Here is a 71,562-nt window from a genome sequence, read left to right as displayed (position 1 = left end):
CCTAATTCAAATACCCTTATTTGAATTATGCCAAACTCCATTTCAAATCCAAATTCAATTACTCTTTTTTTTAATCAATCTCAAATCCGGATTCATCAATCATTATCGATTTCGTACCCGCATGCAATTCGAATAATTCGCGTTATATTCAATTCATGCCAAGTTCAATCATTCGCAATTTCAACTCAATTCTATTCGATTGCATTCAAACTGAATCATTCAATTTCAATTCGAATCTTTCCAAATCCAATTACCAATTCACATTGTTCTACAAGTCCATCTCAATTCAATTTCATCTACAAACTCAAATACATCAATTGGTTACACAAATATCTCTCAGATCTTTCCCTCTCTCTCTCTTCTTCTCATGCCCATCCCCTCCCTCTGTCCTCTCTCTCCCTCTGATCTTTCCACTGCGCCGGCCACCATCAGCCCGTGCCATGCTCTCCTTCTTTCTCCCATGCCTCCTCTGATCTTTCACCCGAGCAGGCCAAAGCCAATTCCTCTTCTCCTCTCAAGCTTCACCTGCAAGCCTCCTCTTCCTCACACACATGCATACATATACACAGGCAACCACCACTTTCATACATACACATAGGCTCAAGCATACATCCACATGCATACAGACCACGGGCGCAAGCCTCATGCAAGCGCAGCAGCACCGCGTCACCGCATCCACACGTCCTCCCATCTTCGCGCCGGGCTGCCCCGCCGTGCTCACCGTCGCCATGCTCGGTTGTACCTCAAGCCGCGCCACCGCCGTGCGTGCCATCACTCGTGTCGCGCGCCATCCACACGGTGAGTCTCCCTCCAGCACCACCATCTCCTTCCACGCATGACGCGCTGCTGGCCGCCACGCCGGTCCGCGTCGTACTGCGCCACCAGCCTGAGCCTCGCTCGGCTTGAGGTTGTCGCCACCGGTGAGCTCCTCGCCCCAGCCGACGAGCCTCCTCCGATCCCGGCGCTACTCCTTCTCCCTCGGCTGCGCTGTCGCGCAGAGCCACCCTGCTCCCCGTCGCTGTGCTCACTGCCGTCGCGCCGCACCGCCGCTGTGCACGCGTAGCCACGCCCTTCGCAGCCACGCGTGCCACACCGTCCTCCGCGTCGCCGAGCCGCTGAGCTGAGCTTCGCCACCGGTGAGCCTCCCTCCGCTTCTCTTCTCCCTCGGCCGCTAGCCCGTGTTGCTGACCGCCGCGCTGCTCGACCACCGTCCGCGCGCCGCGCCGTAGCTGGTCAGCGCGCCGCCCGTCCGCGCCCGTGCGTGCCGCCGCCGCCCGTAGCCGGCCCGCCGCCAGGTCGTCGCGCACCCCATCTCTCCATCTCCTCCGGCTGCTCCGCGCCGTTCCTCCGGCCACCGCCTCCCGGCCTTCTTCCGTCCCGAGAACCCCACCGCCACCGCGCTCTCTCTTCCCGAGCTCCGGCCTCCTCCTGTCTCTCCGGCCTCCCTGTGAACCTCACGCACGGAAGAAGCACTAGCCAGCCTTATCCATCTACCGGACCGGCGTGTCCACCGTCCACGGTCCATGGTGGACCGGCCACATGAGCCACCTCCGGTCCACAAAAGCCACAGACCGAGTCCATCCAAGTCCGGTCCACGGTGCACCACCCTCACACCCACTCTGTTCCACAAATTCCGTAGACCGAGTTCGCGAAACAGTGACATTTTTCAATTTCCAGGATATATCCTTCCGATAAATCTTCCGATAGCCATATCTCCTCCAATTCGACTCCGATTTTGGCGATTCTTTCGTAGATATTCCTCTAAAATCATAATCTTCATCCATGCCAAATCTTGTAAATTTTGGAGTTCGTTTAATTTTCTCGTTTGGTAATTATTTGTATTGCGGCATTTGATCTAGATTTAGATTTTCTCCTTTAACAAATAAAGTTGAGTTTAGATAATTCCATAAATGTGTTTGAGATATAATCATATTTAAGTTGCTTATATTAATCTCGCTTAAGTGTAGGTTAATCATCATATGAGTTAAAGGGTAGGTTTTAGATTAATCTTTTAATCAATGTTGCAATGTATTGTTATTTCATGTGATATTTCATGTGATGGCTTACAATTAATCTTAGCTCAATTAAGGTAATCAATTAACCCGTGTAAATGATAGATAAATAGATATTAGTCATTAGAATGTGATAGAATAATTTAACATTGGCAATTAATTAATTGAATAACCTTTTGATAATTAATTAATTAGATTCAAAGGATAGATTAACCTAATTAATTAATTACCTGTATGCTTTTATGATAGTATTAAATATAACTTAATTAGTGTGGCAATTAACAAACTAAGTAATTAAGATTAGTTACTAAATAACCAGGTTTAGTGCTATAGATTAGAATAATTAATCTCCACGCTTAAGCACAGATAATCGTCTAGAGTTATACTTATGTATATATGTATACATGCTCACATACATATAGACATAAGTATTACACATATATTCATGCCTGTACACGTGCACTCACTTACATGTAGAATCTCTAGCTGTCGCCTTTCGGCAGTTAATTTAATAGATATTCACATAGTTAATCGTGATTTGTTCAGGTTTTCTCTTAAGTTGATAAAACAACTAGGTTAATAGCCTAGCCTAGCTTCGCTAGATTGTCCCGTTATTCTATGTGTATTAGCTTTTCATTGCTTAGAGTTACCGATCGTCTTTCGCTAGGTTTAGCTTTCGTCGTTTTCTTCGTCGTTCTTCTTCCGCTTTGGTATTTCATTTGGTTTTATTATGGTGTTCAATTGCTTAGTCGTTGTACGCTTTTTGTCGTTAATCTGCGTAGGCTCGAAGTCAAGGTTCTAAGCAAGAACGCGAGGAAGGAATTGAAGGAAAGGTCCCACGATGAAGAAGAATCCCAGGAAACTCAAGGGACAAGACCAATCGTGAATTAACCCTTCAAGAAGGCAAGTCCTATTTCCTTGATCATACTGAACCTATGTTTTCGAATAATATATATGATCAATTAAAATCGGACTTATTATCGCATGTGCTACATATTGCATTTTCTTTCAAACTACTTGTAGTAGTTAACCCTATCAACACTGCCATGCCATACATGTCATCATCCAGAATACATATCACCCTAGGAATACCTGTTGTTACATATATTAACAATAGATGACACCTTAATATCTAGCATGCTTAGGATTGAATACATCTCCTCGGAGATGTCGCTTTTAAAATACGTCTCCTCGGAGATATTGCTTTTAAAATACTTCTCTTCGGAGATAAGATTTACTGTTATCAATGATAACTCATATACCATGTTTCCTTGATGGTTGTGAATTCCGTGATGGTCGGGAAATCCTTGATGTCGTGTGGGACATGGAAGGTGATGTGTAAAAATGGGTGAAAATTATTTTGGCGCGAGCAGGTAGAGTAGTCCTCCGGGGAGGATGCTCATGGAGGCTTGAGTTACATGATGGTATTCATTGCCCATGAAGATGCCTAGCCCGGCCGCTTAAGGACCGAGTCTTGCGCCGTCATGCTTAGCCACCCCGTGCAACCATGCGTCCTGTATGGGCAGGACTTGATTTTCCTTCACTGGACTGAGTTGGGCATCATACCAGGAGGCTGAGAGCAACGAGCAGCCAGGGGTCTATCTGTCCCGTTGTTTGGAGGTTCAGGGACCGGCTTAGGCTTAAAAATGGAGGCTGACCTTCGGAACATGCAGCTCTGGAACTTGGCGTGTCTCGTGGAAAAGCCCGGCAGGAAAGGTGTTTGGAGAGTCTCGGTATGATTCGCTCCTCCGCTTGCAACGGTTGGAGGCTGAGCATATCGTATGGATAAAGCTGTACAACCTCTACAGAGTGTAAACCTATTCGAATAGCCGTGTCCACAGTCATGGACATGCAAAGCATTGACCTCACTTGAATAGACTCCGGGTGCGTGTGTCTTGATGAGTGAGTGTGTGGACTAGATGTCCGTGTGATGTGGTTCCTGGCTCGATCCGCCAGAAGCTGTGTGGTACTAGAGGTACACCAGATGTGATAAAAGGGACTGCGGAGTGAGGTATAGCCCCTCCCAGGACCGAAAACCCCCAGATATAAATTGTTACCCTGATTCTTATTTTAAAACTGTTTTAAAAGCTTTGTTATCAGGTCACCTTCTAATACGTTGGGGACTTGAGGTGATACTCAGTACCAACAGAAGATGCCTGTAGTTGCTTTTCAAAAGCTTTGTTACATTTATTTCAAAAGGTTAACACTGGAGAATATAAATAAAACCTGCTTTACGCTTAAAACTATGCCGTAAAGCCTTATCCTTGAAATATCCATTATGCATCTATCAACCCCTTGAAGTAGTATAGGACTTGTTGAGTACCTTCCGTACTCAGTCTTGTTGCTTTCAGATTGTTGAGTTGGAGTTCAACCTCAACCCAGATGAAGTCGAAGAGAAGAAGTCTAAGGTCGCGTCCGCACCCGAGTTGCCTGTGGTATTGGGTTGCATCGTCGTTTCGCTCCGCTGCGCTGTAGGCTCTTCTGCCTGGCTGATCTGATGTGGATTCTTGTCCACCAGATCATCTTTTCTCTTTTCAGGTATTTATTTTACTTATTTGTATTCGAAGTATGTATTTGATATCATTCTGTTGAATTCTGTGCGTATCAGCTACTTGATCCAGGGACTGATACAGGAGGCACAGGGGAACCCGGGTTCGGGGTCCTGACAAGTTCAGTACTCAATATCTCAATTCACAATAAAATTATTTAGTAGTGTTAGTAGTTGTCAATTGTTGCCAATAGTATTAATAGTTTTTTGTCAGTAGTTTGTGTTAGTAGTGTCAATAGTTGACAATAGTATTAGTAGTTTATTCAGTAATGTTAGTAGTTTTTACAGTAGTTATTTTAATAGTTCTCAGTATCGGGTCACGGCCTTAGTAGCGAGTAGTTGTTGGGGGCGTAGGGGTGTGGGACAGGGACATGTGGCGGGCACAAGGGAGCTTGGCACGTAGTGCGAGGCGCGAGAGACCGATGGTGCGCCACGTGGCACACCCCAGCGAGCGGACACGCGGGTGGAGCGAGCGCAACTACGTGCCATGTGGCACGCCCAAGTTGCTTGTGGGTGGGATCGGTCAAGGGCTGTTATAACGAGGGTAGTTGGGTTAGATAAGATGTAGAATACTATTCTACATCCGGCTAGTTATATAATAGTTTATTCTGAATCCACCTATATTTTTTATCACAAAAGTGAAGATTTCCAATATTTGGATCATAAATTTATGATATTGCAATTTACAATTACTAAAACACGTAACAAGTTATCGTAAAACTTTGTGTTACATGTAAAGCGACTCATGACCACGAAATGAGATCAAACCTTCACCATTTTTTCCTTCTTTACTTTGCTCACAAGCAAAAACAATCTGTACAACTTTTCTTACAAAGCAAACACGAACCAAAAGTCCAAAACCACAAAAAGTTCACATCTCCCAACTAAAATCTCCCCAATTTTCTCCATCTAATAGTTTCATTTTCGTGCGTGGTTGGAAGTTCCCAATCGTCTATTTCAGCCACAAGTCCACATCCAGCCGTCTATTTGAGCGGCCAAGCAAGAAGCACAACAAACAAAATAAATACCCTACGCCATACGCACATATACGGCGTATAAAATATCCATTTGCTACGCACATCGTCGACGTGTACAACCTACGCTATTCTACTCTCTCGCACGTGCGCGCGCGCGCGCGGCGTTTTTCGTTCACGCCGCTGCCATGCGCTTCGGCTCCGGCGCCGCGTACGGCGGCGACGGCGCGCCCTTCCACACGTGCGCCGGCGTCCGCGCGGGTGTCAGGTCGGGCGAGCTGTCCGACACGCGCCACACCTTGACGGACCCGTCGAGGCTGCCGCTGTACACCACCCACCGGCGGCAGCCCCTCCCCGCGTCGTCCTCCTCGTCCATGGCTACGCACTTGACGGGGCCCGTGTGGCTCGTGAGTACGGCGAGGCGCGCGTGGTCGGCGCCTTCCTCGCGGCGCCACACGGAGACCGTGCGGTCCGCCGAGCCGCTCACGACGACGCGACCGGCCACCGCGAGGCAGAGCACGGCCATCTTGTGGCCTCGCAGCGCGCCGCCGTTTCTCGGAGAGCCCGAGCCGCGCCGCCACTGCCAGTGGCTGACGGCGCCGTCCGACGAGGCGACGTACACCACGCGCGCCTCGGCCGCCACGGCGATGGCGGTGACCGCGCTCTCGCCCTTCCGCAGCACCCGCTCCATGGCGTGTCTCGTGCACTTCTTCCCGCCGGCCTCCCGCCGCCACACCTTGACCGTCCCGTCCGCGGATCCCGTGAACACCATCGCGTCGAACCCTGCGGCCGCCACCGTGTTCACAGCGTCGTCGTGGGCGCGCACAGACTCGAGGCACCGCGAGTCCGACACCCGCCACACCTTGAACGTCTTGTCCCACGACCCCGAGTAGATGAGCCCCGCCGCGGCGTCCAGGCTCAGGCACGACACGGCGTCGAAGTGCCGCAGCCACAGGGCGTTGTGCTTCCGGCGCGTCTCGACGTAGTGCGACGGCCACAGCGAGCTCGTCACCACGTCCCTGAGCCGCGGGAGCGACCCGACCCGCCGGTGCACGGCGGTGTCCTCCTCGGACGCGCGCCACACCCGCACCTTCCCGTCCTGGTGTCCCGTGTAGATCCTCCCGTCCCCGGCGACCACGATGGCCTTCACGAGCCCGCTCCCCGACCGGAACCCGCCGAGCTCCCGCTGGTCCCGCCACACCCGCACGTTCTTGGAGTCCGTGCCCGTGTAGAGCAGATCCCCCGCCGCGGCCAGCGAGTACACGTGCCCGTCCTCCTTGACGAGCGAGCCCAGGAGCCCCGTCTTCTCCTCCTCGCCGCCGGGGCCGCCGCCGGCGACGAGCCCCGGGAGCAGCGTCCACGGCGACGCCGCCGCCGAGGTGACCGCGCTGGCGCTGGTGCTTGGCGTGGTCGGCGGCGAGTATGCGTAGCCGTAGCCGTCGTCGTCGTCCGATGACCTGGACGCCGCCACCTCCAGGTCCGGCCGCAGAAACTGCAGCAACTTCTTGTGGTTCCCCATAGATCGCACCCACCGACCGATATTCACCAGCACCACCACAGCAGCAAGCAACTAATCTAACCGTCCGAGTTGAAGGGCGCGCGAATTGAGAAATGAGAATTCAGAAGCGAAGCCGCGTCGCAGGAGACGAAGCGAGAGGAGTCGTGCGTTCCGCCCGCGATTTTTGTGATTCGATCTTGTGAGGCGGTGAGCTGAGGAGGAAGATGAGCTGGAGAGGGAGGTAGGAGGAGCATATATAGAGGAGTAGAGGCGGTTGTATGGTCGGGGGGAGGCCGTTGGCGACAGGTGGACGGCTGCGGTTGCGCGAGGAGGATTCACGGGAAAGTCTCTGGTGCGATGGGTGGGACGCGTGGCGCGGTGTGGATGCACGGCAGTACAATGATTGCGCCGGGAGCCAAGTGTGAGTGGGTGCGGTGGCGCGCACGCACTCAACCGGTGGGCAGGAGCCAGGAGGCGAGGAAAGAAAATTTTATAAGAGCTGTTATTCCGAAGATTCAAAAGCGCAGTAAGAAAATTTTATAAGAGCTATTCTTTCAAAAGATTCAAAAGCATAATATTCTCTCTTTTTTTTTCATGTGTAGTCGTTGAATTAAGAGAGAAATGATGTGATCAAAGTTCCACGAGATTCTTTTATCAGAGAGTTTTTATAAAATTTTCTTTCGAAGGCGAGAGAGGTCTCATACTGCTTACACTACCAACCATACACTGTACACTGGCACATGTCCATGTGGCATGGCATGGCATGGCGCTGCAAAACACTGGGAACTTTTGGCTGTAGTTTCCGTCCACGATGAGAGGTGGCTGATGATATTCTTCGCCGAATGATACGATGATATTGTCGGGTTAGAGGAAAACTGTGGGAGACAAGTGGTGGCGGCGGCAGCGGCGGTCGCAGGCGAGAGGATGTTGGATGGGCTAGTGCCAAGTGGAGGCGAACAGAGATGACCCGCCAGAGCCGGTATAGCGCGGTGAGCTAGCAGCTACGATCGTGGTGGCAAGTGGCAGCGGACCTGCCTGCCTGGCTGACCAGTGCAGCAGACAGCGTGGAAAGGTTCTTCAGCGAGGAGGAGCTCGGGGAGGCTTGGGGAAACTTCATTCGTCAATCTCTGGCTATCGTGGTGGTCAAGGTGGTCTTCCTTTCTTGTCTCTCTCGATTTTGAGTAGAGTGGGAAGTGAGTGCGGGAGAGAGAAGAGAGGTGGTCAATGGGTTTTATGTAGGCGTCTCTGAGCCCTGTCGGTCAGACTGCGGGTTAGGCTCACATGCAGAAAGTTCTATTTCTTTTTCCCATTTCTAACAATTCTTTTTCTCTTCCTTCCTAAATGGTTTTGGGCTACCTAATGTATTTCAAAACAATTTTACACTCATGAATATATGGTTAGATCTCGACTTTGCTTAACGTAACGATTCAAAATGTTTTTAAACACTTAAAACAAAGTCAAAAGCATGAAACATGATATTATGATGCATATACGTGCTTAATGACTAGGTTAAGGTTTTTTGGTGTGACATTACCGGTAATTTCTATGCTAATTAGCTAGGTGCTTAATAAACGACCTTTTACCCTTTTGACTTAGGACCCTTTTTACGAAAATAAATTTTATGTAGTGGTGCTACAGATGCATCCTCGTACAACATTATCTGGATGACCGCCACTTATTCTTAACTTAGATCTCAAAGCGGTGGTTCTTACTCAAATAAAAAATTATCTTACATACTTATTATTTGATATATATAATTAATGTATAAGTAAATTTCACCACCGTTTAGAGATCCATGTTAAGAAGAAGTGATGACCATACATATAGTAGTGCACGAGGATGCATGTGCATAGAATTTATTTTCTTTTTTACCCTAGAACAAACATGCACGTAAACCGCCACCTGTCCCAGGCCCCCCACGCACGATTCCCCGAATCGGAAACGGACGATAGGATGTGGAACCCGCACCAACCAACGGCGCAGCGGGTCGACACGTGCCGAACCACCAACGCCGGCGAGGCTGGCTGCCCAGGGCAGGCGTGCTTCCCGCGCGAATCCGGACGGCCGTGCGTCTGCGCCGGTCGGAATGGCAGATACACTGCGCGTTTGCGTCAAACCGTCCCGGCGAGGCTACAACTTAAAAATGGAGGTGTCAAATACACGATTCAAATTAACATTAAGTCATAATACTATATCATATACCTCAATTTATCATGGTACATATATACTCAAAATGAGACAAGTAATACTAAAACTTTAATCAGCGATGTCCCGGCCGGCATGTACGTACGTGAATGTGAAGGCTGGATGAACACGTAGCTAGCTCTATCTGGCAAACTCGTCGCGTGCTGCGCAAGGTTTGCCTGGAGGCGAGGTCGTCTCCTCCGATCGCAGGTTTCCAGGGGACGCCGATCCACGACAGAACAGCGGACGCGCACGCGTGTGGTGGACTAGCAAAGCAGCAAGCCGTCGACACGTTCGGTTTCCTCTCCCGTTTTAATTTAACGACGCCGCGCACACGTGACCGCCCTTGCTGCTACTAGTGCAAATGTGCACACGCACACGGCCGGATCGAGCGGCGGCCGTCGCTTTCGGGCCGCTCGACGCCGCCGCGACTTGGCCCCCGCCCCCGATACGTCGCCGTTGGTTGGTGGCCCGTAAGGAAGAAAACATCTCTCTCTTCTCTCTGGGTCGCACTTTGCGTCGCCCCTACTCTAATATTTTAATAATAAATATATATATAGCTAAAAATATTGTTCGATAATCAAGAACATTTAGGCCACCAAGAGCTAAGAATAAAAGCATAATAGATTTTCTGCGAACAGACTTGTAGCCTGGTGGTTAATCTCTATGGGTGGAGGGGACAGATCGGAGGCTCGAGCCCCAGTCCCGCATCCTGTCAAAAGCCTCCGAGAAGACTTCGAGAAGGGGGCTCGGTGTTAAAAAAGAAGAAGATAGTTTTTGATCTGATCCGTATGGATGCAGATGTGATAAGACTTTTTAGATATTCGTAGAAATATAGATATAGATATGGATAATTTCATACAGATATAATATTGTATAAATCCAACAAATAAAGATTATCCGTATTTTATTAGGTTCATTACCTTCAGCCAGACTAATACTAACTACCATCTATAGAATAGAGTATAGACTATATCTATTTATATAATGTAGTATTTTGAATTATACTACTAGCTAATGATTGCTATATTATGCTCACTTGATGAAATCTGCAGTATTTCAATATGCTAAGTATGCATGCCTCTTATTTGCGTGAAAAATATAAATAGCCATCGGCTTATTTTCCTTATAACCGAAACCTGTGATATTCATATCTTATTTTATATCTACTTGTCTAAATCTGCTTGGACTTCTTTAGACCTTCATCGCTTCTTGAAAATACAGTGGTGACTAATGACAATACTCTAAGTGAGATGTTGGCTATGCATATGAATTTGTATACTCACGAAAGCTTATCCCAATTAAGATAATAGATGGCTTTAAAATGAAGCCGAAACCCACATAGTCCTAACACTAACCGATACGATTGCTATCACACTTCTTGTTGCTTGCACGCCCATGCACGCATGCGATCCGACTATTTTAGTTTGTTTCTGGTTTGACTCCACTTTGTTTGACTTCGAAACAATCCGTATTCAAATCTGTATCCGTGCAATATCCGCTCTAACTTTGATTTCGACAAAAAAATGCAGATATTGTAAGAGCATTATCCGTCCAAATTCGATTTGGTTTTCACCTTAAAGGGAGCTAATTGGGCTTTAATACAGTGGAGTGTGGTAGTGAGAAAATGTCCAAAAGAATATGAATGGTTTGTTGAGTCGGAATACAACGAAATTATAGAATTTTAACTACTAGTGATATTTATAACTATTACATATGATATATAGTCGAAAAAAATTTAAAAAATAGGTGTATGTATGTACACCTAGGGCTGGTAGTGGGTCAGATTGGATTCGGTGGAGCGAATCCGTGCCGAATCCGTGCCCGACCTAAAACCCATCAGCCTCAATTTGACCAAAATAGAACATAAAAAACAAGCAAAAAATTGCACATAAAACTGCTCCTATTGGGTTTTGAATGCCTATCAGATTTTCACTCATCTAGATCTTTGAGGAGTCCGCCGATGGAGATGGGGGCGGTGACAACTGCGCATGATGGCAGAGGTTGCGTGGGGTGGAGACGGGAACGTGCGGCAGCTGCATGAGGAGGTGCCAACAGTGATTGCGCGAGGTGGTGACGTCTCGTGGTGGCACGGGGCAACGATAGCATCTGCATGTGGCAGCGATAGCGCGTAGTGTAGCAGGGCGGCAGCGACAACGTGTGGTGGCGGTGGTAGCATGGGGGCGGCGCAGGGTGGCGACAGCTACGTGGAGGTTGCGCGGGGTGGAGACAGGGGGACATGGAGAGAACAAGGCGGCGGTTGTGGTCCGTGTGTGGAAGTCGAAGCTGCTGCGCCATTGTGTGGGCTAGATAATGATGATTTATGCCAGATGCGGTCTGTTGGTAGGGTTGTGTCAGTTTTTTAAAGTTGTTTGTTGGGTCAATTCTATTTTAAGGTTGTCCAGTTGTTATTATTTGAGGGTTTTTTTATCAGTTTCTCATCAAATAAACCGTTTAGTTGTGAGTTTTTTTATCCGATTTTCCTTAGTAAACTAAGTTAACTTTTTTTTAATAAAATTGATAGAGCTCACACCGTCCTTAAAAAAAAATTAGCAAACACCCTAATGTTGTTTCTGCCATCGTCTTTTCGGTGCGCAGCTTTCATGGGGCTCGTGGATGGGCAGGCTTTGTCAATATATAGAGTTCGAGCTAGCGTTTGCTAGTTTCGGAATATTAAAGAGGCAAAAACCATTTCTTTTTCTAATTAAAACAAAAGATACTACTGCTCATAAGGCAGCAGAGAGTATTTGCTAATTTCGAAACCAGTGTTTTTAGCGAGGGATTTCAAAACCAGTTCCTTTTTTGTTTTTTTAGAGGAATTTCAAAAGCAGTTAACTGCTGTTAAGCCGCTGACCTCAATACAGATAGCACAATCATATCATGATTGCTACCTTGACAGTATATATGTACTTATACACGCGTCTATCTCTCTCGATCGGTCAATTCTTAACCTGGAAAACTGAAACTGACGTACGTCCACATGTACCCTGCCGTTCTTGCTGACAATTTACTACAAAATACATCTATGCAATGTCAGTATCACAAATTATAATTGACAGATCTTCTGTTCGTTTTAAAAAATGTCAGCATCACAATTATTCCTTTTCGTTATCTTCTAGTAGTAGTTAGTTTGTACATGCATGTCACTCCATGCAGCATCAATCCTTCTCCACAGATGCATGTCTCATCCTAACTATATATTACAGATTTACAGTTGCAGCCATACTTTATTTTGTGACCTTTTCAGCGTTAACCTGAAAATGTTCATGTGTATGTATACGATATTTCTCGCAACCACACTGTCAACAACATTAGAAATTAAATTTTTATATCTGTTGAATGCACTACTAATTAAATCAGTTAGAACAAACTATAGAAATTGAAGTGCACCGACCAAATTGTTTTAATTGGATGGAGCATCACTATCTGTCTTCACTGCAGGATTGCTAGCTAATGTCGAAAATGAGACCCTGGAAGTCAATGATATGTTGTTGCTGGGGAAATATCAGCAGGCCTGTCTGCAGCTAGCGCAGCATGACCAAACGCTAGCTGATCTCCTTGGCGCTTCAGGAACCACACGAATGCAGAGGAAAAAAATCCATCGATCCTGCAGCGTGGAGGAGTAACTGGATGCACGCGTGAACGACGGATCCCATCGTTTTCTGTGCCATCGTCCAGCAACGGATAACCTGTTTTCGATGCAATGCATCGATCTAACGCTGAAGCTGCCAGACGTAATTGTTGATATCTGTCAGCTTTTTCTTCGATGCTCTTCTGCAGAAGTCAGCTCAGCTTGGGAGCAGGCGCCAGTTCTTCACATAGCTAGAACTTGTCCGTCATTATACTATGATCCTGATTAGCAGGGCTCTTTATATCACATCTGATATTTATAGGTTAATATAAAGTGATTCAAATATATAAATCAGATACTCATCAAAACACCTATAATATATCCTCGGTTCTAGGCTTTCAACTCCATGAATTTCTTAAGCTAGAGATACTCTGATCTAAAATATTTTAGAGCTGAACATGCTCCGTATCCAGCAATTTATCCGCATGAAAAGTTTCAACACATGGTACATGCACTTTCAGATAATCAGGCTAAACTGATTGTAACTTTGGAGGCGCAACTTGTTCTTGTGTCTGAACTAGGGCCAGGACAGGATATACACTTCACGTCTGATATACACTTGGGTATTCACTGATGTTGTTGGTAGCAGTTGCGTTTCTACCTACCAACCTCGAAATTTTCCAAATCGATGAGCAAATGGTTGTTCTGAATCCAGCACTAGCAAAGGCAGTTCACACCGCCGAAACAGGTTATCCTTGTCGTTCACTTTGCAAGAGTTCGAGGGAAATGGCATGGATTTCTACATTTCCGCGCTGGCATGAAAACGAAATGGACAAACTTTTCATGACGAGAGAAGGTTAACTTCAACAACCCCACATGATCATGCCATGGACTCGATGGCATGCTACACCACATGGGCTGGACAGGGCCTTGGACGGCATGCATCGGGCCCGGCTGTGAAGGAAACCAACTGGGCAACCAATATAGCGACTCATCTCAGAACAGAGAGCTCTCTCTCTCGAGTGTTCTCAAATTTCTAAAAAATTTCAACATTAGATTATAGGTTGAACAATTAGAATATGAGAAAGGCCTATTTTCTAAATTCAAACCCAAATTTGAAATAAGTTATAAATGTTTGTATGTATTCATGATGGTAAATAGATGTTTAGGTTTTATTTTGAGTTGTTGAGTTTCTCTAGTTTTTATTGGATTTTATTCGAGCTTTCGGAGTTTATTTGGTGTTTATTCGGTGTTACTTTTATTTGCGTTAGAATTCATTATTAGTCCATAACGCTTCGGACCTGTTTGAGGGATTTTAAGACTAAAGTTTCGATAACACTGAGGCATTAAGTACAACATAAGTATACTTTTTGATCATATTGCTCTTATGTTTTAAATTGTTTTATTTACAAAATTGTATACAATGTCTACTTGATGGGTAGTCACCTATATTAGAGTTTACCTAAATATTCCCTTGTCATTCTTTAACGCCTAAGTGATTTATGGTTATGTATCTTTCATAGGTAAAAATACTTAGTCATGCTGTCGGGATATTGGAAAGTGTCATATACTTGACTAATGAACATAAACAACGATGATGGTTCATTTGTTAATAGTTTAATAACATAGGATCTTAGGTCTTGAGTATAATAATATTGGTGATAGTGGTCATAGTTATATTATTTGTTTAGTAAGTGTTCAAGTAATTTAAGTAAAGACCGGTTCGTGAAGCAATAACCTAAGAAGTAATGTATCAACCATTAACTTTTAGGGAGGATCTGACTTATCAATTAGTATATTTCAGCTTGTGTGTGCCAAACGAGAGTGGATGTGGTTTTGGTTAGTGACAGTGGATGTGTTGGGAAGGGATCCTGGATCCTGTGAATCATCTGCGCAAGAGGTGGCTTCTGAGTTGGAAGGAGATCCCGTAAACCCTGACGGGAAAATCTTAACGGGCATACATATATTGGAAGAAACTTTATAACAAACTTATAGTAATCTCCTAGCCACACAACTTAGGCAATGAGATATGTCCTTGATCAGCACTAGTAGAATGGAGACTTTAGTCACCTGTTTATAGGTGATGAAATCATGTCTTTACATTACTGTTTAATCTTTTCAATTACATTACTATTTTATTTACTCATCTTTACACAAATATGCACTGTGTTAGCCTATTGTTGATATAAGTCTATATATCATTATTTTTATGTATACTTGTTGAGCGTGTTATGTGCTCACACTTGCTATTTTTTCTATGCTATGCGATATATGTAGTGCTGTTCAGTGAGTGAAGATGTTGAAGACCGTCAAGATAGGTTTTGACTTTCTAGTCGCATGTCTCCCGATCTGTTGCCTGCGGTTTTGTTAGACACCAGTGTTTCTGTTCCGCTATAGAATCTTTCTAGAAAATAATATATATCAACTGTTGTAAGAGTTAATGTTTATTTATAAAAATATTATTTTTTTACTTCACCTATATCATTTTTATATGTGCTGAATATTCTAAACACATGTAAATTGCATCTGATTTTATCCGTGAAAATTGAGTGTGACAACTTTGTGTTACGTGCAGAGGTAGAGCACCAATCAACCATCATCTCGTCGTCATTTTCCTAAGCTTTTCTTGGTCAATTCTGGGTGACTTGACTTGTTAGCTGCTAGATAGCGGTGGCAAGCAGCTAAAAGGAGCTTTTTAATCCTAAGCCCTACCTGACTAGTTTTTTTTTTAAACCTAAGTGACTCTTGGCGACGGCCATTTTGTAGTGTACCATTTTTGGCACATATTGCAGAAAATGGTAGCTACCATGTAAATTAATCCTTTCTCTTCCTATCTGAAACCTTTGCACCAGACTTCACATCCGTTTTACGTTACTTTTTTGAGAGGGATTTTACATTCTTTTTTGACAGAAATCCATTGGATTTGGGCTCCTTCAAACCAGCCCTCTCAGATATCCAGAACGCAGCCCAAGTTTTGAAAGCCCACGCGACCAACGTTGTTTCATCCATCACGGTAAGAGCCCGGACACGCTGGGCCCACGTAGCAAACATCCGATGAGATTTTTATTTTTTTATATATAAATAAAAAATTACAAATATATACATTCATTTTAAAAAATTGTAAATATAAAAAATTACACGTGAGCAGTGAGAAAAAAAATACAAGTTTCATATCTAAAAATTGTATTTTTTCTTATTGTTAATAATTATTTGAGTTGAAATTTTTAAAGAGCTGGATAATAGCATCCACCATATAATAGATTTTTTGCTAAATTTTTTATGATTATTTTGATAGTGTTTTGAATTTTAAGAGCAGTGTAACATAATATCTTTTTAATTTTTAAACTTATCGCCGGTCAGAAGGGTAAAAAAACAAGCAATATGAGTATAGATTTGCAAATTTTTAGAATAGACGTATAACATTTACAATTTTCTACTTAAAAAATATAAAAGTAAAAACTTCGCATCCCCGGGTCCAGTCCACGTGCGTCCGTCCGTCCCTCTCCCCTCCCCGTGACGCGCGCCTAGACGGGCAGGCGCGGTGTGGCCCCACAGGTCAGCCAGCGCGGCGAGAACCCGCATCCGATCCGATCCGATCCCCACGTCCAGTAGCCACTAGCCAGCGCAAGAGACGAAAAAAAACATGTTCTGTCGCTCGCACCACCGCGGGCCCCGCCTGCAGCGGATGGCGGGCCCACAGTCGGTAGATCGGGTCGGTCCGCTGCGGGGCCCACTGGAGTAGATTCGTCCCGCGCATGGGTCCCACTGGTCAATTCCCTCCGTACTTGGTCTATTCTTGTACCCGTAGGCCGTAGGCGACCGGGGCTTGCTGCTGGGATTCGGTGGACGCGGTCCAGGAGCGGGAGCACCGGATTCATCATTTTACAAATTTTCTTTTTCACCGTCAAAAACACCGGAATTTGCAAAATTTTGGTTATTTTTCATCATTTGTTTAGTAGGTTTTATATGTTGGTGAAAAAAAAATTTCAAAATTAGATATTTTGTTTCTCTTCGTAATTCATAAAATTTCAACAAAATTTCAGTGAAATTTTAATTCCTACTTGACGAAAAGAAAAGCCCCCGAAAGAGTAGATTCCAAAACATTCAATGACTTGTATTTGAATGTATTTAAATAAGGACGCCATGGGGAGAGGGTTTGATCGGTCACGTATGTGGTAAATTTGAATGGAGTGGATGCTTAAAATAGGAAGTTGCATTGCACCGACACCAGTTCATGAAGTTATGAACGAGAGTTGGACTTTGGTAGAATGCATGCTTGTAAACGTACGCTGCTACGGAGAAGCATATGCTCGGTGTACGAGTTAGGCAATAGGTAATTGTTTCTCTAGGGTAGAGATGAGCGTGGAGTGAATTGTAGATCCACTTTAATTCAATATAATTAATTAATTAGTTATTTTGACCAGATCTATAGATACCCACAAATCACTTCGCGCCCATTTCTACCCCGGAGACGAATGCAAACTAGTTTCTTGCGCTGGACGCAATATTGTGGTGTCACATAAATCATGATCGGATTGATATATAGTATTATGTGAAACTTGTCTGCATCATTTTATTTCTTAACCATACTTTTCTCTTGTCTATGAGACATAGAATACACGTCCATACTAGCAATATCTAGTTACCGATCTGTATTTGACTCTAATCAGAGGTAACAATCCTATTATGCGATCGAGAGATTCACGTCATGCTAGCACAATTGTTTTTTAAGCGAAACATGCTAGCACAGTTAATCAGATACACTCTTCTTACATATTGACAAATCCATACAAAAGATTGTCAAAAATATACCGGTAAATTAAGTGATTCCAGTCATGCAAACCGGTTAGTCTTTTCAATTTGAGTTCACTTCTGTACATGAGATACTTCTTCCACAAAATCTACCAGAGAAATATAATATCTATTTGCTAGAACTCTTAGAGTAGCTTTTCGAGTGGAATTAAGTAAAATTCTATCAAATAATAATTTTCAATTTTAGCTCATAGAATAGAATAGCTCATAGAATAGAATCGTGGGAGTGATTCTCTGAAATGAACTATATATTAGGAGTTGAATTTCTTTTCTTTTCTTAATTTATTTTTTACATAAAAATACTTACTACATAGAGTTTATTATAAAGAATCACTTTCAACTATACAATCACTTTTATCTGAGAATCATTTTCTCTAAAAACTTTAGATCAATAAAAACTCTACCCGATCGAGCTTCAGACAGGGTCGTCTCAGGCGTTTTAAAAATGATTTAATTCAGTTGATGCTCCGTATCCATCAGATTTCAATCGGACGGATGGAGTTCTTTCTTCCTCCTCATAGACAGCGCCGCCTCTACCCGTCTCTACCGGCGCCCCCCCCCCCCCCAAAAGGACTCCATTTAAAGCAGCAGCAGCTGGTCTACGGGTCCATGGACCCGGCGCAGGGGCAAAAGCACTCACTCGCCTTCTCCACCTCTCCCCCTCCGTATCGTCTGCTCCCTCGCGCATGCTCCAAAAAGCTCTACCCCTCCTCCCCTCCCCCGCTTTCCTCTCCTCGCCTAGGGTTTCCCACCCCCATGTTTCTCCCCAAACCCTAGCCTCCTCCTCGCCGCCGCAGCCTTCCCCGGCCATGGCCGCTACTGCCGGAGCCGGCGCCGGCGACTACTCCTTCGCGGCGGAGTACGATGGCCCGCCGCTCCCCTACTCGCTCCCGCGCGCCATCCCGCTCGACCTCTCCCGCATCCCGCTCGCCTCGCTCACGTCACCACCGGTTTCGCCCTGCGCCTCCTCGTCCCCGCTCCCTGTCGTCCGCCCGCTCACCCCGTCCTCCCTCTGCTCCGCCGTCCACGCCCACCCCGTGCCCCACTCCGCCGCGCCCGCCCCCGCTGGGGGAGCAGCGGTGGTGGACTCCCCCACCTCGGTCATCGAGAACCACCACGCCGCGGCGCACCACTCCGCCGAGCTCCCCTCCTCCCCCTCGGACGACGAGGGCGCCGGTGACGGCGGCCTCCAGGCGCTGCCGCCGAAGCCTCACCAGCCCGCGGTCACCTTCGCCGAGACCAGTTGCTCCCTCCTCCAGTCCTCTGACGACGAGGACGAGTACGAGGAGGAGGATGACGACAACGATGCTGCAGCGGAGGAGGCCCGGTCCTGCGCCGCCGGTCACTCGAGCGGCTCCCTCTCCCCCGCGCACCAGAGTGGGGGCAGGCCCCGCGGCTGCTACCGATGCGGGAAGGGGGGAGGCTTCTGGGGCCGCGGCGACAAGGAGTCGTGCCTCGCCTGCGGCGCGCGGTACTGCGCGGGGTGCGTGCTCCGGGCGATGGGGTCCATGCCGGAGGGCCGCAAGTGCCTGGGGTGCATTGGTCAGCCCGTGGCTGAGTCGAGGCGGGACGCTCTGGGGCGAGGTTCGCGCGTGCTGCGGCGGCTGCTCAGCGCGGCGGAGGTGGAGCTTGTCATGAGGAGTGAGCGGGAGTGCGCCGGGAACCAGCTGCGGGCCGAGGACGTGTACGCCAACGGGGCCAAGCTGTCTCCTGAGGAGCTCGTGGTGCTGCAGGGCTGCTCGTGCCCGCCTTCCAGGCTACGGCCTGGGTTCTATTGGTACGACAAGGTGTCCGGCTTCTGGGGGAAGGTATGTGACTTGTGACGACTTGAATTTTACTGTGCATCATTCGGAGGCTGTAGTGGTTTGATGTAACAAAGACTCCTGTAGTGAACTAGTTGTGATTTTGATTATATTCCCGTGTCCATTTAGTTATTGTCTTAAGTGTGGAATTAGGGTCACTACTTTTGTCAATGTGCAGATTTGAAGTGAAAGATTACTTCTTTAGTTTTTTCTGTTGGGTTTTACTCTTTCTAGGACATTTTATCTGATTTAGAGCTATAGTTCACCAATGTATATTCTTGGTGGGAATCTTGATGTATGTTCTGCAACTATGGATGGATGGATAGTGCTGTTGAACTTGGTACCGTGGAATATTTAAGTTGACTTTGATGGGGCTTTATTTGATGAATTAGTACAACTCGGGTGGTGCATCATGGTCCGAATGATTTATCATCGTCCAAGGAATCTGAGTGGACGGTGTGCTGTGATTAGAATTTGATAATTTTGATTATGCTGGTTCAGAACAGCACAAGGTTGCACGTCAAGGTTGGCAATGGCATGTCTATGATATTACATATGGAACCATTACACACAATCTTTTTGGAAATAGCAAAATGACAGCAGTTGAATCATGATATATATAGAACATAGTTTCAGTGTCTGGTACCATAGTTTGGGACCTTTGGGTAGGCTTGTGTTTGTGGGAAAGGTTGAATAGTAATTGCCACATTTATATCCTTTTCATGCGATTTCAAAATTTTGTTAATAATTCAGTTGCTGCATTATGCATTTTGCTTGTTTCTTCTTACAAATCCTTAATCATACATCATCAACAACTCTGACAACAAACTTCTCTTGGAAAATGTCCCAGGAGGGACACAAGCCCCATTGCATAATCAGTCCAAATCTAAACGTTGGAGGTTCTCTAGATCAGAAAGCAAGCAATGGGAACACCGGAATATTGATTAATGGACGAGAGATTACAAAATCTGAACTGCAAATGCTGAAGGTTTGGAATCATATGCTACTACCTGATCTTGCGATATGTAAGCTTTTTTTTTTTTTTTTTGAAAAAGTCTATTTGATTTCAGTTGGCAGGAGTCCAATGTGCTGGGAAACCTCACTTTTGGTTGAATGCTGATGGGACTTACCAAGAGGAAGGCCAAAAAACCGTTAAAGGGAAGATCTGGGATAAGGTAACCTTGGGATTCGTCTTATGTGGATGCCTTGTAATTTTTAAGGAGGAAACTAACCAGCTTTATCTTTATCTGCGTTGCTCACCAGCCTATAGTGAAGCTTCTTAGTCCTGTCCTGTCATTGCCGACACCTAATAAAGCAGCTAATCAATGTGGCGAAGAAGCTATTCACATGGTAAATCGAGTCATCCCTGACTACCTGGAGCAAAAGACAACCCAGAAGCTATTGTTGGTTGGGTCTGGGGCGAGCACCATACTCAAGCAGGTACAAATGTTTATGTACATCTATTATATCAATGTACACAAATAGATAAGTTGATCAGCTGCAGTAAGATAAAGATCACCATCTAAGTATCGTTGTTCACATTGGAACATTAGAGCCAAGATATACTTTGCACATATAAAGTAACTAAATTTTCTGCACCCCGCAATATTAATGTGGCCACTGATCTTGAATCTAGGCAAAGTTCTTGTACAAGAGCAAACCCTTTTTGGCCGATGAACGTGAAGATCTGAAACTAGTCATACAAAGCAACATATACAACTACCTTGGTATATTACTTGAAGGTCGTGAAAGGTTTGAAGAGGAAGCTTTAGCTGATAGAAGAAAAATCAGTCAATGTGACCCTTCTAGCTCTGGTATGACCTAATGCTCATACTGTTACAACTTTGATTCTTTCAGCTATCTACCATCTACCTGTTGCTCTCTCTGGCATAATTTATTTATCCAGAGTTTCAGGATACTCCTACTTGTTTGGTATTTGTAAAGCAATGTAACAAAAGGGAGCATTCCTATGTTCTTAACTATGCTCGCTAGAAGTGATTTTTGTTTGTTTCTGCAGGCTGTTGTGAATCTGGGTTCTGTGATGATGCTACTGAATACTCCCTTATTCCGCGCTTGAAAGCATTCTCTGATTGGATTCTTAAAGCAATGGCTTTAGGTAATCTTGAAGACATCTTCCCTGCAGCTAGTCGTGAATATGCACCACTTGTTGAGGAACTATGGAAAGATCCTGCTATTCAAGCTACATATAGACGAAGAAGTGAACTGCTGTTCCTTCCGTCTGCTGCCAGTTATTTTCTTGACAAGGTATTATTGGCAATCCTTTTTTTGTTAAATGGGATTGTTTAAGTGGCAATTGGATAGCGCAAATTGTGATTGTTCATTCTTTAATGTTGTTGTTTGGAATGGTCAGGCTGTTGATATTTCTCGAACAGAATATGAGCTCTCTGATATGGATATACTCTATGCTGATGGGATAACATCCTCAGATGGGCTAGCATCAACAGAATTCTCTTTCCCCCAGCTATCTTTGGATGGATTGGGTGCTGATGAGCCTGATCCACAAGACACCTTGCTAAGGTTAGTTTTTCTGTCACTAAAGGCAATAGTAGTCTGCAATTACCTGTCTGACTTGGTCTTGCTACAGCTTTATGATTATATTTTGTCGTATGGTGTTATATAGATTCACATCTGTATATGTGAATAAGATGTTTTGATGTATGGGCATTAGGCATTGTCATGTAGAGCCTCTTGGTGTTATATAGATTCACATCTGTAAATGTGAATAAGATGTTTTGATGTATGGGCATTAGGCATTGTCATGTAGAGCCTCTTGGGATGAAAACTCACATGTATGGATGAAAACTCACATGTATATTTAGTATGTTGTTTGTCCTAAGAAACCATATATTTATATTAAGGTCCAATTCTTGATTTCTATCAGCAACTGTGATAGTTGTAATACCGACGGAACATTTCAATTTGTTTTCAGGTACCAGCTGATCAGAATAAACAATAGAGGTTTGCATGGGAACTGCAAATGGCTGCAAATGTTTGATGATGTAAGGCTTGTTATCTTCTGTGTTGCTGCTAGTGACTATGATGAGTACTATGAGGATGCACATGGCACCGTTGTCAACAAGATGATAGAGAGCAGGCACCTATTTGAGAACATTGCCCTTCATCCAACATTCGAGCAAATGGATTTCCTTCTGCTCCTCACCAAGTTTGATCTCCTAGAGCAGAAGATTGACAAATCTCCGCTAACCTCATGTGATTGGTTCGACGACTTCACTCCCCTGCTCAGCCGCAATTTGATCAATGGCAGCAGGAGAAGCACACGCAGCAGCCACACTGGCGCAACTTTGGCGCAGATGGCCACACACTACATTGCGGTGAAGTTCAAGAGGCTGTTCCACTCGCTCACGGAGCAGAAACTTTATGTATCCTGTGTGAACGCCCTGGATCAGGAGTCGGTCCGTTCAGCGATCCGTTACAGCCGGGAGATTGTGAAGTGGGAAGAAGAGAAGCCCGTGTTTGGTGCCAGCGAGACGATTTACAGTGAGGAGCCGAGCTCCTACTCTCGCTGACGTGTGACCCTTTGTTGCATGCAGAAGAGGTGTAAATATTTGTGCATTACCTCTCCCATGCTCTCTGTTAGTTGTACTCATTCCTTTTGTTCGTCGCTGATCATTGTGTGTATGCTTGTTAGTTATTCGCAATTAGAATGATTAAATGCGTGAGGATTACCCATTCAGATTCTTGTAAATTGGAATACAAGTTGCTTGCATTTGGCTGGCGCAAGTCCCAGATGAATGGCTCTTTTGTCTTCAGGAACTATAGAGTACCGCCATGAGGATGGAGCTATGCTATGTGTTTTGCTAGTACATGCATCCTCCATTGTTGCTCTGGATTATGGTCCTGTGCGACCACCCTCTTGAATGCTTCCATTTAAAAATGGTACAAATGTTTACGGAAGGTGGTGTTGTTCTCGTTGTCGTCGTCTTGTGATGATATGATAAAACGTTATACAAGAAAAAAGAACACTGAACCTATGAGGCTATGACAGGATCAATCGACAGAACGCGGCGGTTCAGCTAGGCGCTAACCGGTCGAGCAGCAGGCAGACCGTGGCGTCGGACATGGAGCCGCCGCCGCCGCCGCACCTTTCCGATGCCCTCCTCCTGCTGCTGGACGCCGTGGCTCGCGGTCATCACCTGCCGCTTGCCCTGCAGCACCGAGGAGAGCATGCCGAGCCACATGCCGGCCAGGTTGGACGCCGCCGTCGAAGACATGGCGACCTCAGCTGAATTCTCAGTTGGTGTGCAAGAGAACGGATCAGCCTTCTAGAAGGAAACTGCGGGTCCCACACGGCCGGCAAACAGTCGGCGCCGGCGCCGGCGCCCAGCCCGCGGTTCTGCCTCCTCGGCTCACCGTCTCACATTGTTGGATCGGAGCAGCTCAGCTGGCAGGCGTGCCACCAGTCGTCGTCGGTCTTACCGCGTCCCGCGCGTAGGTGCCTCGCGATTCGTGCGGGCGAGGTTGAAGGAAAGCACGCCATGTACGTCGATTAGGCTGCCGCGCCGCGATCACGATGTAAACATGTTCCAGCTCAACGGTTTTTTTTTAAGAGGATGTTGTGGTGCTTTGCTACGTGATTTCGAGTGTGCGTTTGGTAGCGAGAAATGTTTCTGATCCGTGCCAGAAACAGGAGAATGATAAACTGGTAGCTTGATTTCTAATTCTTGCAATAAACTTCCGTTTTTTATAGTAGGAGGATAATTGAAAATGTTGTTTCTCACTATAATCATCTTCCCCTCTCACATGCAATCTTCAGGAATCCGAACCTACTAAACTAGTCAAACGATTACACAAATTAATTCTGATTCACCGTAGAGAAACATCTTATTAAAAAAATCAAAACGTTTGTAAGATAATACAGACCTGTGTCAAACGGTACTTAACACCTTCCGTCGTAGCCATCACACTCTTTTTTTTTTTAAGGAAAGCCGTCGCACACTCTTCTCGTACCCATGATTCCACCAAGGTCTATTTGTTAGGCCAGTTAAGCAATAGCCCGTTAGGCCATCCCAAGTGAGTCTCTTCTCCAATGAGAATTATTTTATGAAAAGATTCTTGTTTATTTCATCGTTTTAATGATTTTTCTTTACAGTTTTCGTTACAAAGGGATTCCACAAGGTCATTCTTTTCAGAACAGTATTTTCTCTCGTTTTCTTTTTCGAATCATTTCGAAGAGAAGCTGTTATAGATAAGAAAAAATAAATAAAAAAAAGAGAATTAAGAAAGTAATAAAATAAAGGTAATATAGTTAAGATGGTCTTAAGATGTCATGAACGCATGTCTCAAACGGCCCAGGATAAGGCTGAAGGCTGTTTGGCAGTTGGGCCTCAATTCTCAAGGCTTCCGTCTAAACAAGAGAAATTTTTAATTTTTATATTTCTTAAATTTTGAAATTGCAAAAATAGATGTTCGCTCTGAAAAATGGCATATCGAGACTCCTGTCACATGTTGAAATAAAAATACAACATTCTAATACTCTAAAATTCAAAATACTATTAAAATAGTCATAAAAAATTTGAAAATAAATTCATTATGTAGATGATACTATAATCTAGCTCTCGAAAAAAATTTCAACTCAAACAAATCCTTGTACGATGAGAAAAAAATACAAATTTTATTATATGCAATGAATTTTTTTTTTGTTTCCCATTATATAGATCATATTTTTTGTCTAAAAATACTTAGGGAGATAGATCATAGTATCCCATACATCACAAATGTATGCCAATTTCGAGATTGTTTTAATTTTTTTAAGCATTGCGAGGTAGCACTTTTTATTTTTAAACCTGTCATTGTTGCCCTTCCAACTAGAGACACAAGTCTAATGTGGATTTTTCAAGACGTACGTCTATATAAAAAAAAAAAATCTAAACAAGAATTGTCAGCTCGAGAAAAAAAAACAAGAACTTAGATTTCAGATAGGAGTTGCGAGCTTTGAATTAATCCGCGCGGCTGTTCTTGATTGCATGGATCATTTCCGTTACTGATTAAAAGATAGCATTTGATGTATCGATCGTTTCACAAGCACTTGAGGAGAGTTGGCTCTTTGGACGACGGCGAGGACTCGAACTCGCCGCCGCCGCCGCCGCCGCACTGCTGGTCCATCTGCCACCCCTGCCTCCCCAGGCTCATCTCCAGGCTTGGCGGAGGCGGCCTCGCCAACCGGAGCCTCATGCCGGCTCCTGCACTTTGGTACTCATGCTGCTGCTGCTGCGGCGGCGGCGCCAGCCACTCCGAGCTTGAGATCGTATCGACGCTGCTGCTCGCGTTCGACGACGGCCGCCCGACGGCGATCTGCTCCTGCATGGTTCGATGAGCCTCCTCTGCAAGAGGAACAACGGCGCCTCCCCCACTGTCTTGTCCTCCTTCTCCATTCAATCCCTGCATGTGGAAATCATCACTAAGCTAATTAAGAAGCAAATACGTGTGGATAAACAGCATGAGATCGACCACTTACTCATCCAAAATGATTCATCAAGCTAGCAAGGTTAATCTGACAGCTTGTGGACACTGCTCACTCCATTTTAGGAAAAGAAACAGCAATAAATTCTATAGTTACCTTACAAATGCTCTATGCGCGTACTACGTTACTATACTACATACCATCTTTCCCAGATAAGAAACTTCCTATCAATTGCATCTTATGCGTGTGGTTAAACTGCGATCAGTGAAGTAAGGATCATCCTTACATAGAATTCAGAACAGGCCAATGCATGGTACGGTGAAGAAGGAGATGTACACCTATGTTCTGGATTCAGCATAGCTATGCATAGGCCGGGGGAAACTCTTGTACTCGGTTATGTCATTGTAACGCAACGTTAAGATTTAATAAATCTTCTCTCTTTTTTTTTTAAAAAAAAAATCTAGGATCTTCCACCTCCTTCTTTAGTTAATATATTGAAACTAGGTGTGTGTGCATGTGTGCTCCTTGTGCCCGCTCCCAGGCCACCGATCTCGGTGGCACCGGTGGGCCCCTCTGCTGGCCCATCTTGTGAAAAAAAGATAAAAGTTGATATATTGAAACGACATAGCTGTAGCTATTTCTTTTTCTTTCTTTTAAAAAATGCTTGGAGCAAGAGGAGTTTGCCTCTTTGCCTCCAAGGAGAAGAGCTAGGCTTGATTGGTGCACATGTATTCAATGGCGGACTTAGGATTTTCAACTTAGGGGTACAGACCTATCGCGCTCGTGTTAGCACTGCCATGCCCCGCCTCGCTCGTGTTCACATCGCAGCCTAGATCAATGACATTTTTTTTAGCTTTGAGCCGTTGCATAGCCTAACCTTCCCCTCTTTCTACTGAACCGTTGTTTACATCACTGTATTCATGAACAAATTTGTTCTCTTATTCTCCAAAAATCTCGTTGATCTAGCAAAAGCTCTATGAACTTTCTACCTTTATAGCCTTTTTATCACCGCAGTAGCACTCTGAACACAACACGAATGACGAAGCGTGGTCATACCATGATCATATCGAGCATGAATTGAATCACGAACGTAGTTCAAACTGAACTTATCCATATGTATTTCTCCTCAAAGTTTCCATTTCACTTAGTCCATGCATTCACAATCGAAGCAAAAAGCCCAAAGAGAGGCCGGGGCACTCACTAGAGACAAAGAGGGGTAGATGGGGAGCCTTGAGTCAGAGATTGCACCACCGTGACCATGCCCAGTGGCCCCCACCTTGGCAGTGCTCTCGCCCGTGTCGGCACTGTGCCTCGCCAGGCCCGCCTCCACCCACTCGCGCTCGTGCCGCCGCCACCACCCTCCATATCATTCGTGCTTCTAAGTTTCATAGAGAACTAGAGATGTGAATTACTAGATTCGTGTGCATCTCATGGGTATGGGGAGCCAGCATCAGTGTCAGATGAGACTATAGGCCGGTGGGGTGGGGCGTGGATGTGAGCAGTTAGGTTGTATGTGGTCGCGTGGGCTTTGCTAGTAATTAGCTGAATATCTGGTACATAATACTATATATAGAAAAAAAATTGTACAAAAATTTATGCGTACATCTATACATTCATGTTCGTGAGTGGACCCACCCCTGCGTATACTGGCATTGAACTGCACCTGAATACGGCCTGAGGATCTAATTGATTAAACCGCCTCTGATCGATCTCGGTCATATATATAAACTGAATGCGCGGTCGTGATCCATATAAATGAGATCTGCGGCAGCCAGTCAAGGAGAATAGCATTTATAATACCTGCATGCTTTGCTCCATCATGAAGAGGCGATCAGGTTGATCAGGTATGAGGTTGTAAGGCAGGCGACATGGCAATGTCTGCAGCCTCATCAGTTCATCGCTCTGCTGGAGCTGGATTTGGATCCAAGCAGTGTTATGACGATGATCCAGGTCCAGCTGCTGCTGCTGCTGTTCTCCTGGAGATTGTGACCTAGGCCTGCATGCGGTACAAATCAAAGCATGCACACCTCATGAGTAATTACTGTCAGTAAAACCAGTCTCATCGTTGCAAGCTCATATTTATCATGATGTTAATTATGGTAAAGAAACAAGCATTACATTTAGCTAGAATTGATTGTTTGTTAATATGAAACTCCATTCGATTATAAATTCTTGTCGCTTTTGATTTTTTACGGTTTTGACATGCAACTTTAAATTTTATTTTTTATTAAAATATAGTTATAATATTGAATAAAAATATAATATTATAAAACTGTTTTAAAGATAAATTTGCATATATAACTTTTATGCTTTCAAATTAAATATTTTAAAAACTATTAGCGATTAAAATTTTAAAAGTTTAATTGAATCTTAATTAAAATGGTAAGTATTTATAATCGAAGAGATTACAGGTAAAATAGAGATGGCTAAGATTGTACTAGCTACACGATCAGGAAGACGGTTATTAGCATTATTATGATAACTAAACCCTGAAAAGAAGGGCATCTAGCTGTTGGGGAGACATGTATCTGGACTGGAGAGGTGGCTAGTAGGACTGACTGTTGGGAACAGGAACAATCGATCGATCAGTCCTAGTGCTGCCAAGTGGCTTGTCCATGCTTGCCACTATTTGAGCTGAGGGCATGCAGATGCAGGCTTTTCCCTAGTCAAGGCCAATGGAGCTGCCCTTGTCTTCTTCCGGATGTCTCATGCAAGATTCCACCAGCATAGCATTGGTGCAACACCGGTAGCAGGCCCACCAGCAGAGGGACAATTGATATGGATCTGATCTGAATCTCTATTTATCGGATCAATCTTTTTTTACTTATCGTTTAGAATATTGATATAGTCTTAATAAACATATTTAATTATTATTTTTATAACTAACTCTCGATAAAAATTGAAAAAATTAGATGATATTAAAGTATTTTTCTTGATAAATTCATTACTATCTTTTTTTATATATTAAATTATAATAATTTTATGTATATTAATGATCAAAGTTTCTAATATTTAATTATATATTTTAAAATAATAGCTATATAAGAATGAGGTAGTCCTAGCTAGCAGCTAGCTCCTGGGTTGGGTAGTGAGGGACCTCTCACTCTCTGAGAGAGAACACTGCAAGTTATGAGGAGAAACGAGTCTCCCTGGGCATCATGAGTCATGACGCCCTATTCAGTGATAGTACAATGTTTTCATGCAAGGCCTTTATTTTTATTTCTGCCAATCTTAACATCTTGTATGCCCCCCCCCCCCCCGGGTCTGTGTTGTAAACACATGCATGATGCATGCATGCTCAATTTTGTTCTCACTATACCTGGGGTAGGTGTGTGGATGGAGAGAGAGAGAGACACTGCATCCAGTGCATGCATGCATTCTCTCTCAGAGATGTAGACTTGTAGAGGCCGAAATAAAGATAGGCAGAGAGAAAGACGCTGATGAGTAATGACAACATGATGGAAATTTTCATTTCAGCTGAAAAAGAACTGATCGAAAGGCTGGGGAAAGGCTGCATTGCTAGCTCATAGGGATCCCAAACAAAAACAAGCACACGTACTAAGTCAAACTATCATTGCTTTGAACGGTAGTAGTACTTACATTTTACCAATGGTCAGATGCTGGAGATCTTCTTGATGTTAATTTTTTGTAGGCACCATTTTTAAGATAAAACCCATGCGTAGCTCAAATGCAACAATATTCAACGTATTTTACACACCATGTTTAAAATGCAAGCAATTCACAGAAAGCACCCTAGTACCTCGTCAAGGATGGAGGGGGAAAAACATAGATTCCAACGGGGCTTAAAACATGAGGAATAAGGAATATCTTCCTCTGCAGATCGCTAATTCTCATCTTGTGGATGAGCACGTGATGCTTACCCTTTCCTTGGACTTTGAATTAACTACTAAACTATACACTATTAAAACCCAAAACAGAGACATGCTTGGTTGCTGGCTAACTTTGCTGCAACAGAGGTTATGTAAAGTGTAGCATCCAAAAAAATGCGGCGAAAAAAAAATGATCTTTGGCAAAAAAATGACTGACATACGAGGTATGAGACTAAGAAAGTTCAGTAAATCATAATTGTGCGAATTGAATCAAACACACGCCTAAAAAAGTGTGGCACACCTAAGTTATAGCGTGGCAAGATTTGGCAGGCAACCAAATAGGCCCTGAAGTACACAACTGAAAACCTGGATCATATACAGCCCAAACCGATCGACTGCCATCAACTAAAATAATGCAGTCAAATTCCTCTAGATCCTGCCACCATCACACTTTACTAGTTTCCACCCATATCACACAAGCTAGGCATGCACATCCATATGCAGGACTATAAAATAAGATGACAATGACCTAAATGCACTCATACAACACATCCATACCCTCCAATTGCAGCAAAGTTGCAGGCTTTGCAGACACAAAGACCAAGAGATGAAACAAAACATGCATCATATTGATACTCACAAATATATACTTATAAATAGTAACTTATTGAAGTACTGTATTTATATATAATCAATCTGATCAGACACATGCATATGTATAAACCTGTCAGTATTGTTTAGAGCAGTGTTGACCATGTTGCTGTTGAACCCATCAAAGTATTCCACTTCACCAACATCACCTCTTCTCAGAAAGTCCATGTCTCTGGTCTGGCCATGGCCTGCAACACACTATACATGATACATACATATGTATAATCACATTGTAAACTACAAATACACACACATACATACACTCCGTATGTATGTATGCATGCATGCATGTATGCATACATCACATACAGCATGCACCAAGCTACAAGCTATATAGCTGTGTGCTTTGTGGGTGCACATCGATGATAGATCCCATGCCAATAATTCATCACTGTTTGCGACATGACCTTGAATCAACTCAGACCATGGACAGTGCCAGAGCATTAAGATCTAGGCAACATGTGTGTTATTTTTTTTACCTGCAACACATGATCTGTCAGTGCCCTTCACTGTTCTGTACATCTGCAGGAAAGAAAAAAGGAAAGATATATGTTAGATTGGCAAGTCTCCATGTGTGCCATTTGGTTTAGTCTTAGAGAATATGTAACAAAATTAACTAACTATGTGATGCATATATATACTTATATATTTAGGACAGATGGAGGACAAAAAAGAACAATAGGTACTTGATATCAACTAATTAACAACAAGAAGGTATCAAACAAGATATGTCAATAGGCTACACATCCATTTGTTTTTAATAAATTGGGTGAGATAATCAGAGAGTGTCAATGAAAGTGTTTGTATACATGCAGGTAATTAAAAGAGGAGAGAAGCCTTGCCTGCAGGTGGCTCTTGACATGAGCCAGTGTAAGATCCTTCACGTTCATCAGTTCCAAGACTGACTTTGGTGTTGCTCCTAGAAGATGCAACGAAAAACAAAGCAAGGAAGCTTCAGAACCAAGAATAATGCACATGCATCAAAACCAAATAGAATTAATAAACTCGCAGCTTGCACAAAACCCATGTGAAGACAAATTGAAAATGCATGTTGCTCAAAATATCTTTTGTTATATTTGATGAATTCGATCGATCACCTTACAACTCAAAAGCTGGAAAGATCTTAAAAAATAATTTCCTGAAAATTCCGAAAATGCAAGGAAAAAATAGAAAAGAAGAAACACCAACTAACGTCATGAATCACTTCATGTGATTATGCACATATCTTAATAAACATATATGTATTACTGTTTTAAAATCAAGAACACTTCTAGAAACAGTGACAAATTAAGAACCCCGAGAAAATTAACAACAAAGGCAAGATCGACAACCCCATCAAAGACTTAAAAAGTACCCCAGTATATATGCAGATGCGCAATTAATCAACGTTTCAGATGTATATTTTGCACAAACATATACATATATACCCATGCACGGGCTGTGTTAATTATGCCATGAACATACTCTCATGGCCGCCAAGGAGCTCGACGGCGTGCACGAAGTGCGCGTGCAGCGCGGTGGTCCACCTCATCCTCGGAGCCCTCGCGCTCCTCTTCCCACCGGTGCCGGAGCTCTTCTTCAACCCGTGGGCCGTCTGGCTTGGTTGGTGCAGCCGCTGCTGCTGCACCTGGAGGCCGTGCCGCTGCACGGCCACGTCGACCGTCTTCGCCGCCGCCGCCGCAGCAGCTGTGTCGAGCCCCATCAACAGCCTTGGCTCCGGCGTCTCACCGCCGGCTTCCGGGGACGGATGACTGATGTGGAGGGAGAGATCAGGAGTCACACTGCTAGTAGAGGTGCTCATTGCAGAGCAGCGGAATCTTGTTGCAACTACGAGCTGAACTTTCTGGTTCCAAGGAAGGAAAGGAGAGAAGATGACTGATGTGGTGGAATCAAGTGATTAGGTCATGAGTGGCATATCATTCTTGTATGGGGGTTTGTGTTTGAGCGTGAGAGAGAGAGAGAGAGAGAGAGAGAGAGAGAGAGAGAGAGGTTACAAGCACAGGAGCTAGAGAGAGAATAATGATATTATGCTATTACCACTATGAAGGCAGGGATGGTGAGAGAGAGAGAGAGAGAGAGAGGGAGATGGCATTGGCAGTGTCTCAGGTTGGGGAATAAAATGAGAGAGAGAAGAGAGAGCGAGTAAGAGAGAGTCAGAGAGAGATGTGTGTAGTTAAAGGAATCAGAGGTATAATGCCTAGAGAGAGGGGGGGGGGGGGGAGGGTAGGGTTGAGCTTGCATGAAATAGGAAAGGGGAGACAGAGAGCGGTTGGAGTGTGACATGCTCTAACGGATCTGACTGCACGGAATGCATCTCACTGTGTAGTATTTAAATTCCCTTTCTCCATTGAATTGACCAAGGGACCACGCTCAGTCAGCACTGATAACTAAATATGTTTGTTTTTTCCTTGTAGATCCTAGCCGATTAGTTGAGTAGTCCTGATTTTTTAGAGAATATGCAGCGAATATTATAAAAGCGCGAACATTAGAGTCACATTGAAATATAAGTGAATAGTTGACCATTTCATTAGCAGCTTAGCATTTTTTAGCCAATTGTTCGGTATATATAACTCAATATAGTGTTTTGAAAACGGGCCTACTAGGCCGATTATTCGACTGTGAGCCCGAGGACAAGGAACTAATGGATGCTCCTACCGGTTAGACTGACTAGTTTCTACTAGATGGGTGACGGGTCGAGTACCGATTACTAGTTTTTAAAACCTTGATGGTCCCATAACTAAATATCTTAATTTTGAGCTAGCCCTACTCCATATTTGAGGCATTAGGCCAAAGTCTGCACGTGAGGAAGAATGTTGAAGTATTAGCCTCCTAGGATTAGCTATCTATAGTAAGTGAGTTCTCCGTCAGCTTAGGCTTTTGATAGTTTACAAAGAAAATTTGGTGAAAATATTTTTGTCCAGATTGTATTATTGGTACTTAGCTTAGACTAAACATCATCCATCCCAATCTCAACTATTGGATGCACAAACATTAGTGCGGAAACGTAAACATACCGGAGTTTGGAGATGTGATTGGGTGCTTGGTGGCGGCTCGGAACAAAGGAGCATCGTAGGTGCACAATGACGATGTAGTCATGGATGACACAATGCCGGTGAAGACATGTGGGCGCGGAACTGGGGTGTAGGCTTGGAGATAGCGGCGGCAGCGGAGGTCTTCGCTTCGCTGCTAAGTGCTGATGATCACATTAGAGTTTAGGGTTGTTCAGAGTTTGTTAAGTCTCACGGGAAACCCCCTTTTATATAGCGTAGGGTGAGACGGGACCACAACCAATCTATTGGCTGCACTTTCGATCAAAGCGTGAGCGAGGGGCTGGACTCCCCCTCTTTCTCGATCACATTCGTTTGGCACACGTTAGGATAGAGCTGAGATCAATTCCAATATTCTTCCCCTTGATCGTAAAGTTAACATCATAATCCCACTGTTGATGAAACATCACACCAAAAGCAAAGCGTTACAGTAGCTAACGAAATACCACTAAAATCTCAAATACCTATAGCATACTACTCCATCTTGAAATAGAAATTCATTATGGTTAATGAAAGTTGATTTGCCTTATGGTACTCTTATCTAGAATCATAGGTTTTCCAATAACTCAATGCCGATAATATAATCACAAAAATTATGGGGTTGTAAGCCTTTTAGTGAGTGACACCGCACGCATTGATTTAGTACTTATATGCTTGATACTAATTGTTTGATCTTAGATTCTATCTTCTACAATATAATACTTAATGTCGATGTGTTTAGCAGCACCACTCGATTTGTTGTTACTCGTATAAAAAACTACGTAAGTGGTTTTAAAAAGTTGTCTACCACTCTTAATTCCAGGATAGCATAAGTTGTTTAGCCATACAACTTGCTCGGTAGTCTCGTAACATGCTACAAACACTACAACATATGTAGTGTGTAGAGATACTATTTTTGTCTTCTAGAGACATTTTATATTGTCTCTACATAGTCATAGACACATTATCTAAAGTGTCTTAGAGGTGCCCCTATATGTAGTGTCTCTTTGAGTAAAGAGATAATTTGATAAATGTCAATATGTCCCATAAGACATTTGGTAGAGACACAATATTATCTCTATATGCTAGAAATATATTGTAATAATGTGATACTTTTGTAGTGACCAATCCTCGAATCGAACTCAAGACCTCATGCAATCACAAGTATATGCTTATTCTCTATTAGCTAGGCAACTCATCCTCACATCACTTCTTGTTTAATTGTATGGTATAATTGTTATGACTACTTCACTACATGCCTCAAACATCAAAATAGTGTCTCTTGAATATTAAAATGAGTGTCTCAAATTATGTCTCTACGACATAACAACGCATTAAAAATGCCTCAAAAATGTCTCTACATAATTTTGTATTGACATTTTAGAAAATATTTTAAAAATATATCTCTATAATTTAAAATGTCTCATGTAGTGTCTCTGTACTTGAGACATCTTTTAAAGTGCCATAAGAAATGTCTTTACAGGATCATATGTCATATTTGTAAGGACAAATCATATAGTATCTTTACAAATCATATGGTGTCTTTACAAAAGTGCCTCTACATGAGGTTTTTGTTGTAGTGAAACTTAGTTTGCATTGATGACGATGCTATAAGTGTCTGTTTGGAGATTTTTCATGAGATAGCTCCTCTGACGAGGGTGAGGATATAACATGCCATTGTTTTTCTTAGTATCCACACACCTCACAAACGAATTCTTAAACATGAGCATGTAGTACTTAGTGCTTTGCAAATGGCGAATGACTTCCTCAACGGATTTCCAGTGGTCCGGTCTTAGATTTGACTGATATCTGCTAAACATCCTGGTTACGAAAACTAAATTCAGGGCCTATAAGCTTTTGATAGCTGGAGCATAAGGAACCGACTTTGTCTGATCAGTGTCATAAAGGTTCCCCATACATTGCATATTAAAATATCCTAAACTTATTGCCCTTTACAATAGGAGCAGATGAGACAGATTACTTATGTATACTGTATTTCTTTACTACTCTATCAATGTATGGATTTGGACCTATCATGTTGAATATCATTATAAAGGATGTAAGAAGATTCACCGAGATTCTTCTAATGACTAAGATGGTGAATTTTTCCCTTCTAAACTTTACTTAAATGCATTTGTCAATTTATTTATGATTTACTTTATTATAATCAATCTATTCTCTTTGAGCCTTGCTTTGAACCTTTCCATGTTTCCCTTAGAGTCACTTTTTGTTTTATAGACTCATTTTTAGTCTACTGTTTTGGCTTCGTCGGGAATTTCTACTGAGTTCCATTCATCATTAAGCCATTCAGGCGAATGTTCTTCATACGAGTTGGGAACTGCTGAGGCTCATCATTAGGTGCTTCATTAAGAATTTTAGAAACATCAATGTCTCCCCCTCAAAGTGTGCAATATTTGAAGTCAGAGAAGTCTAAAAGGTGGAGAATCACTTACTTAATGAGGTGCTTTATTCTCCCTCTTGAAACGTGGCCAAAATGGCAATGCCACGGTTTCGAATAAGTCTCATTATTCGCATTACAAACATTCAAAGATATAAAAAATTCATTCAGATGAAGTATGACTAATAATATCTAAATTTAATTTTAAGCGATACACTTATTGTCTATGAAATTACATTCATAATTTTAATCGTCCAACAAAGAAACTAAAATAAGATTCTCCTGATGGAAGGAACATACAAACATTATTAATGGAGCTTATTCTTAAATTTATAATCTCTTTGGAATTTTCTCTTGTTGGAGCCTCTAAATTGATGCACATAATCTTTATTTTCATCCCTCAGCCTCTCCTCCTTTTGGACACACATCGCGATCAAGTTGCTCATGGTCTATTTCTCCTTCTGAGTGTTGTAATTGATTTTAAATAGAGTAAACTCAGGAGGTCAATATGTCATAATAAAATGGACAAGAAAAGCCTCAGGTATTCATGTCCATGCCATTGAGCTTACCAGCCATGTCAGTCATCATCATAATGTAATCTCTTATTCTGTCGGACCCATCATACTTAGTGCTTAAAAGTCTTTGAATGAGTGTACTAGTATAAACCTTGGAGGTGCATTTGAATTGCTCTTCCATGGACGCTAGGTACGTCTTAGCAGTATCGGAGTCATGGATTGCTCCCCTTATCCTGACTGATATAGAGTTCTTCATAACAATTAGAGACAAACGGTTCAATCGTTCTCACTTCTCAGAAATAACATCATAAGTATTTTAAGTGTTCCATAATTCTCCATGCCAATGGCGGGTGTAGTGGGAGCGTTAACCCTGAGTGCATAATCAAGATCCAGAATAACAAGTACAACCATTACTTTTGCTTTCCAACCGGAAAAAATTGCTTCTTGTGAGCTCGTCTATGCTGTCAATGATGGCAGAAATGATGGAAGTGTTAAGAGTTGAAGGAAAATTTTGGGCCAGATTAAAACATTATCATGAATAAATATTTACACGAAGATAACCCTACGTTAGTTTGATTAAAATCATGCAAAAATTCAATTCAAATCCATATCATTGTTGGGCAAAAAACAGAAAATACTTTTTAATAATACATAAATGGCACATAATTACAATCAAAATTGGTCAGAAAGTAATGATGGATGTACATGAATTAATCGTTAAATTTAGTGCATAATCGCAAACAACGTTGGTCAGTATGCAACCACGGCCAAAATAACATCAAAAGTCTCTAAATAAATTCTCCCGTTGGTTCCAATTTATCCAAAGAAGAATCGTAAATTTTGGCACATTAACATAATTTAATTTGGGCTACAGTCATTAAGAATTCTAGTGCATAAATGGAAAAACATTAAGATTCACTGGAAAACTTTCTTTAAAGAAATAATAATAATGTTTTTTACATTAAATATTATTTATTTGGGCCATAATCTAGTGCACAAAAGGTTAGGGTTAAGAACCACTGTATAACCTAATAAAATGAAAATACCCATACCTCAGTTTTATTGACCCAAGTATCGGCCCATAAGTATGTTGAAAGTGCATCTAGCCTCTAAGTGTGATTTTGGTAATTAATGATAATACCTATGAACTAGCATATGTGTTAAGAATTGTTAGCAGGGTGTTCCATACGTGATGCATGGAGGAGAAATATGTATTAATATAAATAAGCTCTAGGTGATGCTCGGGTAAATTAATAATAATACCTATAAACTAACAATTATATTGAGAATTATTATTAGGGTATTCCATAGGAGATGCATAAGATTTAAATATGGATTCATTGAGAAATGACATGAGTTCAAAGAATTATATCAAAGTCATTGAGATCTTAGTGATGCTCAGAAGAAGAAGAAGAAGCTTGAAGCATAAATGCTAAATTACTTGTGGAGATCAAGTAATTTAAGGTACAATATTGTGAATTAAGTTTTATGGACTAACCTATGTGTTTTATGCTTGAGAGTGAGTTGAGGTTAAGATCCATAAGAAGATATGAGTTGAATTGAAATCATATATGCCAGAGTGAAGAACAATATTGGACTCTATATATTATAAAGTGAATTTATTGAAGATGTCAGATAAAAAATGGTTTTCTATGGCAAGAGGGTGAAGAGCAATCAAGACTCAGTTACGATGTACCATCCAATAGTTAAGGGTAAGCAAACGGCTTAGCGCTGAAGGAGTAAGGCAATGGTGAAGGGCGAGTGAAGGCTTTGCGTCAATACCTTGCGAGGTCATGAAAAACTTTGGGTGATTTGCATCAATCATATGAAGAATCAATAAGAGATGAAGTGAAGACGATATTAAAGTTGGCAACTCTCTAAGTTTGAAAGAAGAAAACGGTACTTAAAGGTATTCAAATGCTCAAATTGGTTCAAACAAGTTTTACATTTGAATTTGAGTATAGATATGCCGTACTATTAAGAGGTATGCAACGTAGAGCAAATTGTCGTGTCTCAGTGCTGAAGAGTTTCTAACCAACACAAAGTGAGAGTTCGCTTTAGGAGTCTGGTGCAGAAAGTGCGGAAGTGTTCTTAGTTTTGATCAAATGTATTTGAGATCATGATTTCTATTGGATCGGTATCCCTCTGAATAAGTTTTTCGTAGAGTCCAAAATCATCAAAATTGGATATCGGGATCAAAAGTTATCGCCTTTTTTAAGGGTCTATTGTGCTGAACTCGAAAGTTCTGGGTTAATCTAAAAGTTTTGGATTGGCCGAAAGTTCCGGATGAAATCCGAGTTGGGGTTCTCAGTTTTGGTTTGAAGTTTCAATCTGAAAGTTCCGGATTTAATCTAGAAGTTCTAGATTCTGTGGTCAGTTCGAAGGTTACAGACTTGATCCAGACAGGGGTCTCGAATGGGTCTAATTCGAGTAACTTGGAAGTTCCAAGTTAAACCAGAAAATTTCATAACGGCTAGTTTTTGGGCATAATGACTCGAATGGGTCTAACTGCTTGTTATCATTTTTATCTCATATAATTCTAGTTTGGAGTTGTCTGTAGTACCATTTGTACATGTGGATTCTGTAGTAGTGTGAGTTTGATCGTGGAACTTAATTGCTGATTGTACCATTCCTTTTGAGTTGATTCCTTGAGTAAATTTTACAAAAGTAAACTCGAAGAAGGTGGAAAACTATTGCAAAACTATACTTTAGTCAACACTATATATCAGAAAACTACACTTTCGATATTCAGCTTTGCAAAGCTACACTTCTACCGTCATATATACTGTATCGTAAAAATATTTTTTTTTTTGCCGGAAATATCGTAAAAAACTACACATTCATGACGCTCCGTCTCGCTTGCCATATAGAATGACAATAAATTCATGTTAATGAACTAGTTTCCCCGTCTGTCTGAAGAGCGATTAGATCTAATTCCTACTCAGGATCTATCTAGACAAGACCTAACGTATAGAACGGATAAATTCGATAGTCCTAATCCGTGTAGTCAGCAAACGAGCTTGGGAGTTCAACTTTCTTGGGACGTAACTCATCTCTCCCCCCCCCCCCCCCCCTCTCTCTCTCTCTCTCTCTCTCTCTCTCTCTCTCTCTCTCTCTCTCACACACACACACACACACACACACACACACACACACACACACACACACACACACACACACACACACACACACACACAGATCCTGCACAGCTAACACACACACACACACACACACACACACACACACACACACAGATCCTGCACAGCTAAGCTAGCTTTCTCTCTCGCACTCTCTCTCTCTCAATCACTCCTCTCTGGTTGGCTTGCTCCCTTCAGCAGTTCAGTTGAATGTTTCGGCATCTTTTGATTAAAACCTTGAGTGAAAGGCACTACTCCACTCCATATTTTCCATTTTAGGCGTGGGAGAACATCCCGATGAATTGCGCATAACAATGCATATACTGTTCCACGCTCTTTAACTGTACTCTTTCACTCAAGATTCTTCTTCCTTCACTAAATCTTCTTTTGAATTCTTTGTTTGTTTCATGGTATCAATTGCAACATATAAGAAAATTCAAATTCATCTAGATATTCATATAGCGGGAGCAATATTTCCTAGTATGAATTTCTTTATAAGGTACATTTCCTGAAATACCATTGCCATTGTATTTTTCCATCGATTTCCCTCGCATCCCCACTAGAAATGACGGGGGATGCCCCTGATGCACACGAGTCGGGGCCCAAGATGGTGGTGGGTGTTCCAATCCAAGTCTCCGTGCAAACGAGTAGGAGAAACACTGGGATTTCTATTCCAACTTTTTCCATCCTTTCTTTTTTTTTCTTTGTGATTAAAAGATGACGCACATGCATGCACCATCTTTGACGAAAAGGAGACACATACAGATGGCATAATATCGTAGTAGATCTCATTCCAAGGATATGATAGTGATGTCATTTGGGATATATTTTAGTCTGCTAACTACGATTGTATTTTATGGGACACGAGCACGGAGTGATGTAGAGAGGAATATACTACATGATTGAGATGGATGGATTTATATATGTTTAGAACCTTGCATGTGCTTGGATATGATCTAGTCAACATCAATTGCTAGGTTTCCTAGCTACTTAAGCTATTGGACATGCGGAATGGTCTCCCGTATGCACCATCAACAAGTTCTTGGACAAACTTGCACCCACTCACAAGTTGTTTGAAATTACTCTTTTTCTAAACATATATCTATATAAATATCACTCGTATGTATCAAATCTAAATATATACTACGAGATATCATTAATAAGTGCAATCCAATGTTCTAGTTTCTTGTTGCCTCTGTAAAATTTGGGAGGAAGAAGCAAACAAATCCAACAATTAGTGGAGAGCATGGAGCTAGCTAGGGGACAAGTTCTTGAGTTGCACTATGCATTGGTGAATAATAATAATGTTGGTTTGATTGAAAATGCACTCTAAGCTAGATACTAGGAATAAAAGAAGAAAGACATGTGCCAACTGCCAACTGCCAACCACTCTTGAATGGAGAGAGAGAGAGAGAGAGAGAGAGAGAGAGAGAGAGAGAGAGAGAGAGAGAGAGAGAGAGATTTTCAGAAGGAAGAAAAGAAAAGAGAAGAGAGAGAGAGGAGGATGCTTCACCACATGATGGCAAATGGAGGCAATAGACTGATTACTACTCAGCAAGCAGCTAGCTATGAACAAATCCTCGGGAGCAATGTCACTCGACAGGATGCTCAATCTTGCTTGGAAGCATACTTTTGGATCCTTCCTGGTGGTGATGAACTGTCACTTTTGATGTCGTGGATGGATGTGGATTGCCTCACAGGTGCACAATTGGAGGGTTCTGATCTGGCCCTCTCTGCCTGTAACATAATCTGGTGTAACTTTTCTTGGGTAATTAACATTTCCAGACATGCTTATATATGGGGAAGGTTAGCTGGTGTGATCTTACTAACCAAGAATTTTTTTTGGTTTATCTAGACGTCGAACTACTACTTCGTCCTGTATAATTCATGCTTCCAGCCACGCCCTAGAAGTTTACAGATTTTTTTTTTACGAATTAGAAACAAATTCTTGCATTTTGATTTTCGAACAACCCTAAAATTGAGATAAAATTGCCCTGCAGAAGGACGACAAGCCCTAAACCCCAAATTTGATTTAACGTTTTGTGAAACCTAAGTCAACAATTTTATATTACACGTTCAACATTTTATGTGCAAAATGTTCAAATATTATTTAAAATGTTGAAACGGCTCACCATTTTTAAAAACTTTACTCAATAATGTTTTAAACCTAACTCAACAATTTCTAAAAAAATTGTTCAACATTTGTTCAAATTGTTGAAACAATATATTAGAAATATTGAAAATAGTCCATTCGAATTATTGAATTTATTGAAAAATAAAAAATAATAAATATATTCACATTGGATCTTATTTTATTTTAGCTTCTATTTGAATACATGTTCAGATGCAAAAGAGCTTGACTGACTTCTTAGCTGCTGCTTTTCGTTCATTTCGGCTACACCATAAATAGCTGCCACAATAAGAAAGAGGCAAGCGAAACAGCTAGAAGTGCTAGCTTCGCCGCACTCAACAATTCTTATTACTAGGTAAGTGCCCGTGTGTTATAACTAAAACATAAATATTAGATACGGTAACATCAAGCATAAACTTAAGATATAGAGATGTAGATACGCCATGGAAGCGTCATCGAACGAATACGTCTGGAGCGATGCCATATTTTGATTTCAGATGAGATCCGAAAAAGGAGGAGAAAATTATCCACTAATTACTCTCCTAAATTATTTATTTATTTTTATTAGTAAAATAGGTTCCATATCCGTAGCCGGTAACAAGGTGAGGATGTTAGAGGACGAGAGTAGATAGCAAAAGTGGATAAATTATTCAATTTTTATTAGATAGGAGGAGAGCAGTGGAAAAAGGTGATACGGAACTAATGTTTTGTATAGTAGAGATTGCATTAAATTTATTCAACACAAATGTTCAAACGGATTAAAAAAGTAGAGTTACAGTTTAAAACAAAAAATCATTTGAAATTTGACATTCAAATTCTAGTGTCTTGGTCAAATGACACATGCCCTGCATAGTGCACCCACACCAATCTCAAACACCGCCTGATTGTGCGACTCTTTTTGGGCACCCGAAGGGAAATGGTTCCTCTGATGTAACTGTACGAGGTGACATCGTCGCTGACACGTGGAGCCCACTGAGAATTGGCTCACATGTCTATAGTCACATCACAATGCAGTTACATTATATGATCTCCTTCCCACTGAATTATGTCCTACCACAGTCCACAGCAACAGATGGGCCAATAGTATCCATGGGCCTGGACTTTGGATATCTTTTGAACCCATTAAAGCTTAATAATGTTTTAGAGATGAAAAAGTCTAATTTGGCTCCTTCAACTATTGTCTATGTATGATTTTCCTCCTAAACCAGAAAACCATATATGGAGGCTCTCACAACAATTGAAACCGTTTGTTTTTCCTCCCTAAGATAATTTGGGCAGTGGTTTCGTCCTACGTGGTGACAACTTAGCTTCGACTGGGTCAGAATATACTGAGGTGGCACAGCGGGTCCTATGCGTCAGTGAAACCGAGAGAGGGGCACTGAGGGAGAGAGGGAGGGAGAGAGAGAGAGAGAGAGAGAGAGAAAGAGAGAGAGAGAGAGAGAGAGAGAGGGGCGGCCCGGTAGCGCGTAAACGACGGTGCGTTCGCTGAAGTTTGGCCAGAACCAGCCAAATGGCGTGAAAGCTCGGCGTGGAGCATGGAAACAGGGCCCATGGGAGGCAGCGAAGCTCGTCTGCGGTTCGGCTTAACTCAGGGGGTGCACCAACGCGGCCGATGGCATAGAGGAAAGGCGGCGGAGGAGGTGGCTCGGTGGTGGCCTCGCACGGGCACAGGCTCGTACGGAGGAGGCAGTCAGCCATGAATCCCTCGCGGTACTTGGCTGCTGCTGCAAGCGCCAATAGAGGTGGGGTCCAAGTCGTTGTATGTTGGCCAGCGGCGGTAAGACCTCACTAGAGTTAGCAGTGGTGGCTTCGGGCTAAACAAGAGGTGTGGGAGCGTGCTGTGGGGTGCGACTAGTGCTCTGGTGGTGTTGCCTTGGCTGGTATGGCTTCGCTAGCGGCAAACAGTAATAGAGAAGGGTGGTGGAGGAGGTGCTCTCAGTGAGGGCCTTGCACAAGCATGGACAGGGAGAGATAGGCCCCGAGAAAGAGAGGTGCTCTCAGTGATGCTCGCCATGGGCTCGGATCGGACGGGGAGGTCTTTTTGGTGACTAGCGACGAGCAGGATAGGGCAGTGCCTATGGTGGCTCGATGAGGAGGCGGTTGCGGCTGTAGAGAGAGAGAGAAAGGAGGGGACAAGGAGGTAGAGTAGGAGCAGGTTGTGCTCACTGTGGGGTCAGATGGGACATCTAGTGGATGGAGCTAGAGATCGACGATGGCGGCGACGGTGCTATGTCTTCGGGAAAAAAAATCAAGGGTTCATTCCTTTCTTCTCCTAGTCCGGCGACAAGCTCATCGTGTTGATCTCCATCCTCGCTGAGCCTCGGCTCGAGCTGACCTGGATGGCATGCTGTTGTACGGCCGGAGCTCGTTCCCGTACTTCAATGGCATGCTTTGGGTACATGGCGTTCGAGATCGGCAGAGTGCTGTTGCTGCTCTACTACCTAGTGTCCGAGACAGCTGTCATCTAGATGCTCATCTTTGCGTCATGGCCGATGTCAGGGTCGCCGACATCAAGGCCGTGGTGCGCGCTGTATTACCCAAGTTCTACTGCTCGAGTTGTGGTGCGTTTTCTTAGTGTGCGGGCACCGGTGCGTGCTCATCGTGAACACGAGGATCATGGTCGAGGCGTTCCTCAAGGAGTACATTGGCACAAACATCGTCATCGGCATGGAGCTCGTGGTATGACGCGGTGGGGCAACAGGGCTCGTCTTCTCCCCTAGCATCCTCATCGGTGAGAACAAGGCAGATGCGCTCCAATGTGCACGCTAGCTGTCTTTTTTTAGAGAGAGAGAAAAGAGGGAAGAAAAAGAGATGAGATGTCATATGACATGTGGGACCCACTGCCACATATGATGAAAGTATTATCAAAATCAGTTAAGGAGGTAAATTAAGTCAATTTGAATAGTAAAGGATGTGGGATATTTAATTTTGCGGTTCGAGAGGGATACACAGACTCGAACAATAGCTGAAGAAGTTAATATGAACTTTTTCCTTTAGGGCCTGTTTGGATCCTACAAATTGGGCCGAATTGGAATATGATTCTTGGGCTGGCCTGTTTGGGTGCACTTTTGATTTGGAAAGCCAGATTCAAGCCCTTTCCAGATATACTTAGGCCCAATTCCTTCCATAAAATCTGGAAAACCACATTCCATGCCTCCTTGGTCGAACCGTCTCATCCTCGACTCCTCCCGCATCGCCTCTTCGCAGCGACCGTCGAGTGCTTGCCGCCGCCGAGCGCTCCCCGCCACCGTCGGGTGCTTCCCTCTGCCGCCGGGCGCTCCCCGCCGCCGCCGGTACCACAACGTCCTCCCCTACTCCCTCTCACCCCTTACACTCCGCTCCATCTCCCCCCTCTGCTCCAAACATGCAACCCTAGCGAATCAATCACTTCCATCCTCTCGATCTCCCACCTCTGCTCCCTGCTCCTCCACATGCCACACCAACATATTGGCCCACGGGGATACCCTAGATCCATTCATTGAACCCTAGATCCATTCATCGAACCCTAGACCGATTTGTAGTCTCCATGAGAGGATCACGTGTGTTGCTTTGTAAATGCTTGTGCTATTTCCTGTATGGATGTTGTTAGTTCATGTGTGGCTATTCTCAAACATCTCGATTCTTCTCACACTGCTATTTTCTATATGGATGTTCTTAGATCGATTTGTAGTTTCCGTGAGACGATCACGTGTGTTGCTTTGTAAATGCTTGTGCTATTTCCTGTATGGATGTTCTTAGTTCATGTGTAGCTAGTGCATAGTACAATGTTAAGTTTCCTCTGTACTTTCTACTTCTGTCTATGGTTTTCTTAGGTTTAGTACAAGGTTCAGCATATATCCATAAAGATTGGCTAGTTAGTTTGATTAGGAGACAAAGACAAGTTTAGTGGAAGTTCCATGAAAATTGGATGGAGCTATACGGCTATATGCTGTAGACCAAGTGAAAATTGCAATCTGTTCAGATTTCTCCTCTCCTGAGTGTCCCTCTCTCTAGAACTCAAAATTCTAAAACTACTCATTTTTTCTTTTAGCAAATAACCACTGACCTTTTCTGGGACATATATTAAATTGGATACCAGTATTAGTTAAGGATGACAGTAGCATACTAGATAGACAGGAAGCTTCCTGTGATATATTTATTTTTCCAATGGTCCTGCACAAGCATACCTGAAATTAATACAAATTGATTCTATATATTGCTAACATAGATCACTACCCTGCAATCAACGTCATGTACTTTTATGTTCTCCTAAGTGAGTCCTTATTGCTTATACATACCTGCATTACACACGGATTGTACAGTACTGTGATCTGTACATGTCGAAGGTTCTAACCTAGCTATCACATACACATAAGCTATGATTACTTGGCACATAGGACCCTTGTTGCAGCCTGCAGGCCGCCTCACAGTGTAATCTTTATATTTCTCTTGTTTGGATTGGAGTTGTTATTAGTTGGACACATTTGTTCAATCGGTTTGTGGTACAAGGATAAAGCATCTGAAATCTGTAGAATTTATTGGATCATTGGTGTGTTTCAAGCCATGATTCATAACAAATTTAGCTGCTAATTTTTCCAATGTCATGTTGCATGTTGCTGTTAAGAAACATTATGGGACATGATGCTGATGCTAGCTGCTACTTTTGTTATTGTTTTCATGACCATGATTTATTGTTTGTTTTCCTCGTTGTTCAAATATATATTGTTTTCCTTGCTGTTAGTCCATTTTCTAGCCCTGCTCTTTTCATAATAATAAAACATTTTTGTGTATATGCATTCTAGATGTCGGGCGAAGATGTAAATTTAGTTTCTAACACAAGTGAGGATGAAATAAGGAGGAAGAGAAGGAAGAAAAGAAAGAGGCTAGCTGCTACTTTTGTTATTGTTTTCATGACCATGATTTTGCATTGCTATCGTCGAAAAAGGCCTAGGCTCATTGTTGATGTTGATGAAGTGGTAGAGAGGGATGTTAGAAGTAGGAAACAGATGCTGAGAAATTTGTACCAGGGTTCAAATGTCTATTGTTATGACAGTTTGCGCCTAACTAAGAGGTCATTTTCTGATCTGTGTGCCATCTTACGTGAGAAGTGTGGTCTGCATGACACCCTAAATGTGTCTGTAGAAGAAAAGGTTGCGATATTTTTGCTTATAGTGGGCCATGGAACGAAGATAAGGCTAATTCGTAGCACATATGGGTGGTCACTTGAGCCAATAAGTCGGCATTTCAATGAGGTGTTGAGATGTGTACTGTCATTATGCCATGAATTTATTAAGCTTCCCGACCCATCAGCTATACAACACGAGGATTCCAAATGGAAGTGGTTTGAAGATTGTCTTGGTGCACTAGATGGTACACACATCGATGTTTTTGTGCCAATGGCTGACCAAGGGAGGTATAGGAATAGAAAGTAGCAGATTACCACCAATGTTTTGGGAGTTTGTGATTGGTAGATGAAGTTTGTTTATGTCTTAGCGGGGTGGGAAGGATCAGCCTCAGATTCACGTGTGTTACGTGATGCAATGTCCCGAGAGGATGCATTTACTGTTCCAAATGGTAATTACACATATCATAACATTAAATTAGAGTTACTAACACGGTCTGAATTGAAACCTAATGATGCTTCTTGCTTAAATAATAGGTAAATACTATCTAGTAGATGCTAGATACACCAATGGTCTGGGGTTCCTTGCTCCATATCGATCCACACGCTATCACTTGAATGAGTGGGCTGCTCAAGGGAATAACCCATCTACTGCAAGAGAGTTATTCAACTTGCGCCATTCATCGGCTAGAAATGTGATAGAAAGAACATTTGGGCTGTTGAAGATAAGGTGGGTTATATTGAGAAGCAACTCATATTTTGACTTAAAAAATTAGGTATGCAATAGTTAGTAGTCAGCCAAAAATTCAAGTGTGAGTTTCTTTAAGCATCTATTAACTCACTCCTACTAACTTCATGCAGATTAGGATAATTAATGCTTGCTGCATATTACACAACTTTCTAATTGATAGACAAAGGGATATGGATGATTTACTTGTACGTCAAGTTGATAGGGTGATATCTGTTGAATCTGCTGAAGTTCAAGGAGATATGAGTATGATTACACATGTTCAATTATCGAATGAATGGAGCAATTTTAGGGGCACCAAGGCTAACCAAATGTTTGCTGATTACGAAGCGAGACGAGGCCAACACGTTTAGTTCAAATTTTCATTCTTACCTTATGTATGTATGTACCTACATGTCTAAAATTTACGTTCTTATCTTTGCATGATGTTGCCTATTACTTGATTGTCATGCTTACAAACATCCTTGTATTTTTTGCTACAGGATATGGAGAAGGGTAAGAAATTAGGCAGGGGTTACGTTTTTTGGAATAATGAGATGGATGAAGCATTGCTTAACACTTTTGTGGAGTACTACAACAAGGGTGATAGAGCTCAAAATGGGTGGAAGTCTCATGTGTACACCGCTGCTATAAAAAATATCCGTGAGAAGTGCGGTGTGGATATCACAAAGGATAATATCGTTTCGAGGAGCAAGACATTTGATAAGCACTACTCTATCATTAGTGGGATGCTAGGATCTAGTGGATTAGGTTGGGATTGGAACAAGAACAAGCTATCAGTTGATAGTGATAAAGTTTGGGAAGACTATGTTGAGGTAAATTTCAGAAACCTTCTACTTGTTGATAGTGCTATTCTGATTTTGTTTATGTGAATGAGTGAATCAGTTTGGAAAGACTATGTTGTGTGTTCTGTTACAAGCTTTTAGATGGTCATTCAATTATGTGGGTTTGTTCTGATAAACATAGGATGACACATGGAAATCTCCTTTAAGTGATATGCTGATGTACCAAGTGACTCCAGCAAACTTAGTGCATTAGCTCTTGCAGTTATTTCAAGCACTTTACATCAAACTGTGCTGTTCTTTTATTAGTTACAAGCTTTCCTGTTACAAGCACATTTGAGTGAATCAGATATGCATATATATAGTGTGTTGTTCTGTTTGTTACATATATATGAGTGAATATATATATATATATATATATATATATATATATATATATATATATATATATATAGTGTGTGTGTGTCTGTTGTTCTGAAGCTAATTTATGTTCTGAAGTTGATTAAATTTTGCACTCAACCAAATAGACACCTCAATTTGGTAGTCGAACTGAAGCTAATTTATGTTCCATTTATATATTACAGAAAAACAAGGAAGCCAATGGATACATGTACAAGGTTATAAAATTTTGGGATTTAATAAGTCTAGTTTATTGCAAAGATAGTGCTAATGGGGAGGCAGGCAAGAACCGCTGCTGAGAATTCAAAGCAAATGTCTAAGGAAGATGGTACTGCTAAAGAGCTTAGTTTAACATCAACTACGGCAAGTTTAAAAAGGCAACGGTCTGAGGATTCTTTCACTTCAATGATGTTTGAAAAATTGGATAAGTTTGCTGAAGCACTTAAAGACGATGTGCCAAAAGGTCCTTCATCGAAGGAAGTTCTTGCTGCACTACAGGATATAGGACTTGATGAAGATACTGAGCTTGACCTATATGATATTCTCACTTCTGATGCTCGCAAGTTTGAGGCATTAATGGCACTTCCAATGGAAAGGAGGAAGAGGTGGCTCATGAAGCAACTTAAGAAGTGAAACCCTTGTTTTGTTTGGAAAATCCTCTGCTGGTTTTGCATTGTCTTAATCTCAAGAACCTATGTGAGTGTGTGTTTGTAGGAGCAAGTGACGTCTGTTACTTTAGGAACTAAATATGTCATGCATTTAAATTCATGGTGTGAATGCTTATTTGTAGGAGCAAGTGTTGTCTCACATTGTCTTGCAAATGTTGATGCTTATTTCACATGTCTATTGAATCGAATGGAGAACTAAATAAAATGTTGATGGTTTTCAAACAATGTATTACTGTGTTTCCTGTCGTTCTGCTGTGTATGTGGAGAGAGAGAGAGCTGTGTGGATGGATGGAGAGAGAGAGAGCTGTGTGGATGGATGGAAAGAGAGAGCAGAATATTCAGTTCTGGAAGCACACTTTTCATATTTTGAATATCCTATCCAAACAATATTTTTAATTTGATTCTTAGAAAAGAATTCTATATACATCCAAACAAGAATGTTAGATTTCAATCATATTCTGGACAATTCAATTCCTTTGAAAGTAATTGCTGGAATCTAATTGCTTGAGTTAGTTTCAATTCTAGAGATCCAAACAGGCCGTTAGAGATATTAAAGCCCAGATCAACTGGCTCAGAAGCCCAGCCCATTACTCCCTTCCTCTAAAACCCTATACCCATCCACCGCCGCCGCCAACCCCTATCACCTCCTCCTCCGAAACCCTAGCCATGGCATGGCGCGGCGCCGCCTCCCGCATCGTCCTCGCCGCCGTGCGCCGCCCGACGTCCGCTGCGCGCCTCCGTGCCCCACCTCCGCTGGCTGCCCCGCGCCGCCGCGCCCCGTCCGCCTTCGCCACCTCCTCCGTCGCGGCCGCGCGGTAAGCTGTCGAACGCACCCGCAGAGCCATTCAGGCGGAACCCTGTGCTGGTGAATCTGATGCGGTGGTTGGGATCGTTGTGTGGTTTTGTGTGCGCAGGCCGCTGGCGGCGATGATGGGGTCGCCCGTGACAGTGGCGGCGGTGATGGCGCGACTCACGGCGCACCCGGCGGCGAGCGCGCGGGCGTGCTGCGAGCTCTCCCAAGGTACCTCCTTCCGCTGCACTTGTCAGGATCGCTAAATTAGTGGTCGTGCTGCATCATGTATCATCTCATCCACTGATCGCATCATTTTGAGTTAAAAATTGTATATTTCGTGCTATACCTACTTACCTAGGTAGATGGCGCGCTATATATTTCTTATTGTGGTGATGTTGATTTGTGCTAGTTTTTGCGGATGTGTTACCTAAGAAATTCACTCGGGCCATTGATTCGATGTTGCCTGGTATTTTGAGTGAACCTAGCTAAATTGTTCATTATATGGTCCTTTAACTATACGATAATCATTGAATGAAAAATATTCGAAACCAGCATGGAATAAAATTCTCGGTTACTATTGCCAAAGTGGAGTTTCAAGCAAACACATCGGGGGTTATATGCAATGTGTGCTTTATTTCCTACTCTTATACCAAAGTCGAGTGGAACTGATTTAAGGAGATTAAAATTGGGATTTTATAGGGAAGAGTGGGAAAGATGGTTGATGTTGGAGGCTGCACAGCTTGACGGGGACCTTGTGTCCTAGAAATATGTAGGTTCCTTTCCTGTTTCTTTTTCTAACAATATGTATATTTGGGAGTTGAAATTTAGGTTTTTTTGGGGGAAAAAGCTAGTAAATTGGTAAATACGGGGTGCTGCCTTGGCTGTTGGCACACTATTACTTGGAAGCCTTGCTGTCAATCTTTTTGCTAGCTTCATGTATTTTTCGTTGGCTTTTGTGTGTTGCTGTCTTCTTACCTTTGATTTCTGAAGCATGAAAACCCAACTGATGTACAGTTATCCAAATCAACATTTACTGTTTGTTTCACACGCTATTTTTTGTCTATATTTTAATTGGCTACACTGTACATCCGCTCTTTTCAATTTGTACTCACGCATACTAGTAGACACTTGTTTATACAATATTGAAACTTAAGTTGATTGAGGATACAGTTGGGATTTGTTAGGGAATGGAAAAGATGGGTGATGCAAGGCCAGTATACAGCATGTCAAAGGTGCTGATTTTGAAGCATGCACTCCCTTTGGTAATCATAATTTTCTCATTCATCCTAACCTGGAAGCTTAATAAGATCTCAAGGCTTGGGTTTGGGTAGTAAAAAATTTCACGTGGTTGGAATAGTATTCAGAATTGCAGCCGTTAGTGCTTTAGTTTGAAACATTTAGCACATTTTTATGATGAACCACAGTTTATCCTGTAATTTCAACTCCCGTAAGAATAGAATCTTGTAACCAATGTTTAGTGTCGTTTTCCTTTGTTGGATGTTTACTGATTATCTTCATGCAAGCATTTCCTGCCAGAATGGTTCGTCTTCCCTCATTGATGCTAGACACTTGACACTTTAGTTCTGATTGTGTCAACTATGGATTTCATTGTATTTTCTGTAAGCAGTTTTTTGTGGGGTTAGTACCCTTCCCGTCACTGCATTACCATGTTTGATTGTTCAAATGTTGAGCAACAGCAGGCTATCTCACATGCTTATCTCTTCCTGTGTGCACTGATGAGTGGCTGTTTTATTGTGCCTGCTGTTACGTTTTCTTTTTCAGAGTTTTGATGCTTGTCTCAGTTTTCCCATTTGCAGTTCTTGATTGTCACATACTCACATGTTATAGCAAGCTGTAAATTTTCCAAGCCTTGATGACCATATGGCGCTGTTGCCCTGCAGGTACTTGAAGTCACCTTGTAGATTCTGTCCTTTCGAAAGGATGCAACTCTCCTTGGATTTGTCTTTTGGAAAGCTATTGTGGTGTTTCATCATTTTTAACTGCAAAGCCAGAATGATCGCTCCAGCAGTAGCCAGTTCCTCTTTTATGTTTACTAGACTTAACTGAAATAATTTTTTATGTTACATGGCATGGTGCCCATGGATTTATTATCTTTTCTTTTTTTTCGTTGTGCGATATCATACTACTATCTGCTGATGTTGTGGTGTCAATTTTTTTGATTGACCTGAGCTATATGATATATGTGTGACTGTCTTTGTATATCCGCATCAGATGTTTAATATGCATCGTCAATTGCTGAATTTCCAGTTTGAATGGATTCATTAGTGATGACACGCATCCAAATTGTGCATTTATGTGTATTTCTATTCCTGCGATGATTGGGATTTGCCCGACGTCATGAATCGAATCAATTGTTTCTGATTGAAAATTTATTTGCCTCTTCTCAATGTTATGTTTTTGTGCATCGCAGAATTGCTCGTGAATGATGAGTGAACATGAGGTAAGTAGAATTTGTTTTCTTTCGTCAGCTCATGCCGCCCTGGTGCAGCTGTTGTCGCGGCCAAACTTGATCCAGAGGCCAAACTTGATCCAGAGGGCGGCACTTCTCTCTCCTGTTTGGTCTGAGGAGCAGAATGTCATGGGATCTCCTCTCAAGGTGGTCAGCAGCAAATCCACTGTGGGTGACCTGCATTGCAAGAGCATTAACTGGTTCAGCACTGACTAAATATTTCTCTGATACACCGTATTTAGGTACGCAGTCATAAGATTTGTGACCAAAGAAAACCCATCTATTTCCTATGCAATCTCAGAGATGCACATCTAAGAAAAACTGAGATGCAATATACATTATAGCGTCATCCATAACAAAAATGAACTATTTGCTATTTGCTAGCAAAATCTTGAAGTAGTTAAGTACTTTCTAGTGGTGTTACTAGGACTTGTGAGTCCGAATTTTTTTTTTCTGCATTGACACACATCCTCGTGTCGAGACGTATCAGACGCATCCGTGGTCATGTCAAGGCTGGGGAGAGGTGATAGCGGGGGTGAGGAGACGGCTGGGGCGAGGGGGTGAGTGGGTGGAGAATGGAGAGGGGCTATGTATTAGGTAGGGTTGTAGTTGTAGAAAGGCTGGATACTTGGATGGGTTAGATGGGTCTTAAAATGGTAGGCTAATATATCTAATTTTTTTATTTCTTTTCTTTTTTTTTCTCTTTATTAAATATGTGATGTAATTACTTGTGAATTTATGTGTATCAGTTATGAATGTGAAAAAATAGTAGTTGCAATGTAAAATTAATTACACAACATATTTTCTCTAATTTGAATTTCTATTTCTATTTTATAAAATTATATATATGGGGACCAAGCTAGGTTTTCTTCCCCATGGGCATCGGTCATATACAAACTATGGGAGCTAATCCACTGGGCCACGTATATATCCAACCCACTCACTAGAGAAAGCATATATGTAGAGAATTTTTTATTGATTCTAATCATTAAAATATAATATCTCTATAACTGTATATTCGATTTTTGATCCGTTTGAAGTATATTATTGAAAAAATATGCTTAACAAAATGAGACTCATGAATGCTATATTTTGATAAAGTTTTAGGATCATAATATAATTATCACATAGTAAATATTTTAGTTACAACACGCTGAACAATACAGCTATAACATTATCGATTGTAATATGGTCACAATATTGTCGAGTCAGCACTAAATATAATATGGTAGATATTTTAGTTATAACATGGTGAATACTCTAGTTACAATATGGTAGACAATCTAGTCACGACACATATTGTCGAGTGTAAATTAGTTGCAACATGATAGACACTAGTTATAAAATTGTCGATTACAACATGGTCGTAATATTGTTGAGTGAGTACTAATTACAAAATAGTAGACACTAGTTGCAATATGGTGAACACTCTAGTTACAATATGATAGAAAATTTAGTTATGACATGTATTATCAAGTGTGGACTAGTTACGATGTGATAGATACTCTAGTTATAACATGCTGAACGATATAGTTATAACATTACCGATTGCAATATGGTCACAACATTGTTAAGTGAATACTAATTATAACATGGTATGGCAACAACGATGGTGGCAATGAGTGCAACAGTGGAGTCTGGCACATCGTCAGCCGTGGGTGTGTGGAGAGGAGATATGATCGTGAGTTAAGTTGCAAAAATCCAAAAATAGGCAACAAACGCAACTGTATTTGTCAAAATAGATAATATATCGGTGTATTTGTAAATCTAGCACTTGTATTCAGCGCCTCAAATACCAAAAAATCGATTTTGGTACCTAAGGCACCAACTATTCCTGTATTCGGAATATAGGCCATCCCTGCTCATGTTGCGTCAGATCGGTGCTTTTGGTGCGTCCGATCGCATCATTTCTCTTTTGTCACTTTTTTGAACCCACACGCTGCCGTGTTTCGCTATAAAATATGAGCGGGTTAGTTTTGTAGCACAATTTTGTTTTATCAGGGCACGAGCGAATAAATAAAGAAAGAAACCGGATGCGTTAGTGTGTGTAAATTTGTTTCAACATAATTTTTTTGATATTTTATTCTTCATTTAATGTATTTGTGTAGGTAACTTTTTAGGGAAGTAACATCGGGAGGATTCAAAATCTAATTTGTCTAATAATAATAGTTGTGAAGTACGATTATCATATAACACAGTATAGACGTTACATACGCTGATAAACATTACATTCGATATGGAGTTTTTCGTCGCTACGCGGATGGACCCTAAGCATAAAGAGATGACGACAACAAATGTTGGTATGTATGATACGCCTAAAGACTAACTTAACATCGTGTCGCTGCTAAACCAAACATGTCTTAGAGAATAAAAATAGACTGGGTTACAATAGATACTCTCTACTGAGTGCACATAGGATATTTGTCCTTTCGCAGGGCATCAGGGCCCTTCGCTTTAGCACGACGGGCCCTTCGCTTTAGCACGACGGGCCCTCTACGATTTATTATCCCTCTGTTTTGAGTGCCTCAGCTACGGCGCACTCCGTGGCTACCTTCCTCATACGCTCCTTCTGATGTTTGAGCCGTAGTTCCTTCTACTGTTGCTTGTACTCTCGACATTCGTACGCTTCCCTCCTCCACCGTGTATCGACCCACCGCTTCTGGTGCGTATTTTTCTTCTTGTCTAGCCATTCCATGAAGTCACAAATAGGTGGAGGAGACTAGACAAATGAAATAAGAGGGTAGATTAGTAAGATAGTGAATCAAATCATACGGAAAATGTCACATTAGTGATATACGTTGCTATACATGTGGGTACTCGTACGGTCCATATCGAGGCTTATCGTACTGGTAGTTGGCACACATGAAGAAGCGTAGGCCATATATGTAGGAGATGTCCTGAGACTCGTGAAGCCTACAAGGGTTGTCACAGAAGCACATCAACGGTTCAACCCCCTGGGGATGAAAATACCCTAATGTTTCTTAGGTGGGCTTGGTGGAGCTAAGGAAGACATTGTAGTTAAGAGAGCTGAGAAAGTAGTGGTCTATCCATGGGTGGGGGTGAGGTTATTTATTGTGGTTGGGTGCTAGTGCATGGACTGAGTGCATGGGCTTGGCTGGGGGCTGTAGCATAGGATTCCCTGTAAAAGCTAGCAAATTGTGGCATTGATGCTTGGCAGAGATTCCCTATGAAAGTTGTTGCTTGGTGTGGTGTGATCATTTCATTCTGCAAAAGTTCAACAATGAATTATTGTTACCTCTGCATAGAGTTATAGAATTCTATGAAAGCATTTCCTATGAAAGTTGTTGATTTTGAGTGAGTGTAGAAGTAACATCTATCCCTTTGATCTTAATCCAAAGTTGAAGCTTGCTTTAAGCATTCATCCTAAAGCAAGCATAACCCGAGGTTGAACGGTTCATACAATCACATTATTGATTTTGGAGTTGCAATTAATGTTAATCCATGAGGTGCTGGTGATACATTAGCGTGTCTAAAATCTGAGTTCACAAATATCTTTTATATGTTGAAAAGAATTGTGCTTGGATAGTACGTTAATATAATAAACTTACCATCACTTGATTAGACAAATAGTTCACAAATAGTTCACAAATAGTTCATAAACAAAATAAATAGTCCCGCCTGCCATTTGCATAGTTCATAGTGCATAGATGTTAAATACCTATATCATCTCAAGATGACGGAGGAAAGTGGTGACACAAATTAACGAAAGAATGCCAGTTGTGCCAGTCAATGCTATCAGGGTAAGATGGTTATCGTTTCTGAGGTGGTAATAAGAAGTTGTAAGGATGGGTACCAGCAAATCCATCATCAGTTTTAGGGTCATCAATGTTTTCCGGAGATGGAGGCCTCAGAGGGAGGGGTTGTTGTGGTATGAAATCGTCATCGTCGTCGTCATCTTAAGCTATCATGGTAGTAGCACATCTTATTTCCTTATCAGTTATACGCCATCTCGATGTGGTGCGTGAACGTCCTTTTGTAGTGATCATTGAAACTTCTCCTATATTGTTGCTAGAACGTTGAGACATTGGTGGCATGAAATCATCATCCTCATTGTCCTCGTCATATTTTGGATGAGTAGTAGATGGCGCCCATGTACCCCTTTGGTTCGCTGACCGTTGTCATCTTCTACGTGAACTAGGCATGACACCCCCGCTAAAGAGCATATACATCACCAAAAAGTTTGTGATGTCTTCGTTGATCAACTGTGCGCCTCCAGGAACACCTAACGCAAATGAGGAGCATTCGAATCACTGAAAAAAAGATAAGTAGGGTGAACACATAGGAAATTACGAATCTGAATGTGGGATGCATACTGGTCAAGCAACATCACTATCATTCTTTGTCTCCTAGAGAAACCTAGAATAGAAGGATGGTTAGCCAGTTCGCACACTCTGAGATACGTTTGACGCTGCTCGTGAAAGAGGGCCCTAAGGTCCTTGGTGGTTATGTGTTGGAGCGGAGTGGTTAACGCAGAACATAAGGGTCTTGCATGCAATTTAGCCATGGCTTGGATTAGATTGCTCTCCTTAAAGGGATCATCATTCCCTTCATGCACAACCTGTAATGAGGCATTACACGCTATATGGATTGTTGTAGGTGTCTATGGAAACCCTGTACTCGAAGATTCCACCATAGATTTATTAATCCTTCACTATAACGTTATGACTCTGTACCAAAGCACGAATAGCTGATTATTTATTAAATATTAAATAAGTATTAAATATCATAATTATTTGACAAACATTACATAAATTATGTACCATAATTATTTGACAAACATTATATAAATTAAAAATAATTAAATTAACAATATAGTGAATAACACATAATAGGAATATCCATGACAATAAAGTCAATAATACATGTGTTATTAACAAGTACAAGTGCACCGAATAATTGCACTAGCGACTCAACGATGCTACCGCCGTATGTAATCTCCAGGAGTGTACACGTGTGGTGGGTGTGTGGACCTTATCCCAATGGACCGCGCTGTCCCCTGCCTCGTGTTCCATTGCTCGTCATCACCATCGTCCTGCCCTGTGAGACCCCCACCGAACATGTATCCCGCTCTGCTAATTCTGCCCCGCATGTACCATGAAGAAGGATTCTCATGCGGTAGTGTGGACACCCCTAGAATGTGCTGTGATGGAGTTCAGTGTATCGAAGGCTCGCCCTGGTGGTACCACTATGAACCCCTAGGTGCATCAGGATATTAGGGGTACTGTGCGCTGATGAGCTCGGTGAAGCTAGCGGCCTGCATTGCAGCAGTCCAGTCAAAATCATGCTTGCCGCTCCAGTCAGGCGTCTGTTGCGTGCAACCAACGATGTCATCGTGACGAGTCGATGCTGTAGGCGGAGGTGTCATCATAGCTTGAGGAGGTTGTGTCCACTGCGGGGCTTGTGAACCCAGTGTACACTGCTCGGGCGTAGGAGCCTGCGTGAACTCCTCGCAATACTCCGAAGCAGAAGGTGCCTCTCGTGACTGTGTCCAAATGAGTTCGTCATGGGCACTGCACGAGCTCCTACTGTGGGTGGCACGGGATGGGTCCATAGCTGGTAGGTCATACCCCCTCCAACTGGGGGCACTGTAGCAAAAATAACCCTATTAGGCTATGATTGTGATTTTGATGTAATGATAATATAGTCAAAGGGACTAACATATTTGTCAAGAATATTGCTAGTAGGTCTCATGAATATAATACATCAAGAAGCCACCGCAACCGGGACAAAGTTAGACTGAATTGGAGAAGTCTTAGGAAGATTTGCCTCACCGTATGATCCGGTGCTCTAGGTATTGAACTCACCGGAGCATATCAGACAAAGGGGGAGAGAGGGATGAAGACCTCACCGGAAGGTCCGGTGATTAGCAAATGTACACACCGTAGCATTTCTACCAGAGAAGGTTGCAACCATTGAAGTTGAAGATCAAAGCACCAGATGGTTCGATGATCAATTTGCAATTCTAGAACGAGTGGTTACTCTCTTTTGTATATCATCAAGGATATTGTCAACTAGGTGATCTCTTTGGATACTTTGATGAACCCTTGGATGTGACACTTGGGGTTGGGGTTGAATGCCTTCCACTTCATCATCATCATCAAGGAATTTGTTGGAGTCACCATGAGCTTGAGCTTGATCTTGATTTTGGTCTTGATCTTGAGTTGATGTAGGTGGCTCCACTTGAGTTGATGAAGATGTATGAACTTGATTATTATTGGCTACTTGTAGCTCTTGAGGCTTGATTTTACCTATTGTCATCTTTTTTATTGTCTCACTTGGGATTTCTTCATCACCTAAAACATTAGGATCAACCTGCTCCACTTGGGAGCTGTTAGATTCGTCAAATGTCACGTCACACGTGATTTCAACATAAAACTTTTGGCTTTCTTATTGAAAACACGGTAGGCGTAGGCATTTGATCTATAACCAAGCAAGAAACTTTCATCTACCTTAGGTGAAAACTTAAAATTTTGACTTTCTTATTTAGAATGTAACACTTACTACCAAAAACTCTAAAGTAAGACACATTTGGTTTGTTACCGGTTAGGAGCTCGTAGGTGATCTTTTTTAAGATCTTGTGGAGATATAACCGATTGATGGCATGGCATGTGGTGTTGATGGCCTCCATGTAAAATTGAACCGAAATCTTGTACTCATCAATCATGTTCCTTGCTGACTTTATCAGAGTCGTATTCTTCCTCTCGACAACCCCATTTTGTTGAGGGGAGTAGGGTGCCGAGAATTAATGCTTGATCCCTTCTTCATCAAGAAACTCTTCAACTTATGTATTCTTAAATTCGCTTTCGTTGTCGTTTCTAACTCTTTTGATCTTCACATCAAATTCATTTTGAGCTCTGTTGGAGTCATCATTAAGGACCCCTGATACTCCTAGCCCCACCAGCCCGCGCTTGCAGACAAACGGGTCCTCGGAGGCCTTGCGGATCACCAGGCTTCGGAACCCTCTAGGGCCCTGGCCTTCCGAGCCCCTACCCTGGAGTCTAAACGAGCTTTCCGAAGCCCCGAGGGTGAGTCATCAGACCTTGGGAAAAGATCAACTAGAGAGGGCCCACCAGCCATCCTCTACTTGCAAGGAAGTGACCTACATTTAATGCAACGCAAGTGGAGGCCATCCTAACATTCCCGCGCAAGTGAAGGCCCTGACATCTTGGCAGTGTGACGTTGTAATAGACGACCACCTGTGCACCACGTTCTGGCCACTTGCACCACTGTGTTGCCGTAATAGAAGAATATCTTTCAATTAGGAGTAAGCGCACCTGCCTAGACCCAAGCTGTGCAATTCGACCGGTTCTAGACCCATGTGATATGGTGATATTTGTATCGCCATCTCTGCAGGGGCATACTTATACATTTCACACCTTACTGGTACAATAAATACATACCCCTGGCCATCAGGACAGGGGTCAATCCTTTTTACCATCAACATATTTTGTGTTCCTCCCTCTCCACTTCTTCTCCAAGCTTGAGCCACTCTGTGAGTGAGCCCTCGCCGCACTTGTTCGTGCAAGATAGCTTCTTGTGCCAACAGCATGCCATCCGTGGGGACGAACATAGAAATGCCAGAGAGGTAGGATGCCACCCAAAAAGAAGACCGATGGGGCCACAGTGCAGGAGGCCGATGGCCCAACCATGCCTGTGCGAAGGACCACACGCCACACAGGCGAGAGCCCCCTAGCTGGTGGGAACAAGGGACCTGCGGCCACCAACAACCCAGTCGTGACCACGGCTGTGGTTGGTGCTCGGGGGCCCCGCCTTGGGGGCCCTGCAGTAGCAGGATAACGAGGGCTTTGCTGCTTCCCTAGGCGCTGCAGCCGGCACCGTCGCTATGAGCATCTCCTTTGCTGGGCAACAGTCACGTGTTGTGGCCCTCCAGACTCAACTGGAGGAGCTACAGATGGCCTTTTGGGCAGCACAGCCACCTGCCCGTGGGACCATCGCCGCTCCTTTAACGACAAGCACCGTCCCAACCTTGGCTCCGGGGATTGATGAGGGATTCATCCCCACAACCCATCACCACTAGGCACCCACTGCAGGCAGTGCGTAGTTTCTGGAGCCTCGGATTTGTCATTGTGAGGCTCCGGTACAAGATCACGACTCTCCCCTGCAGACGGACCTACAGGCCACACCCTTCCCGGAGGGCTTTTGGACCCCGAAGCTGCCTAAGTTTAGGGGTGACTCAAACCCGGACGAGTTTGTCCGCTTGTACACCCTCGCTCTAGAAGCCAGCGGAGGCGGACACACCACCATGACCAAGTGCTTTCCCCTCACCCTGGAAGGGGTGGCCCTTTGATGATTCTGGATGTTGGAGCCTAGAACTGTTTACGCCTAGGCCCGGCTCTGAGACCTCTTTTGAAACAACTTCCAAGGTACCTTAATTGAGCCGGTGACCTCCAAAAGCATGTTCAATGTTAAACAACAGCATGGCAAGACCCTCTGGGATTAATTCTGGAGGTTTTCCTGAACCAATACCCAGATTAAGGGAATCTCGAACTCATCGGTCATCAACACAGTAACTCAAGGTCTGGCTAATGGCCCCCTCTATGATCGGCTTAACCAGCACCCGGTGCGGTCGGTGGAGGCCGTCATGTACAAGTTCGAGGAGTATGCACGCGCGGAGGAGGAGCGGCTCCGCCGTGGCATCGCACAAGCCACCACGACCCCCAGTGTTGAGCTCGAGAAGTCTACCTCGCAAGCAAGGTCCTCCCATGCTCCTCCCATACTAGCGAAAAGGGGCGCCGAAGAGGCTAATAGCTCCGGAGGCCATAAGGGACGACTGCACAATGCCACGGCATCCTCAAAATCAACCTAGGCTTGGGGGCTCCAAACCCACCCCGTTTTAGGGGCCGCAGCTGAGGGCGCCCCGAAGCCTTCCTCGTGCGAGATCGCACCCCGGACCGGTACCCCGAGAAAGGGCACTGATGCACTCTACACGGGGCCAGACATGGATATAGCACCGAAGACTGCTAGACCCACACAACCTTCTGAGTGGAGTACCTCGGGAGGCAGGCAACTTACGCAACAGTCGAGAGGGACAACCATGAGCAACCCGAAGGCTGTGGATTGTCAACAGCTCGCTAGGTTGATCGTCTGGCCTTGCAGAACCCAGCTGTCGGAGGGTTAACTCCTGTCGCAGGGATTCTGAGGGACCCCTTTTTAGAGATTCGGCTGGGGGGATGATCCTGAATATGTTCGCCGGAGAAATAAATGGGTATGGATGCGATGGCCTGTGGGGTGGAATGATCTAGCGCGGAACGGAGTAAATGCGCTAGTGTTTAGACAGGTTCGGACCGCACAGAGGCGTAACACCCTACTCCTGTATGGATACTATAAATGCCTTGAGAATGTCCCTCAAGGATGTTGCCGGTTACAAGAATATTTGTCTATCTTAGAGTCTGGGGCTCCTTGTTCTTCGGTCTGCGTGTATTTGCTGGCTTTGGGTGCTCTTGATCTTCTCTTCTCTGCTTGTGAGCAATTGTTTCATCCTCTCCCCCCTTTGTCCGTTCTGCCGGCGGCTTTAAATACCCAGCGGTAGTAGCGTGCCCCGAACGGGAGGGGGGCACGAGTTCCGAGACACTATAAATGGAAAGGGCGTCATCATCACCTCTAGGCGAAGTGACCGGGGTGGAAAATGCGTCCCACGCCCGGTCATTCGTCACCATAAATGCACTGGCAACGGGCGCCGTGGAGAGGGCCCACCGGGCAGCCGCAGAGCGGCCCGGCGTGCCCGCCCTGTCTTGTTCTCCTGCCACAACAGCGCGGCAGACGGAACGCCTCGGCCCTTACGACGTTATCCCGAGACAGGCCGGATGGCACGGGATGAGAGCCGTGCATTTAATGACCCCACGCCCTTCTGCCAGAATGTGGCAGGAACTAACACCGAGCGTGGCGGGAGCAATTGGAGGTGACAGGCCACACGCGCTCTTTAAATACGGCCTTGGGCCTTTGACTGGCTGACACCTCATCAGTGGGCCCCTCGGGGGTCACTATCAGGGGGCTCTCTGAGTCGTTGGGGAACCGAGTGCTCGGGGGTCACTGTTCACCTCCCCGAGCACTCTCTCTCGAGAACGCCCTTTCTTGTCCTCGGGGAACCGAGTGCTCAGGGGTACTGTTCACCTCCCCGAGCACTCTCTCCCAGGCACGCTTGTACGGATCCTCGGGGGACCGAGTGCTCGGGGGTTGCTGCACGCAACCCCGAGCACTCTCTCCCGGAACTTCCTTCAGTGGGTCCTCGGGATACTTGGGCGCCCAGGGGGCCACCGCTCGCGGCCTCGGGCACATTTCTCCCGGTACTTAGCTTTCCTGATCGTCGGGGGACTCAGGTGCTCGGGGGCCACCGCATATCTCCCCGAGCACTTTCTTCCCGGTACTTAGACTTCGCAGATCATCGGGGAACTTGGGTACTCGGGGACCACTGACTGTGGCCCCGAGCGCCCTCTCCCGAGACTTAATCTTTTTTACCTCGCGGAGGAGACTCCGTGGGATGGCACCACGTGGCGGATTTCTGGCCTGGCCTCGGGATTCAGGGACTCCCGGTTCCTGATTCACCGACACCCTCCCAACTAGCTTTGCTGTCTCCACCTCCACTTCTTGTAGACCAATACAGCCCAAAGGGGAGCATAACCAGGAAGGTGGTGCTCACCATAACCAGGGGAGGAAGCTCCGGTGGCTCCTCAAAGCAACAACAGTGAGACTATGCACAGGGGATGAACCACGTCGGGGCCACCAGCATCCATCGCCAGGCCCCTCATGGACCGACGCCCCCTCACATTCACCTCTGACGATTCCAAGGGGGTGAAGTTCCCCCACTCCGACTCCTTAGTCATCTCAGCCAACATTGCCAAAGTTAAGGTCCGGAGGGTACTGATCGACAGAGGCAGTTCGACGGACCTCCTCTTTGTACACGCCTTCGAGCAGCTCTATATCTCATGGAGCCGGTATTCCCCGGCCCATAGGCCCTTTCAAGGGTTCAACAGGACCTGACTTGGTGCCCTAGGCCAAATAGAGCTCCCAATTGTCTTCAGCGAGGGCTCCGCTGCGCGGATCAAAGTTATCATCTTTGACGTTGTAGATGTACCCTACGCTTACAACGCCATCCTAGGCTGGGGGGTTCTGAACAAATTTGGATCTGTTCCCCATCACAACTACCTCTGCCTAAAGGTTCCTAGACCCTAGGGGCTAATCTCCGTCCACAGTGACCAAGACTTGGCAAGGCGCATTGAGTACAAGCACCCTGCCCCTCTCAATGGACGCCACATCCATAAAGTGGCCACAAAGAGCTCCAAAGACCCCCCCCCCTTTAGCATACCCTGGGCATCGTGGCCCTCCGAAGCCATGACCAGAGGGGGAAGTGAAATATGTTCCAGGATATTTGGACCAGCCCGACCGAACCTTCCAAATCGAGATAGACCTCAGTTTGGAGAGGGAAGCCCAACTCCTGACCACCCTCTGGGGTAACCTAGATATCTCTCCATGGTCCCCACAGGACCTCCCAAGGGTTGACCACTGCATCATCGAGCATTCCCATTGAGTTGACCCGAAGGCCAGGCCAGTGCGCCAGGAGCTCCGTAAACTCTCCCCCAAGCGGGCAGACGCCGCGAAGGAGGAAGTTTAGAAGCTACTGAAGGTCAGCGTCGTCCAAGAGGTCATACACTCTGAGTGGCTCTCGAACCCCATCCTGGTCAAGAAACATTGTGGAACATGATGCATGTGCATCGACTTTACCTCACTTAACAAAGCCTGCCCTCGAGATCCATACCCCCTTCCTTGCATCGACCAACTTGTAGATTCTATAGCTGGGTGTGAGTTGTTGAGCTTCCTAGACGCATACTCTAGATACCACCAAGTTTGGATGGCTATGGAAGATGAGCGCAAGACTAGCTTCATCATCCCTTTTGGGGTATACTGCTACATTCGGATGCCCTTTGGCCTCCAGAACGCCAAAGCCACCTTCTGTCACTTGATACACAAGATTATTGAGCAACAATTAGGCTGTAACGTTGAGGCTTACATCAATGACATTATCATAAAGAGCAAGCTCAAGACTGATCACATCACTGACCTCCAAGAAACATTCGACAGCCTCTGGGCTGCAGGCATGTGGCTTAATCCTGAGGAGTGAGTATTTGGCGCCAAGGCTGGCAGGCTGCTGGGATACCTCTTCTCCCGGAGGGGCATCGAGGCCATCCCTGGCAAGATCCATGCCATCACAAAAATATCACTCCCTGCCAATACGAAGGAAGTCCAGCGCCTGACCGGGCACCTCGCAGCCTTTAGCCGTTTCCTCGCCAAATCCTCTTAGCATAACCTTCCATTCTTCAAAATACTGAGGGGCTCCGAGCCTTTTAGATGGACCCTAGAGTACCAAGCCACTTTTGAAGCCCTCAAGGCCCACCTTTCTGACCTCAAGACACTTGCGATACCCCTTCTCGGTGAAGGGCTCCTTCTGTACTTATCCGCCTCTGCCTCCACCATAAGTGTTGCGCTAATACAAGAGGAGGACAGTGAAGGTCATTCTGTACAACGACCCATGTACTACGTATCGGAGGCCCTAGCGGGGGCCAGGACATGCTACACCGAGCTTTAGAAGATGGCATATGCCCTCCTAATGGCCTCACGCAAGCTCTAGCACTACTTCCTCGCCTACGACATTACAGTGCCAACCTCATACCTGCTTGGCGACATGTTTCAAAATCAAGAGGCAACTGGACGCATCAGCAAGTGGGCTATGAAACTAGCCTCCTTCATGGTAAAATTTGTGGCCCAGACGGCCATCAAGTCGCAGGTATTGGCTGACTTCATCGCGGAATGGACGTTAGCATCCACTGGACCTCTCGCGACCCCTCCTCAAGATGTGCGGACAATATACACTAAAGGAGCGTATGGCTCTGCTAGCGTAGGGGTCGGGGCAGTCCTCATCTCCCCTATAGGCCAGCGGGCCAAGTTTTCCACCCGCTTAGAGTTCAAGACAACCAACAACATTACTGAATATGAAGCTGTCCTCTTGGGCCTCTAGAAGGCTCGGGCCTTAGGAGCTGCTAGAATCATCGTCAAGACTGACTCTTAGGTCATCGCGGGGCATGTAGAGAAGAGCTTCCAAGTTCGACATTTGGACCTAGCAAGATACCTCGAGGTATATCAGTACAAAACATACCACGAACAGACAACGAACAGGCAGACACCCTGGCAAAAGCTACTGCTGGGAATGGAGACATGCCATTAGGTGCCTTCTTCGAGGTCCTCCACCGGCCAGCAACTGACATCCCAGACTAGACGACAGCTGCCATTCTTCCTATCGGAGCCCTAGACTGGAGGATCCCCCTCCTTTCCTTCTTAAACGGAGCAGAGGAGCTGAACAACCCCGTCGCATTCTGTCGCATTGAATACCATGCCAGGAGCTATCTCCTGGTAGACGGCACCCTTTATAAAGTGGGGGTTTGTGCTCCCTCCTCCGTTGTGTCACCAAGCAAGAAGGGGCTGACCTCCTTCGAGAAATTCACAAAGGACTCTACGCCAATCACCTAGCAGCCCACGCCTTGGCTGGCAAAGCACTATGCCAAGGGCTCTACTGGCCCACGGTTATGTTCGATGTGAAGGAACTCGTCCGCACCTGCCAAGGATGCCAGTGGATGGGGCGTCAGAGCCACCGACCCCCGTCTCCCTATTGCCAATCGTCCCCGTCTAGCCTTTGGCACAGTGGGGAATGGATCTCATCGAACTGTTCCCTCGTGCTAAGGGAAACCTTCTGGGGCACAGTGGTAGCATTGGAGTACTTCTCAAAATGGGTCGAGGCCAAGCCCCTCACGGCAATCACATCGAAGAACGTTCATAGTTTCTCCTAGAAAAACATAGTATGCCACTTCGGCGTTCCGTGACAACTCACAATCGACAACATAATGCAATTCGACTCCAGACCTTTTAGAGAATTTTGTACTGAACTTGCCATCGAGCTGTGCTTCGCCGCCGTCCGTCATCCTCAATCCAACGGGGCCATCGAGCGCGCCAATGGCAATATTCTCTCAAGCTTGAATCGCCGCCTAGTAGGCTTGGCTAGAAGCCTATGGGTTGAGGAGCTTCCAAAAGTCTTGTGGTCCCTCCGAACCATGGTCATCGACCCACAGGCTTCAGCCCCTTTCGACTACTATACAACGACAAATCTATGACTCTGATTGAAATCAACGGATGCTCACTCTAGGTACAGCTACCGTAGACTGTTGGGGAATGAGAGCTCTCCCTTGACCTCTCTGAGGGCACATGGCTCCACGTCATCCGGAATCTTGACCACTACATCACCGGAACCAAGATCTGGTACAATCCTAAGGTTGTACCACGAAGCTTCGAACCCAGAGACCTGGTGCTTCTATGCACCCTAGCTCCAAGAAAACTGCACAACAAATAGCAAGGCCCCTACCTAGTCCTCGTGTCTAACAGGCTTGGCTCCTACCGTCTGGTAGACACAGAAGGGACCCCTCTAGAGCACAGTTGGAACACGGAGACCCTCCACAAGTAGTATGTGTAGGAGTCCTCCGCACTCCTCACATTTTTCGACAAACCATCCGCCGAACCATCCGGGGGCCCACTGGCTCAGGATTCCCTAAAGGGACCCTACCCCTATAAGGTATGCCATACCATCCACCTCTTCGATCAAGATCCGACACAACAGTTAACCTTCGGCCTTTTACATGGCCTGCAAAATAGCCTTAGGTTGACGCATACTGGGGATACCAAACTGGGCTAGGAAGGGTCTATTACATAAATTATTGATTCACTCATAATAGTACACACAAACCTACATAGAGTTATATTCTTCCTCAAAATACCCTCTGGCCAGTATCGAGCCAGAGGGGTATGGACCCTTCAGCATCGAGCCAGAGGGCTATGAACGTTCTGACATCTTTAAGGCCTAGCCTACGTGCCCGACCACTATGGACCCACCGGCATCTTGAAGGCCTAGCTACCCTCTTGCGTCTTTAAGGCCTAGCCTCTACGTCGGAGCAGCATTGGACCCTCTGTCATCTTAAAGGCAAAGCCTGATGGTTGTGGCATGCACTCTCCGGTGCCTTAAAGGCCTAGCCTCCGCATCAGAGCAGCATTGTACCTTCCATCATCTTGAAGGTATAGCCTCCATGATGGTTGTGGCATGCTGCATTAGACCCTTCGTCATCTTGAAGGCCTAGCTACCCTCCGTGACGGCTATGGAATGCACCCTCCGGCATCTTGAAGGCGTAACCTCTATGCCAGAGCAGCATTGGACACTCTATCATCTTAATGGCATAGCCTCCGTGACGACTATGGCATGCAACATTGGACTCTCTGTTATCTTGAAGACATAGCCTCCATAACGGCTGGACCCCCCGTCATCTTGATGGCATAGCCTCCGTGATGGCTATGACATGCACCCTCCTGTGCCTCGAAGGCGTAGCCTCTACGCCAGAGCAGCACTGTGCCCTTCATCATTTGAAGATATAGCCTCCATGACGGCTGTGGCATGCAGCATGCCCCCTCCTCCTATCATCTTGAAGGCCTAGCCAGCATTCGTGACGGTGGCGGCATGCACCCTCTGGCATCTTCTAGCTAACAAAGTGTTTAGCTCTGCTCGAACCTAACACAACTAACCTCCCTAAAAATTGGACCCTTCGGTTTCTAAGCACCCGCAAAATACAGGGGGCTGGGAATGGGGAGATAAATGTAGCATTAGTATGACCAAAATCAAAAGGCAAAAAGGGTAAATCCAAACACAAGTACAAATTCAAGATTTATTCATAGACGACATACACAAATGTTACACTCGGCTAGCTGCTATACATAGAATCTAGGCCTAGCCAGTACGCTAGCCTCCTGCGCCTGCCTGAAGTACTATGGGATGACGGGGGCGCCAGACCGCTACACCTCCCAGAAGTCCCTCAGGATGTGGAGGGTTGACTCTTGTAATGGTGCACCATGTGGCAACACAAGTATTCTCAGTGCGAAGACCTCCTGCTAAAAATAGAGTCCCCCTGGACTTGGAAAGATGAAGGATCTACCACAAAGGGGTACGCGTTAAAGACCAAAAAATCCAACTCTTCCTCTAACGGCGCCTCCACTGAAGCCTCCGCTGCATTTGCATCCTCTGCCTTGACTTCGGCCATGACAAACTCAAGGATCTCTGACAACACCCTTCTGTTAGGGCCCCTGAGGATGAACAAAACGATAAGAGACAGGTGGACCAGCAGCCTCCCAAGCTGTCCACCAGTCATCCTCTTCAATGAAGCACACTTTCGAGGCAAGGGAAGAAGCGAAAGTACTGAGGTCCTCTGGCTCTTCCTTAACCAGGATGTCGGCGGTCACCTCCGGATCCAAGTGCCCGTGTGAGTCGAGGGGCATAATGAAGCGATCCCATCACCGCATCTGAAAAGGTAAGGTGGCCCCAGACGCTGGAGACGCACTAGACCCTTCCCTGGAGGAGGCGTCCCGGACACGGGTGTGGCCCCACCTAGCCTCGGGCTGCCACACCTGTATGCACAAATCCTACTCAAGTTAGCCGCATGGCGCAAACACCCCAGCAACAACACAAACATAGATAATTATAAGTAGGAGGCAGATATTCCCCCAGGGGACGAACGAAGACAGAAGTCTACAAAATAGAAGAAGGTGATCAAAATACTAGGACCCTAGCCTTCCACAGGAAGAAGAAGAAAAACAAAAAAGGAGCCTACTCAGAGCTACAGATCCAGAGGTGGATCCCGAGAAGCATAGTCCGTGCATGGAGACTACTCCCGCGAAGCAACAACCAGGTCTGAGGGATGTCCAGACAATGGCAATGCATCCAAGAGCTCATGGCAAGAAGTCTAGCCCCCTTAAGAAAAGTCAGGGTGGGGAGCCCCTCGGCCGCTTGGCCTCACATGAGCTGCCATATAACGTAGCGTCATGGCCCGGCCATGCTTCACCCATACTCTCTGGTGGAAGCTGTCTAGGGCCACACGAGCTTCCATCGGGGGCTCTCCTGGTTGGAAACTCTCGACCATGGAGTCTGGCACCTGCTGCTCTAATGCCTTGAACTGGTGGAGCATCGCCCGATGCAGCAAGGCCAGCTAAAGAGCCAGGGCCGTATAGGCCTCGGCAGCGTTGGTCATCACCCACACAACAGACTGAAGCTAGCGGGGCATCAGAACTAGCGCTTCCAAGACAGAAGGGATAGGCGGGCCTTCAGCCCCAAGTCCCCTTATAGCATCACAAATATCCTGGGCAGCCTCCGACACATGCTCGACTAACACGCGACACTCTTCACGCAACATCTCCTCCATCGCCCTAGTCTCCCTCAGCTCCCACCGGACATCGGCCATCGTCGTCCGGAGGACCTCGACATCACCCTTTGCTATCACGCAGGCCATGGCGGCCGCCTCGAGGGATGCCTCCAGTTCCAAGAGGGCTTCGACAACCTTTCTCTCCTCAGCATTTGCACGCTCCCACCATGCCATCGCCTCCTGACAAAGACCCTCCTCGTGCTCCCGTTATGCCACTTCTTCCCACCGAAGGCTCTCCTCACGCTCGCGAAGCATCGCCTCCTCTTGTAGATGACTCTTGATAGACTCTACCGATTTCTTAGCCTCCTCTAAGGCCTATCGGAGCCCCGCCACCTCGTCTCGAGCCTCGTCACGGGCCGTAGGAATGGCTTGGCATCGCGCGCGCCCCGTCGCCCTCGTCAAAATTAATTGTTGCAAGGCACAACATAGGAAGGATAAGATGAGTTGCCCAGAAATAGATATTGGGTCTGGGAAGCTTCAGTCAACTCCCTACTTGTAGGATCGCCGCCTCTAGGCGCGCCTCCAAGCCCTCGAGGGGACCCCAGGCCACTGACTGCTATATCCCTCCGCTCTTGATGAGAGATGAAGCCGAGGAAAAGGCCCTCAACGCCTCCGGTCGTAGCATGAAGTCGTTCGGGGTCAGGGCCTCAAGACCGAGGCCCCCCTCAACTAATGCAGAGTCAGCCCCTGCAGAGGGTTCGACTTCGCCGACATCTACCGTCAAAGCCCTCCGGAGTGGCTATCAGGGGCACCTCTAGAGAGATCATCGATTCTCGCTGGGGCTCTGAGTAGGGATGAAAACGGAACGGGAAAATCCCGTCCCGTCCCAGTGCCGTATCCCATTTTTTTTCCGATCGTTTTCGTATTTTCGGATCTTATTCGAAAACAGGACGAAAACGGTATAGGTCTGGCGAAAACAGTACCGAAAACGGTTTGAGCTATTTTCGTCTGTTTTGTTATTTTCCCGTTTTTATGCGGGATATTCCCGTTTTTCCTTCGCGGGATAAGGCCTGAATACATCAACCCTAGCCCACTAAGGCCCATGTGCCGATGGCCTGTTAGCTAGGAAGAAGCAAGGCAAGATATTCTTATTTACCTATTGTTTTATTTAACCTTCTCTGTTTCACACTATATGTCTGGTAACCTTTTGCTAACAGATCAATTAGGTGAAGTAACTAGGAAATGATTAATAATTGGGTCATATTTACCCTTATTAATAGATACTTTAATGGTTAACCACTCATTCTCTCTCACACAACCTTGGAAGCATGGCCAGTGGTTGGAAAAAATGCAATGGCTACACTTTATTTCGTAGTGGACTTGCATTGCAAAAGGATAATCCCCAAGAAAATGTACATGTACTAAAACAGATGGAGTGTTATCATCACATTGTTTTCTGACTTAAGGTCTTAAGGACTCAGCTATGTTGTTCAGATTCAGGCATTGCAAGCTGAAGCACACAGGCCTAACAATCCTCTTTTCTTTTATTAAGAGAAAAGGATATCTTATTCATTATGCTAATAGCATATCTGTGCCTACCTGTATATGATCCCATTGGCAGAAACTCTTATGAATCCAGTGTGCTTACTGGCTTCTGCAAGATTGCAAACCTTGCTCTTTGCGTTGGTGGTGTTGATTTTCCTTTTTAATTAGTTCAGTTGAATTAATCTAAATATCAAGAGATGGATATGATGAATGATGCTGATGAGTGATGAGCTGTCGACTACGTGGAAGAATATTTGTCTATGTGTT

General features: G+C 44.3%; 4 protein-coding genes and 1 pseudogene across 9 annotated transcripts; 3 read left to right on the top strand and 2 right to left on the bottom strand.

The window, feature by feature from the left end:
* Positions 1–5,317: 5,317 nt before the first annotated feature.
* On the bottom strand, positions 5,318–7,244 carry LOC133905534 (protein JINGUBANG-like). The gene has a single exon (XM_062347349.1). It carries the CDS (start codon positions 7,051–7,053, stop codon positions 5,710–5,712), a length of 1,344 nt encoding a protein of 447 aa, XP_062203333.1. The 5' UTR covers positions 7,054–7,244; the 3' UTR covers positions 5,318–5,709.
* Positions 7,245–18,176: 10,932 nt separating this feature from the next.
* Positions 18,177–23,196, top strand: LOC133904876 (extra-large guanine nucleotide-binding protein 1-like). The gene is made up of 8 exons (XM_062346504.1): positions 18,177–19,407; positions 20,252–20,389; positions 20,472–20,576; positions 20,665–20,841; positions 21,038–21,215; positions 21,419–21,666; positions 21,773–21,939; positions 22,352–23,196. The coding sequence occupies exons 1-8, from the start codon at positions 18,286–18,288 to the stop codon at positions 22,947–22,949; spliced, it is 2,733 nt and encodes a 910-aa protein (XP_062202488.1). The 5' UTR covers positions 18,177–18,285; the 3' UTR covers positions 22,950–23,196.
* Positions 23,197–25,347: 2,151 nt separating this feature from the next.
* LOC133905572 (myb family transcription factor PHL5-like) lies at positions 25,348–32,536 on the bottom strand. The gene is made up of 6 exons (XM_062347397.1): positions 31,789–32,536; positions 31,167–31,243; positions 30,804–30,846; positions 30,398–30,512; positions 27,644–27,839; positions 25,348–25,821 (listed from the first exon to the last, which is right to left on the bottom strand). The coding sequence occupies exons 1-6, from the start codon at positions 32,123–32,125 to the stop codon at positions 25,459–25,461; spliced, it is 1,131 nt and encodes a 376-aa protein (XP_062203381.1). The 5' UTR covers positions 32,126–32,536; the 3' UTR covers positions 25,348–25,458.
* A 13,528-nt stretch (positions 32,537–46,064) lies between these two features.
* Positions 46,065–49,247, top strand: LOC133905303 (uncharacterized; annotated as a pseudogene).
* Positions 49,248–49,816: 569 nt separating this feature from the next.
* On the top strand, positions 49,817–52,296 carry LOC133904264 (uncharacterized). Of its 6 annotated transcripts, none has more exons than XR_009907441.1 (5): positions 49,817–50,044; positions 50,144–50,250; positions 50,722–50,791; positions 51,207–51,284; positions 51,924–52,296. XR_009907441.1 is itself a non-coding variant. In XM_062345722.1 (4 exons), the coding sequence occupies exons 1-3, from the start codon at positions 49,896–49,898 to the stop codon at positions 50,742–50,744; spliced, it is 279 nt and encodes a 92-aa protein (XP_062201706.1). In that variant the 5' UTR covers positions 49,817–49,895; the 3' UTR covers positions 50,745–50,791; positions 51,924–52,296. The 6 variants fall into 6 exon arrangements, 2 of the variants coding, with proteins under 2 accessions (XP_062201706.1, XP_062201705.1); XR_009907442.1 differs by having other exon boundaries at positions 51,193–51,284; XR_009907443.1 differs by lacking the exon at positions 50,722–50,791.
* Positions 52,297–71,562: the final 19,266 nt, after the last annotated feature.

Source organism: Phragmites australis, chromosome 22 (genome assembly GCF_958298935.1).
Source record: "Phragmites australis chromosome 22, lpPhrAust1.1, whole genome shotgun sequence".
Lineage (NCBI taxonomy): Eukaryota > Viridiplantae > Streptophyta > Magnoliopsida > Poales > Poaceae > Phragmites > Phragmites australis.
This window is presented reverse-complemented; position numbering and strand designations above follow the sequence as displayed.

What these genes read in the sequence shown, in the direction of transcription:
- LOC133905534 (XM_062347349.1), bottom strand. Translation starts at nt 7,053, where the DNA reads ATGGGGAACCACAAGAAGTTGCTGCAGTTTCTGCGGCCGGACCTGGAG.
- LOC133904876 (XM_062346504.1), top strand. Translation starts at nt 18,286, where the DNA reads ATGCTCCAAAAAGCTCTACCCCTCCTCCCCTCCCCCGCTTTCCTCTCC. An exon ending in ATGTGACCCTTCTAGCTCTG is followed by an intron (nt 21,216 to 21,418) that starts GTATGACCTAAT and finishes TTGTTTCTGCAG; the next exon opens with GCTGTTGTGAATCTGGGTTC. An exon ending in CCAGTTATTTTCTTGACAAG is followed by an intron (nt 21,667 to 21,772) that starts GTATTATTGGCA and finishes TGGAATGGTCAG; the next exon opens with GCTGTTGATATTTCTCGAAC.
- LOC133905572 (XM_062347397.1), bottom strand. Translation starts at nt 32,125, where the DNA reads ATGAGCACCTCTACTAGCAGTGTGACTCCTGATCTCTCCCTCCACATC. An exon ending in GCTCTAAACAATACTGACAG is followed by an intron (nt 27,840 to 30,397) that starts GTTTATACATAT and finishes TACCGCATGCAG; the next exon opens with GCCTAGGTCACAATCTCCAG. An exon ending in TGATGGAGCAAAGCATGCAG is followed by an intron (nt 25,822 to 27,643) that starts GTATTATAAATG and finishes TTCCACATGCAG; the next exon opens with GGATTGAATGGAGAAGGAGG.
- LOC133904264 (XM_062345721.1), top strand. Translation starts at nt 49,896, where the DNA reads ATGGCATGGCGCGGCGCCGCCTCCCGCATCGTCCTCGCCGCCGTGCGC. An exon ending in TCCTCCGTCGCGGCCGCGCG is followed by an intron (nt 50,045 to 50,143) that starts GTAAGCTGTCGA and finishes TTGTGTGCGCAG; the next exon opens with GCCGCTGGCGGCGATGATGG. An exon ending in GTGCTGCGAGCTCTCCCAAG is followed by an intron (nt 50,251 to 51,839) that starts GTACCTCCTTCC and finishes TCCCATTTGCAG; the next exon opens with TTCTTGATTGTCACATACTC.